This window comes from Gobio gobio (assembly GCF_949357685.1).
Source record: "Gobio gobio genome assembly, chromosome: 3".
Lineage (NCBI taxonomy): Eukaryota > Metazoa > Chordata > Actinopteri > Cypriniformes > Gobionidae > Gobio > Gobio gobio.
Window position 1 is genome coordinate 33,232,611 of NC_137099.1, and position 72,089 is coordinate 33,304,699.

Sequence of the window (72,089 nt, forward strand, 5' to 3'; positions counted from 1 at the left end):
AAAATACAACCAGGCCCAGAACAGTAGTCAAAGATTGATGTGGGGTTGTAGTAATCAATAACCAGAGGTATTGATGTCCAAATACAGGGAAAATGGATGTTCAGAATTTTGCAAGAACACAAAGCTTGCTTGCTTGTTTTTTTTAACAGGGGTACAAAGTCTTCCTTCTGGAGATCTGCTTTTCTGCAAAGTTATTGATTACCTGGTTCTCTGCAGTAAAGCAAATCTCAAAGAGAAGCAACTAGTTTCACAATATCAATAGTTACTTAAATGTCCCACTTGTTTTCTCTTTCTTTTCACTGTCTTGCGTGACATGGACCTGTGTTCTGGACAACCAACAGAGGAGACTAGTATCTTCAGTAGTGTACCCTTGGGCTTTTACATTCTGGGTAGCATGTTTATGTTAATTGGAGCAAAGTACATTGCAGGTCAGTGTGAGAGCGAGCAAGTGAGTGTGTGGGAGTGAGATGGTGAAAGAGATAGATGCATGTTTTTGTGTGTCCTTCTGCTTAAAGTCCATCGGCCTGAGAGTGGTGAACATGAGAGTACTCACATGGTAACGTTTCAGGATAACCACCACACATTAGTTCTCTTTATATGATGCAAGTAGATGTCTTGTAGTATGAGTGAATGACATAGACTAGCATTTCAATTCCTGTGGAAGGAAATTTATAGAACAGGTCCTGTGATGAGATACTCATGGCAGCCGGAAAATAAACATTCCACAGTTCTCCTTTTTTGATTAATTGGAGAGGTGCTATGTTACTGATGGCTGTAAATATGTACCTTGGTTTGGTGAATTTGGTGATGGAAAAAGGTACCTGTTCTAGGAATCTCCCTGTCTGTCCCAAATGTGCTTTTACTGTCACTATCACTTCTATTCAGTGTTGGATTTCACTTCTTCAGTCTCCGTTCATCCCTTCTCATCCAGTGCCACGCTATCTTCAACCTTTCCAAGCATGCTGAAAAATGTAGACACTTTTGGCTCATTGGTTGAGCAACACTGTTTCTGCTGTTCTAACTTTTTTTTTTCTCTCTCTCCCCTCTCTCTCTCTCTCTCTCTCTCTCTCTCTCTCTCTCTCTCTCTCTCTCATACTGAAGCAGGGCAGAAGTAGAATTGAACCCTTCTGCATTTCAGGAGGCAAAGTCAGAAGTACAAAAGAGGGTCCATGGCTTACCCCTTCAAACTCAAGATGTGCTGTGGCTTTGGCAAACTACACCACTGTCTAAAAACATTCTAAATGAAATGGAGGTTGTTAATGTTTCCTGCAGACATAGTGCCTCCATATTATACATGATGACCTTTCTGACTATGTAGCAGGAAGTTTTATTGACCATATTTGATATGACATCAACATTTCTTATGTCATGTGGCTGCACCTGCAGTGCATTACTGTAGTATCCCCACACTGTTCACTATAAGGAACTTTACACTTTGACCCTGAAGTTGCAGTGGATCAGTGTTTCTAGTATTTTGGCTATTGGAATTTTCATTGTTAGTAAGCAGCTTTCAGTTGTGCAAATCAATCTTTGACAAATGTATTTTTTTTTTTAATGGCACTAATTATCACAGGCATGTGTCTGTGCGTGGACATTTAGTTTGAAGTTTAAAAGAGCAAGATATATTAATTTAGTTACTTTATGACACCTATTCAGGAGACCATTTTAGTGCACTTTATAATGTATTATGCTGTTTTGTGTATAAACAGCAAGGGAACTGTACAATCTCATGTAAATAATGTGACGTCTTTCCTCTTAGAATTTATGTATTTGTCTGTTGGAAAAGTTTGTCATTTTGTTGACAAAAATCAAGAAATCAAGTCAACTAGTCCAAAACACTGTGGCCCTTCTTGATAGAAGTTGCACTACTGCATAGTCTCAGCCTTTAAAATATTTACTCTTATGAGAGAGACCATTAAAAGGATGTCATTTGAGCAGTGTTCAGTCAATATAGAAAGAATTACTGACAAGGTTTGTGTAATTTATATTTAACAAACATACTGCTTTTGGTATTAATTGTAGGGTATTGTTTTGTCTTATTTTTGTTCATGTCACTGAAATTGTGCATGTTAATTACATTACTGTGCAGCAGCTCAATGAAGCTATGAAGAAAGATGTTAACAGATTAAAATAATTTTATAGGAAGAATTTCCTTTCAGTTCCAGCAACTGATTCCTTTTTAAATATCTAATTTGAACTCAAAGAAAATAGTTGCCACTTGATTTTCTGACATGCGTAATATATGTGAAATGAAATCTCATAAGATCACAAGGACACATTTTGTTGGGGGGAAAAATTATGAATTGGATGTTATAGTTTTTTTTTTTTCATTTGCCAAACTTCGAATTATACAATTGCCAATTTAATAGTTTTGTCTCATGCATTAGTTTGCATTTTAAAGAACAAATCTGTTTTGTGAGATGCATTTTTATTATTCACTCTGAAAGGTACTTCCTTTTTTGCAATTGATTTGTATCCATGAATACTTGAAATGCACTGTAACAAGAAAGTAGCCAGTATTTAACTTAATTGATTTGTTTTCTTAAGTGTATTTGGCTTTGATTGTTGAACATTTGCAAAAAGTAACATCTGGGTTGCAGATGTTAGTGCATGCAATATTTTTTCTTGGATTAAAATGTGACGTTTATTCATTAGCATACTGCATCATGTTGCATTTCAGTTATTTCCACACAACTTCAAATAAACTCAAATTTAAAATCTGCAAATTGATCTAGAAATATATGTGAACTTGTCACTTCAAAATACAGCGAAATGATGAAATCAAGACATCCAAAATAAATTGTAAGTTGCCTTTTTGGCTAAAAGGTTTAGGATAAGAAACTCATTTACCCCTGTAAAATCTATTAACCCATGTTCTTTTTTTCGGTCATGTAAATTATGATTAACCCATGTTGTTTTTCCGGTCTCGTAAATAATGAGGTTTGCCTTGGGTTTTCCATACAGTTGGTGAACTCCTGGGGATTTGTGATGTACACATTTTTATAATTGCACCAAATGACCCACAATTGCTGAGTACTATTTCAGTCATTGAGGGTGTTCCAATTTTCAAATATCCCCTTTACATCTGGCCACTTCAAGTCACAATCAACTAGCATGTCATTCTTGGTGGTTTATGGTTTGGGCCCAGGAATCTAGAAATGGACTAATTTCTACAATCATTAGAAGAAAAGGGGGGGAAAAAGATTACTAACTTTTGAGATGAGTCTAAACTTTTGCTACCGGCCGCTTTCTTTGCGTCGCCATTAACAACCGTCATGTTTTTTACATATTATTTGAAAAAATGGCGCCGCCGGCAGATATACATGCAAGCGAAGATGTGGTGTTTAAACTTAAGTAGTTTCAAGCTTGTTTTTGTTTTTAAGCTGTATTACCTCAAATAGATAGTTGTGGTAAACAGGATTACAAGTGTTTAGTGATTTTTACACGTTTAACGTTTTACAGTACTTTGCTGTCAAGGCAAGACACATTTCATAGTCATTTTCAAGTTATAAATAATTTTCATTCATATAACTGGTGTGAGAGCACAACTCCACTGTGAACGTGTTGGCATAGCAACGTGATACTTCCTGCCTGTGTGTCCTACGGAGGACGTCTCGTTTAATTCTGATTAAGGACACCGTATACCGCATCCTTCACAGGATGTGTCCTCCAGAGGATGCAGCCTTCAAAATTACATTAAATGAGACACAGCTATAGATATCCATATTAAAAGATGTCTTACGGCGGAGTCTCTAACGTCATCACCGGCGGCCATCTTGTCACAGGCAGGGCTCTGTGGTAACTTACCTGATGTAAGGCGAGTGACCTGCATGAACACAAATACTCTTATCTCACTGAAATCTTAACGGATTTACAAATGGTTTGGTTTCTTATCAAACGTTATTAATGTGGCTATAATTATGGATGCTTGAACAAATTAATAATTTTTCATAAGTATGCAGTGTCATAACTACATCTCTGACGTTTATAACAAACCAAACAGTTTGAAAATCGGTCGAAAATTGAGCAAGTTATGGTTATTTAAAAAGTGCAAGCACCATGAAAACAATGTTACGAGCATAGGTTACGAGTGAGCGAGCTGTCTGTGACAAGATGGCTGCCAGATGCGGACGTCGACCTCCATTGGCCAGCAGTGCGAACGAGACATCTATGCTGCGTCCCAATTCACCTACTTGTACCACGTCCTAAAAGTATGTACTCTTTTTGTGAAGAAAAAGTACATACTTTTGAGTGTGTAGCAGAAAAGTATGCAAGCTTTGGGCCGTACTACTTCGTCATCTTTAACGGACTCTGTTGCTTAGTTATGTGTCCCGTCACCGTTTAAACTGCCCTGTCAATCATCGTCACAGTTAAAATCCTCCACATTCAATTTAATTTCCTACCGTATCGGAGAGAAATGTAGTAGCACGTTGATCTGCCATTCGTGGGTCTTTAATGTAATGAAATTGATCAAAGAATGCTAGACTGACACCCACAACTGAAAAAGGTGGTCTCGCAGCTCCTTTGTGGACAGACAGTGATTTCAAATCACAGTTAGGAGTGCAGATGGATTTAATTGTCACAGAGAAAGTTAGGCAAGAACTAACGCAGAAGTATGAGATCCATCCAGACAAGACTTGGTCGATTGATGAATGTAAAAAAGTTTTAGGAGCATGTATTCGCAAGAACATTGTGAAAGACATTATTTGTTGTCACAGAGAATTTAGTTTAGCGCTAGCTAGACAACAGTCTCAGAACATCTCAGAGCTAGAGAAACAGAACAGAGAACTCTGTGCTAGAGTAGCATCTTTGACTAAGAAATTGAACCTCAACAAAGCTGCAGAGAAAACTGATGTGAATGAAGTTAGTCAGCCTGATAACATTTATCCTGATTTGCAAGCTTTCTTTGAAACAGATGTAGTCATTCAATCAGTTTCTTATGTGCCTGTTGATTCAGTCAAAGTATGTGGCGCTAGGAGAAGGTCAGGAATTGAGGTAATTGAAAGTATTCCTGATAATTCTGTTGTCCAAGTTCAAATTGCCAAATTGCTAGGACCTAGAGATATCGAAAGATTATCCGAGAGCTTGCCCTCAGCACGTACATATTTTTCTGAATTTAGAAGAGATGCTGATGTTAAGGCAAAAGTGAGAGTAGCAGCAGCTACGTTTAGCACAAGGAATTCAGACAACAGATTGCCTAAGAAAAAAGGCAAATGCTACTACTGTGGAAAATTAGGACATTGGGAGAAAGTGTGTAGGAAGGAGTCGCAAGATACAAAAAGAAATGCTATGCATAATTCTGCTCCTTCTCAGCCTGCTTACTCATGTGTCACACTGCAAAGTTGTTCCTCCCCCTGCAGGGATAGAAAAAAAGAAAAAAAATATACAGGACAGCAGTTCATGTCTTCAACCTTTAGAGAGGTTATGTGATGCAACAAGACAATGAACCAAAGCACACAAATAAATCAAGTAAAGCATACAGTTTACATACCAAAATTAATTTTTCCACCCTGCACTGTGAATGATTTCTAAATGGCAATTAATCATAAATGTAAAAAGTACAAGTTTGTGTGTTTATAGTTAAGTCAGATTGTGTTTTTCTGTAATTGTTATTTAAATTGAGCTCACACCACATTTTATGAATTATCAATGCAGATTTTCAAGAGGTGGTTTTTCTGGACAGGGTTTAAATTATGCCAAGAGTAGGCCTTAATCTAGTTAATCGTGAGTTAAAAAATTGTTGCCTGGAACAAAGATTAAGCACAGATTACTAACACCTGGACTATGAGTCCTGAACTAAAATAAACAGGATTCATTTACAGTTTTATCTAATTGCTTACACACAATTTCTGAAAATATGGCTCCATTTCTTGTAACTCTACACACAACATGCAAAACATCAGACATCGCTTGCAAAAGCAACACTTTGTGCAAAACTATTTTAACTATTTTATGTTGTTTTTGCATATATCTAACTACACACAAATATACACAACTGAGGAATTTTACAGTTGAACTGAAATCAACTGAACTGAATCAACACTGAAGTCACTTGAGCTGAATATTGACACTATATTGGCTTGTTAGAGCCGGTTTACAGCAGAATTTGTTTTGAGCTTGTTACTGAAGCTGCTATGAAACAATATATTTTGTTGTATGCATATTCTTTCTTTCTCAAACCTGAGTTTTGATTTCTAAGTGATACATTTATGTATAAGTGTTTTCACACATGATCATTGGCTGTATGGGTCCTCAGTAAATGAATGTGGCATTTAAATGGCAAAAGTTATTCTTGTCTCTATAACTTATGGCTTCCTAAAGACACGTTTATGGGTAAATAAAATATTAATAATATAAATAAAATGAATATCAAAACATATTTTAAATATAATGAAGTCATTTTATTATAGCACTCATCAGATGTTCCTGGAAACAAAACAGAGACAGAACAGTATAAACAAACTATACAACAAACTAAACACCAAATTACAAAAACATTATGTGGAAGTGAATAAAGTTGTGTGTTTTCAGTTATAAATATGTGCTGTGTAAATTAGCCTATATATACTTTTAGAAATTATATATAGCCTAACTTTAAAAAACAAACAATAACCCATATAGATAAATTATAATAATTGTATAATATTAAGCATTTACTTAATATACATTGTAACATTAGGCTACTTTACTCTAGCACAGTAGTCAGTTAAGCAATTAATTAATATCTTATATTAATATGTATGTAGCCTAGGCTACATCTAAAGGTAAGTCTGCTTTAAAAAAAAAAAATATTACACTTCGACATGTACAGAATGTGCGCGTTAAGAAACACGTTCAAATGTGTCTTCTTAACATGTTAAAACTGCGTCTTTACACGTACTAAAGTAACGCGACGACAACTGACACCTTAACACGACCAGAATGTGCGTGTCTACACATACAAAAGAAACACGTAAAAAATTGCTGCGTTGACGCGGACAAACAGTGCGTGTTGACACGGTCAAAAGTCACGCGTTTCGTATAAAGAGATTTGGCCCCGGTCGCATTCCATAGTAGAGCTTCTCGCCCTAGTCCAATCACGTGCGAGGTCTTGGCCATGACGCGTAGAAGATGAGCTTTAAACTTTTTTTTTTTTTTTACATTTCCTATGTTTTTGCTGCTTTCCTTTTTCGTGATCAACAATGAAAGGACGCCGTCTTCAACTCCTCTGCATGGACGCGACCAACTTTTTGGACTCATTTTCAAGAGGCTGTCTTTGTCTTCACAACTCTGAGGCAAACTGCAGGCGCTATGAACCAGAGCATGGGTAATGTAACGTTATGATTTAAAGAATATGCTTTTATTCAGCTGTACAAGGAAATGGATGCGTTAATAGATCCGAGCTTAAAACTGCACATTTTGTTTACACAGACTATCCTCGCCTCATAACGAAGCCGTGACCTCTTATCTGCTTGGAGCGATTTCCGCGAGTCCAGATTTAACCGCTGATCACGACGACATTGTGTGTAAGTATAACGTCTAATGTTTTTCTCATTCCTTGTTTAATTTTTACCGTGACTGTTTTTATTAATACCAGTCTCATGTAATTGTTTTCCAGCTGCCTGTAAGACGTATTGTGAATCGACAAGCCGGAGCGGAAACTGCGAAGTTATTAGCTCGGAGTCGATCAAGAAGAAAAGGGTAAGATTTATTATATTAGATCCGTTTTTTGTCAATGTGAGTATTTTTCAGGTTGCTTATTGTCTTTATGGATTGTATTACAGTTGCTGCAAGCGAGACGAAGTGTGCTGGCTGAGGATGAGGTGGACATTTGGAAGTGCGCGACCATTGAACTCATATCTGATGAGGAAGACGGCATTGTTGACGGTGTGTCTGGATGTATTGTGCGGCCACCGCCCTCTCGCAGCCTGGAGCTCTCCGAACTCTGTGCCACTTTGCAATCCAGATTAGAGGCGATACCGAAATACAGGGCAACTCCCCATATACGCCTGTGTTTCCCGAATGTGTTGGGCACTTCTTTTTGACGTTTTTGGAGGGCAACATAAGAGACATTACTGCTGCACTGTACATAGTTGTGTGTTTAACAATAAAGCTCTTTCTTTGAATAAACAGCTGTGTGTTTATAAATGAAGCTCTTTCTTTGAATAAACAGCTGTGTGTTTATAAATGAAGCTCTTTCTTTGAATAAACGGCACGGTCCGGGCAAATTTTCCCATATATTCCTTGATGGTATGAATAGTGTAGTTCATAGCACAATAACATTAATATAAAACATAAATTATTACAACATAAATTATATATTTATTATTAGGGGTTCAAGCCTGAAAGGCTGAAACCCTATTGTAATTGTTAATTTTCCCATGATGCATCATTCTCCATCTAAAACTGATCGGGCAGACCAAACCATAAGTTGTAGAGACATGAAACTTTCAGGGCTGGTAGTACTCACAACGACTACCAGCGTCACCGAGGCACGCCCCGACCGGCCTGACGGGGGCGCTACAGCAAGCAAAAGTACAAAATGGCTCATAACTCCTAAACCGTTAGGCGTGGGCTCAAGTGTCTTATATCCTTGGAATCCTTGGCTCAAGGCGGACAACATGCAGGCCTCGGATTGGCTCGTCACCCTGGGAATAATTTTGGGTATTTTGGTTTTTTCCAAAAACCTACTTTTGCGAACTAGTCCTAGGTTTTTGGCCCGACCGGAACCAAACCAGTGCAGCAAGATTCTCTGGAGTCTGAATGTCAAAAGTTATCAAAAAAAAGTGCAAATTTGGGTTCAGGGTCCTTAAGGGCCGCCAAAACGCTTGAGGTGGGAGGAGCCACTTTTACTTCACTGGCCATAACTCGTCAACGGAACGAGATATTTTCACCAAACTCAGCACGCCTATGTATGAGCTCATTTTGTGGCTACGTGAAAAAGGACGCAGCAACTGGCCACTTGGTGGCGCTATAAAGGTTAAAAAGGGGTCAAAATGATGTATTTCAATGGAAAATCCCATTATATGGCTGAAAGCGGCCCTCTTCCGGCCTGATTTGCATACACCTTCACCAAATCGGGCATGCACATGCGTCACGTGATCCCAAAGAAGCTTGCCAACTGCTATGGCCATTAATGGCGGTTTAACTCTTATAAAGGTGAAAAAATGCTCTATAAATGACCATTAAATGACTGAAAAAGGGTCTGCTCTGCGCAAAACTTCACCAAATTAGCTGAGCACGTGCGCCATATTATTCTAAAGAAGCGTGCAAACTTTTGTGGAGATCGGGCCACCAGTAGAGGTACTACAGTTTAAAAGGTTTAAAAAAAAACACAGCATTTCCATGCTAAATGAGCTGAAAATGCAAAAATCGACCTCTGACCTCTCCGATGCGCATGTCGAAACGCTTGATAAAGTTTTTGTAACCAGCAGCTCAAAAATCAAGCTCTGAGACTACTTTATTTTTTATAGGCTTTTGAAGGCCCTTTTTATGCCCTCTTTTATTAGGGGTTCAAGCCTGAAAGGCTGAAACCCTATTGTAATTGTTAATTTTCCCATGATGCATCATTCTCCATCTAAAACTGATCGGGCAGACCAAACCATAAGTTGTAGAGACATGAAACTTTCAGGGCTGGTAGTACTCACAACGACTACCAGCGTCACCGAGGCACGCCCCGACCGGCCTGACGGGGGCGCTACAGCAAGCAAAAGTACAAAATGGCTCATAACTCCTAAACCGTTAGGCGTGGGCTCAAGTGTCTTATATCCTTGGAATCCTTGGCTCAAGGCGGACAACATGCAGGCCTCGGATTGGCTCGCCCTTCAGGCGCCAATTTCGAGAAATTTTGAGTTTTTTGAAAAACCTACTTTTGCCAACTACTCCCACATTTTTTCCCTGATCAGAACCAAACCACTGTAGGAATGTTCTTTGGAGAGAGATTATTAATAATTATGAAAAAAAAATAATTTTTCAATTCATAGTCGCTAAGGGGATCCAAAATGTTCAACATGTCAGGATCCACTTTAACTAAAATGACTATAACTTCTGAACGGAACAAGATATTTTCACTAAACTCGGGTCACATGTCTATGAGCTCAAACTTCAATTACTTTAAAAAAATTGCAATGATTGGCCACTTGGTGGCGCTGTAAGAAGAAAAAATTGTCATGAAAATGGCTATAACCACACCCAACCATTAGTTTGATAATTATTTGCATGCAGTATCTTTGTCCAGGGTGCCATGATAGTCTGAGAACATTGGTGTATCTCAAAAAACTCGGCACAATGCCTTGAAGGAGCCTAAGAAGTTTCAAGCCAATGTTTTTCACAAAAGTCACCTCCTTTAGGCTCCTGAATCCTTGCCGAGTCCATCGATACCAAACATGGCAGGTTTTTCTTTATGGTTTGTGTAACAGTGTATTTAGCCTTTCAAAACTTTTGCTATTATCTTCGAAACTGCTAGTCCAATTGAGACAAAATCATCACAGGAATTTGGATAACATATGTCAATAGCTAAACAACAATGTCCAAATGTCAAAACTATGATAGGAAGTGAAATCCAATCAATGATGCCCAAGGGTCATTTTTATACTCTTATAAATATACTGTAAGTGTCTATAATAATGGGGTGTCCAATTCTGCTCCTGGAGGGCCACTGTCCTGCAGAGTTTAGCTCCAACTCCAATTCAACAGGTCTTATTAGGCATACTAGAAAATTTCAGATAGGGGTGTTGAGGCAACTTGGAGCTAGACTCTGCAGGACAGTGGCCCTCGAGGACCGACTTTGGACACCCCTGGTCTATAACCTCAAAATTAAGTGAGATATTTATAACAAATTTGACACACATATGTATGGACACACTCTAAGGACTTTTTTTTAAAAGTACTGGAGATTGGGCAAGACAAACTTTAAAAAGTAGTGGAGATTGGGCAAGACGAATTGGGCAAGACAAATTTTTATGCTATAACTGCAAAAAAACTTTTTAAAATGGTTATTAAAAAAGTATTCATTGGTAAATTGGCCGTAAACTATCTTTTTTCATCTATGATCTAAGTTTATTTATTTCTTTGGATCCCCATTAGCCAATACCTAGGCAGTGGTTACTCTTCCTGAGGTCCCAACAAGTAAAAAAAATACACTGTCCGTGACTGTCCATGCACACTTTAAAACAAGAGGAAGTTTATTGGTAAAATAGAAAATAGTAATGGTCAACTTCCTTGAGGTACACCACATTGCAACTCTTTCACAACTGAAAACTTCCAATATAATACCCTATTAAACAGATTACTTTCAAATCAATGTACAGTATGAAAAGTAATTGTGAAATAAAATATAACAATACTGCTCCTAATTTATTTTCCTCAATCTGTGCTAAGCAATCATCTGTCATCTGTGTTAATGCTGTTCGTGTTGAGGTCCCTCTCAATGTGCATGCTGAAAATTACTAAAGACTTACATTTGCTCACAAACTATTGTTTCCAACACTTTGCTAAGAACCATTAGCAAACTTATTTTAAAGCAACATAAAACATTATTTTCTTTTTCCTATTAATTTTCATTACTTAAATTCGTAATTTGCAATTGACCTCCCAGTTCTGTTGGCTGTACCCTTTGAATCTCTTATATGATCGTTTATAAGTTACTTTTGGTTTTCGAAGTGGTTACATGCTTGCTAAATAAAACAATATCTTTTTATGCATGTGCTTAAAAGCCTTAAACTGCTTGAACCCCGATAAATGCTGCTTGCAGCTTTAATTATTATTATTATTGGGGTTTACATTTATAATGAGCCAGGGTGACCAATAATGATTGGTTTGCAGTGATCTGCCAACCAATCAAGGGATTTTTCTTGTTTAAAAGTAGTGGCTTCAGCCAATACTGAGTGAGTAAATTCAAGTCTGGCCGTTGACTCTCTGGTTTCGCTGCTATTCATATGCTAATTAGAGGCGTCGCACCTCCGCGCTGTCTCTCAGCGGGGGGCTCTCCACCTACGTCATGGTTCGTTTACGACAATTTGTGGCACAGACGAACGCGATGTTCGCTGCCTCTAAATTGTCGAAAATTAGGGAGATTTCCGGGAGTCTACAGGGGTCAAAAATCCCACTTTTCATGCAGTGGTTGTCTTTTGTTTTCTTTGTGCAGATACCACTTGATGGCTGTCCCTAGACCATACACACAGACCTTCTTACCTGCGTATGAAGCCACAACCTCAAGGACAACTAGACCCAATACAGAGCCAACTGTCAGAAGAAGAAGACGAAAAGAAAAAAAAATACACAACGCAGAGAAAGTGATATGTGCCTGTAACTTTTTCCAAGTTACATGACTAGACGATGGGGCTTATGTTAACAAACATAAGCTACAGAATGGACTGGTGAAGGTTTAAATTTGTATTATGTGAGTTATTAGAACTCTCAAAGGGGGGATTGTGGGATTACAAATTTAAGAAAGTACATTGCATTTAGCATTTAAGGTAAAAAATTATGATAGATGAATTAGTCTGCTATGCAAATCTTCTAGATCTGTTTTACTGATTTCAGAGGCTCTAGCAAGAGTCTCCTTTCCTGCCAGACCTGTTTTTCTCTATTGTGTTTTAAATGAGTCCGATCACTGAGATTCCACCTTTCGCAGCCCAGACGTTGGCCCTTTTGACTTTAATGGCTCTGGGATGGCTCATGGAATTGGAGTTCCTTGCCAGTATCAGCATGTGAATAGTTATGCTGATTCAATGGGACTGGTAGGGATTTCATAGTAGGGTGTGTCCTTTACCTACACAACATATGCATTCCTTTGTTTGTATGTCTCCTCCCCTGCTGTACAATCCCTCCCCCTGAAATGTAGATAAATTGCATTATTTTGTACTGTTAAATCAGACTGTTTTCGGACGACCTGCAGCACAGAGAGTTCTCATTAAAATAATAACTTCTGTTTGATCCCGAAGTCTCCTGGTCTTCATCTTCTGAGTTTCCTACACTTTAGAAGATAAAAGTTCACAACAACGGAAAAGTTTTGTAGCTTTAAATCCAGCCAATTGGTTTATGAAATATTGATTAAAATGAAGATAAAATTTATACAAAATGAAATTAATTTTAAAGAAAGATTTCAAGAGTTCAAAACTTCAATGAAGTGCTCAAAATCCATGTCCCCAGACATGCGCATATGATGTAGCCTTACTCATGCTGCTCACTTTTCATAATCAACATATGAAATTAAAATAATATTTAAACAAAGCCTAACTATGAAACTAAATATGCTACATTTTCTTTAACCCAACAAAGGCACCGGCGCCTTCTGATGGATTTTTCATTTATAAACAACTCATTTTTAGCCATAGATAAGTGCAAGACATAATTAGGCTATAAACTATAAACTGTCTACTTTAATTTGTGTACACTCACAATAACAACAAAGGCCGTGGATTCAGGGAACAGATTATTTTGCAATTTGCACTCCACTCCAAAAGCTGTCTTCATTTCAAAAATAGGCTATATTTTGTTTATTAAACGCAAAGTTTTTCATTTCAAAAGCATTTCTAAGTTCAGTTTATATTTCCAACAAACGAAATTCCAAGCCAAAATAACGAAGTGGTAAAAAACAACAACTTTGAGTTACCACACCATGCAAATTCAAACATTTCGCTCTTCTCTGTATGTGGCACTGCCGTAGCCTGTAAAAGTCGATCATTATTTACAGATGATGGTGTGTTTGGACAGAAGAGGAGACAGAGTTCTTTATTAAACTCATATAAGACTTATAGAATAGAAAATGCCACAATTTATCAAGACCTTGAAGGAGATAAGAGAGAGAAACACTCAGAAACCACTCAAGTATACCGTGCTTTCCTTGCCATCAATGCTTGGATAACACGCATGTCTTCCTCCATTAAAAATAATGGCGTGGAGTGGCTGGGATATACACCTAACAACCTTCATGGCATAATTATTGGAATGACTTGTCCCGAGAGGGAAAAAAAATAGCCTAGTTTTAGTCGCATAACGTCAGTTAATAGGAAGGCCGTCATTTCGCAATATTTTTTATCGACTTTTAGAAAATATCGCCAAAGTGTTGCGCAAATCTGTAATGGAAATGTGGCTACTGATGAGTGCACTAAGGCAGGACCAACATTTCATGCAGATACATTGGGGTGGTCGGTCAATATGGATGTTTACTTTTTGGTCAATGGGGATATTTAACTTTTATTGCCTAAATAAGTAAAATCAAATACATCATTCATTGTATTATTATTTTTCAATGATGATGGTTTATATAGTGTATAATATAATACAATTTTTAAATTAGTTTTTATCTATTTGTTGGGGCCCCTGTCAGTCAGAAGCCCTTTGAATTGTCCTGCTATTTCACTTTGCTATAGGCTAAATAACAATCAGGGATGGGCAGTATTTCAAATACATGTATTTAAAATACGTATTTGAAATACAAAATACTATTTTGTATTTTAAAGCCTTTGGAAAAATCAAATGTTATTTGTATTTAAATACATTTAAGATGAGTATTTTTGTATTTTCAAAATACTCAAAATACTTTGAGCCAGTCAACCTCTTTATCAGGGTGCTGTTTTTATGCACATTAATGCACAACTTTTCTGGAATAAGGATGTCATGGTCAATTCTACTTGTTGATAGCTTGTCAAATGTGTTTGAAGTATTAATATTACTGCATGTTAGGGATGGGGGATATCATATGACAATACATATCGTAGATTCGTAGCAGATACAAATAGTGAATCGATGGAACTTTTTCTAAATAGTTTACATAGGCCTATCGGGGTAAGCAAATACACTCACCTAAAGGATTATTAGGAACACCATACTAATACTGTATTTGACCCCCTTTCGCCTTCAGAACTGCCTTAATTCTACGTGGCATTGATTCAACAAGGTGCTGAAAGCATTCTTTAGAAATGTTGGCCAATATTGATAGGATAGTATTTTGCAGTTGATGGAGATTTGTGGGATACACATCCAGGGCACGAAGCTCCCATTCCACCACATCCCAAAGATGCTCTATTGGGTTGAGATCTGGTGACTGTGGGGGCCATTTTAGTACAGTGAACTCATTGTCATGTTCAAGAAACCAATTTGAAATGATTCAAGCTTTGTGACATGGTGCATTATCCTGCTGAAAGTAGCCATCAGAGGATGGGTACATGGTGGTCATAAAGGGATGGACATGGTCAGAAACAATGCTCAGGTAGGCCGTGGCATTTAAATGATGCCCAATTGGCACTAAGGGGCCTAAAGTGTGCCAAGAAAACATCCCCCACACCATTACACCACCACCACCAGCCTGCACAGTGGTAACAAGGCATGATGGATCCATGTTCTCATCTGTTTACGCCAAATTCTGACTCTACCATCTGAATGTCTCAACAGAAATCGAGACTCATCAGACCAGGCAACATTTTTCCAGTCTTCAACTGTCCAATTTTGGTGAGCTTGTGCAAATTGTAGCCTCTTTTTCCTATTTGTAGTGGAGATGAGTGGTACCCGGTGGGGTCTTCTGCTGTTGTAGCCCATCCGCCTCAAGGTTGTGCGTGTTGTGGCTTCACAAATGCTTTGCTGCAAACCTCGGTTGTAACGAGTGGTTATTTCAGTCAAAGTTGCTCTTCTATCAGCTTGAATCAGTCGGCCCATTCTCCTCTGACCTCTAGCATCAACAAGGCATTTTCGCCCACAGGACTGCCGCATACTGGATGTTTTTCCCTTTTCACACCAATCTTTGTTAACCCTAGAAATGGTTGTGCATGAAAATCCCAGTAACTGAGCAGATTGTGAAATACTCAGATCGGCCCGTCTGGCATCAACATGCCACGCTCAAAATTGCTTAAATCACCTTTCTTTCCCATTCTGACATTCAGTTTGGAGTTCAGGAGATTGTCTTGACCAGGACCACACCCCTAAATGCATTGAAGCAACTGCCATGTGATTGGTTGATTAGATAATTGCATTAATGAGAAATTGAACAGGTGTTCCTAATAATCCTTTAGGTGAGTGTATATCTGTGCAGCTTTTAGTGGGCAGGAATAATTGGAATGTTGGAGTGGAAAAAGAAGCAAGGGCGAATGAGTTATTGGGTGTGATGTGATTTGTGTTATCATTACTGCCGCGAAAGGAAATTCAAATTCACACTTGGACGTTGGCAGGCAGTTTTTTTTGTGCACACGCTCCGAGACGGAGTGGAACGCTGACAAATAGGCCTACACCTTTGACTTAAAGGCCAAGCGGTGGAATCAGCACACAGTTGCCGCTTTCTCTTTAGCTTTGTGCAGTTGAAGCCACTGTTGCCAACAAATTTTTTAGGGGAAGTTGCTAAAGGCAGATCGAGTTGTTGCTTAAAGTTTCTAATTGACGTTGTGATGTCATTGCGCTATGACGTCATTATGTAATCACAAGGCAAAACTACACCATTATGTAACGCGTAGATATTATTTAAAATGCTAATTTAGATTTGTTTGTAAAATAAATTAAAGCAATGTGTTAGTTAATATGTACGGATCGAGCCCCACACATGAAGTGCAAGAAAAAAAAAAGTAAATTGTGTGCAAAATTGACACATTTGTTCCCTCGATTTGCTAAACCGTCCACACGATTTACTCATTTGTTCCCTCGATTTATAAATCGTGTGCACGATTTAGCCTACTAGTTTTTTTCCTGTATGTCATATGCAGGGCTCCGTAAATATGCTACCTAAATGATCTTCCCGTTTTTACAGCGATTTCCACATTTCCACAGCGATCTTAAGGAATTATGAATGAACCGCTTGGCCTATTGAGCTAGCTTGTACGTGTGTTGTTTGGATTAGAGTCACTTTCCAGAAGTTGCTAAAAGTTGCCAAATAAATTAAAAAAATTGCTAAATTTGTTGCTAGGTGCTTTTAGAAAAAAAAGTTGCTAAGGTAGTCTGAAAAGTTGCTAAATCTAGCAACAAAATTGCTAAGTTGGCAACACTGGTTGAAGCCTTGTTTATACTTTCGCAATTCGCATGGCTCTATGCCGCGAACCTGCTTACTGCGTGCGCTCCTCAGTAAAGTATGCATGACATGTTCTCAGTTGTATAATTCTGTGAAATGACAGAGGGCGACTCTAAGTAATTGTTCTCAAAAAGCAGCGATGAGAGGAAGTAGTTTGCTGAATAATTTGTCAAACACTCGTCTCGTGAGAAGTTTGTGATGAAATGGATTTTTTCACATATAAACTGATTAGGTTGTGGGTCATTTTGAGGACACATGTGAAAAAGTTTTTTAGTACACTTCTTAAACCCTAACCAAATAATTAAGTTAAACCCAGTAAACTTGAAATTGTGACTTGTTGTGACATTTGAACAAAACATATTAATGAATAAGGCCCAGACAGATTTCATCCTAATAGGGATACCTGCACTGAATCGCCAATTTCACATGTATTTTGTGTATTTTCAAAATACAAAATACTGTATTTGTATTTAAATACATTTTTCCACACAGTATTTTGTATTTGTATTTAAATACATTTTTCCACACAGTATTTTGTATTTGTATTTTAAATACATTTCCATGCCCATCTCTGATAACAATAAACACAGACAGACTGGCTTTAAATACAGGTGATTTATTGAATAAACAATTTACGTGCACTGTTAAAAAAATACATTGTTCATTAAAGTAATATATTGTAGTGCTCTTTTTGGTCCTTCTGTGCACGTCACAGTCTTGAGTCAGTTGCGCAAGTCTGGAAACCCCATTTGCGCCTCTTCTTACTGTTCTTCTGTCCGGTACGCTACTAGGAAGGACAGGACAGTTTTCTCTTAAAAAACAACTACAGTCGTCGGTGGCACATACGTGTTGTAATCATGAGTGAATGCATGAACTTCACCGAGGGAGAGTTCTATCAGGGGCATTTTGACTCGCGTGCATATGTTAAGAATTTCTATTCATGCCCTCGCGGTCACTCTGACGAGAAGGATTTCCTTACTTTCGTTTTAAGATGCCTTAGTGGAGTTTTCTCAAAAGGTAAGCAACCCCAATCAATCTAATCGCTAGGTCTAAATGTGATGCTTTTCCTATATAAGTTTGTCACAAATGTTTGTTTTAAAGGAGACCATAGAGGTCAGAGACTGATTGATGTGGGCAGCGGACCAACTATCCACAGCGTCATAAGTGCGTGCGAACATTATGACGAGATTGTGCTGTCTGATTTCGCCGATAACAATCGTAAAGAAATTGAAAAATGGTTGAACAATCAAGAAGGCTGTTTAGACTGGAAACCTATTTTGCAGCACGTTTGTGAACTGGAGGGGAAAAGGTACGTTAGGCTATATTGTTTGGTTGTTTCGTCAAGGGCAGTTTGGGTTCTTTTGACTTTTAGAAAATAGCTTAAACCCACTCTCAAGTTTATTGCCTAACAATGTCTAACACAAGAAAATTCTATTTTCTTAACACTTAACACTTATTTTCATCACATTTCCCACAACATAGGCAATTTTTTTTAACAATTTTGGAATACATTTGAAGGCTAATTCCATTGGTAAAACTATGTAAAGTTGGAAAAAGCCTTTTATATCACAGAGCCTAGCCTAGCCAAAAGTATTGGGACACCCCTCGAAATCAAGAATGGGTCGCTCTCAGGAGTTCAGTTAATTCAAGCGTGGTATCGTAATGGGTTACCACCTGTGCAATAAGTCCATTCATTAAAATTTCCTCCATACTAAATATTCCATGGTGAACTGTTAGTGGTATTATAAAGTGGAAGCAATTGGGAACAACACAACAGCCTGGAAGTGGTAAGCAGAGTAAAATCACATGAGTGGGGTCAATAGCTACAGACCTCCAAACTTTGTGTGGCCTTTAGATTAGCTCAAGAACAGTGCGCAGAGAGCTTCAAGGAATGGGTTTCCATGGCCGAGCAGCTGCATCCAAGCCTTACATCACCAAGTGCAATGCAAAGCGTGGATGCAGTGGTGTAAAGCAGCACTGCACAGTACTTGCCTGACTGCATTGTGCCAAGTGTAAAATTTGGTGGAGGGGGGATTATGGTGTGGGGGTTGTTTTTCAGGGTTTGGGCTTGGCCCCTTAGTTCCAGTGAATTGAACTTTTAATGCTTCATCATACCAAGACATTTTGGACAATTTCATGCTCCCAACTTTGTGGGAACAGTTTGAGGATGACCCTTTCCTGTTCCAACATGACTGCTCACCAGTGCACAAAGCAATGTCCATAAAGACATGGATGAATGGGTTTAGTGTGGAGGAACTTGACTGGCCTGCACAGAGTCCTGACCTCAACCCCATAGAACACCTTTGAGATGAATTACCTCACTGACCTCACAAATGCACTCCTAGAAGATTGGTAAAAAAAATTTCCATAAACACACTCCTAAAACTTGAGGAAAGCCTTCCTAGAAGAGTTGAAAATGTTATAGCTGCACAGGGTGGGCCAATTATTATCATTGTCATTAAAGTTCATGTACATGTAAAGGCAGGCATCCCAAAACATTTGGCAATATAGTGTATTTACAAGATACCATACTTCTTGGTATTTTGTTATAATTTATTGATATTGCTTTTCATTCATCTTTGATCAATTCAGCCTGTCTGATTTGGAGGCTTTGCTGAAGCAACGAGTTAAAAAGGTGTTAAAATGTGATGTCCGGTTGGAGAATCCGTTCTATCCGCACACATTGGAACCAGCTGACTGCATCATTACATCTCTGTGCCTGGAAGCAGCGTGTAAAGACATTCAGACATACCGTGGCGCTTTACATGGGCTGACCAAGCTCCTGCGTCCTGGTGGACTTTTGGTCATGGTAGGTGTTCTGGGTGAGACATTCTACAAGGTGGATGAGCAGCCCTTTTCTTGCCTTAGACTGAGTCAGTATGATATTGAGGAAGCGCTCGGAGGTTTAGGCCTCTCTGTCCACGAGTTTAATATACTGCCTGCAAAAGACCAGAATAACTCTGTGTCTGACTTTGAGGCTGTTTTTCATCTTGTGGCGAGAAAACCTTCGGACTGATGTCGCAAATAGAGGAATTTATATAATAAAGCAAAACCAGTTGTATTAATAAATGGCCCAAGATTTTTAGATTAATATGGAATGCACAACTCTTAAACCATGTACATGCACCACTGTCAATATATATTGTGTCTATATACACATACAGTAGTTTGCTCATATAACAATTTTTATTAAGCCTTTAATTTATTAATTGAAATGAACATTACTGTGAAATCAATTTTATGATTTTATGTTCTTTACACTAAAAAATGCTAGGTTAAAAATAACCCAAGTTGGGTTGAAAATGGACTAACCCAGCAATATGGATCAATGATTTTGATGACATCACTCTGCACTTCAGCTTCTCGTTGGATTTTTTGTCCAATTAAATGCTCTCTAGAATCTCAAGCGTCCCGCCCCCAAATAGACGCTGAATCTGTCTGCCATTTGTTCACACATTTACTATTTTCTACATGGTGAATGGCACATAGTGTACGATTCAGACAGTGGAAATATGCTTTCCATTGGGGCAAATTAAATATTTTACGTTAGTGTCACACAAACCGCAGTAGCATGCACACAATGTGCTCCGGTTCAGAGACACGATAGCGCAGCGCAGATCGTAAGCTCATGTCAGCGCAGACCACAAAACATATCAGATTTGCACAGCATTTTAAAGAGATATGAAAAAAAAATTAGGAGGAGAAATGGTTAGAGATTAGGAGGAAACAACAGCTTTAAAACTCAAGCTCAATGGCTCTGGCCAAGCTGTGATATAAATGAAACAATATTTTTTGAAAAGGGGAGGAGCTGTTCGATGTCATGCCCTGTCTTCCTGTTTCAGTGGAAATGTCATCAATACATGATTAAATAATGTGCATTTTAAGACACTTCAATGTGCCTTTAAGTTCGTAAGCAGATCAATGTTATTACAGTGAAACTCCGTGAACACTCTATATTTAAATCAATATATATATATATATATATATATATATATATATATATATATATATATATATATATATATATATATATATATATATATATATATACATATACATATATATATATATTTACAATACGACAAAACGTCATTAGGTATACAAGAATAAAAAAAAGATATAAAGAATAAAAATGTTCTTTTTATAAATACAAAAATATCTAAAATGCATCATGTCAGGTTTGTAGGTACAGTATGTTGTAAGGCGGATGCCGGTCCGTCTGGGCCGAGAAATGATGGCTTCCTCGGAAACAAAGGACTTTCCCAAAGATTAACATTTGAAAACTCTCCTGAATACATAATCCCACCGGAGACACACCACACTGGGACACACACCTCACATTAACACTCTGCCCATCACCCTCTGTATTACCCATTCTCTCCCACACTGAAAACTCAAACAAAATCTATGCAACGTCAAATATGTATGTGTAACTATGCATGTTTAGTATCATTTGAAACGTTTCAGTGCGTCTGGTAAAATGGTCTCATTCTCCCAATCATAATGCAAACCTCCAAGAAGTTCTATAAATTGAGAAAAATACTGTATGTCACCAAAAGGTGACCTCCCACAGATCATCCACTCAGAGTGCCTCCTGTATTTTAAAAGTGTCCTCCTTTACAGATGTTTAGAACCAATTCAATCACAAATTCCGATTGCCCATTTGAGACCCCCCTGAATGAGGGACCAAAATCTAATTATAATCTCAAACACCACCATTTGTGGATTTATTGAATTATCTGGGTCTTTAAGGGAAGGTGATAAAAGCAGTGCGGGATATCTGGACACAGATCCCCAATTCTTGTGTGTGTAGTTTTTTCACCACCATGTAAACTCTTGATTTCTGAATTATTGATTTTGTGTGATTGATTGATGCTTTTATTCTTTTAATTGAATTTTGACGGATGTTTCTTACCTGGTTAAATAAATTGTTACGTTTGGATTTATTCTGATTTACTCTGAGATTACTGATTTTAGCGCTGTATCCTTTGTTACAGCAAATCTGCGACCAGGGTATATACAAGATCTCGAATGGTATGTGGAGCATAAGGGCACATCTGACAAGACTCTAGATTTCTGACTAAACTGCTCGACTTTAAGTTATCCAATCACATTCACTATAGGGGGCCAGATAAATACTATTAAGATAATACGGCATTATTTTATGGTACTGGCCATAAACTCTGGTTATTGTTTTACCTCTAACTGTAGGGGGCTACATGGGTACTTTCTAACAATAGCAAGCATGGGCGGCATATTTGTTAGACTGCTTTAGCCATAACCTCTGATTAATGATCGGACTGTCGAGTTCGTGACCGTGGGCCCATATACGGCCGTTGCAAGGACCCTCTGCGACTCTGAGAATAAAGAGTTAAATAGAATACTTAAACGTATAATATACATTTCTAAATGTTATAGAAACTTTTTCATTCATGGAGTCAGATGAAATAAAGAGGTAATACATATAAGAAAATGTATGTAATTTAATCTTGTTGTGTTGCGTAAAAGGAAAGACAGTGACATGCAGATAACCCTTCACCCCTCATTGGATGGCGAGAATTGGACCTGTGGGCAGGCTTTTATGTTTACATTGACAGAATACACAGACCAGCACAATAAAACAGAACACATCTTCTTCTGTTCCTTGTCCTAGCCTTAACCTGCTTTCCATTTATTTGGGTGATGTGCTAGCTCTGTAAATTCATTTGAAGTGTTCATGATCTGCATTTCAGTTTTCCACCATTATAGACTCGTTCATCATATCGTCATCCCCCGCAGAGTCCATTGCTTCTGATGATGATGATTCTTCTTCATCACTGAGGGACTCTGCTGCTGTTCTTTTCATCCCTCTCTGTTTGGACAGAGCAGCGGCATAGCGAATGTTGTAAATGTTCCAATCACAACTGGGAGGAAAACAAAAATATGTTTAATTCTGATTAATAACTAGTGTGTACATTTAAGAGGCTTATACTACATTTAAACTTGATCCACAAAAAGAAAGGAAAACTAATACATACATATCCATTTTAGAAATGTGTAACTGGTAAATATTTGTGGAAGGAAGCTTACAGTTTGGACAGATCTTCACTGTGTTTTTGGATGCTCTTCAGCAGCTGCTGTACAGTAGGCAGTATGGCTCCAGATCTGAAAATGAGACACAAACAGTCTTACAGTGGTCACCAACAACAGATAAATATTGATACTTTGAATACAGCACTGCAAAAATTTTATATTTCTATATATATTCCAAAGAAAGAACAGAGCCTCTGCTTTTATACAGCAAAAAACATTATTCTAGCTTCATGCATAATTTTTTATCAACACTTACCAAATTGGATTTAGAAAGATGATCAAAACATAAGAGTAAATTGCTTCCATCAAAACCCCAAAACTACACAGTGCTATAACTCTTCCTGGGACGACATTTCCTTCGATAACGTAAGGCAGTTTTGATTTGACCGTCATCATCAGGAGATAAATTTTTATTTATTTTTATGTTTAAAACACTGAGATTGTGTGATTTTGTTATGTTAATAAACATCAAATTAAATAGACCAATTATCCACCTCATTTTTAATGTACCATATTTTAATGTTTTGTCGTAATTATAAAATCACACTGGTTGGTAGCGCAAATAGTTTTGCCATTTACAGCTTTTACGGTTGTTCTACTAGTTATAGCTTACTTCCACTTTGCCTAATCAGGTGGATACAAGAAGACATTTTAAAGAGCAACAGGTCCACAAAAATCTTTTTTTTTTCTTCAATTACTTGGGTAACAGTTGAATAGATGAGGTTGATGTTTAAATAAAAAAAGAATGCAATAACCAGTGTGAGCTTATTCTGAAAAGATTTATGTAGCTGACCGATTCTTGAGCTTCTGTCCATGTAAGGTGAGCAGACACTGAGCCCAGCTGAGGTAGAACTGCAGGTGGTTGGTCTTCTCCAATGTTGAGGCCACAAAGTTTAGAAGCTTATCCACATATACATCTGGAAGTGAGCTACATACCACTGTAACTGGAGCATCAAACAATAATATTTAAAGAACGACAACAAAATTATGCATTTTGAATATGACAAGAAATCACAACAGATGTGACAGTTTTAAAAGGGAACGCACTTTGGTCATAAGGGACTGCCTCCAGAACCTCTCTTATGAGTGGCGTTTCATTCAGGCGAAAAGACAGCAAAATTGCAGATGCCCACTCTTTTTTCTTCACCTGTCGTCGTATGCTTGTTGGTGTGACATCCATGTCCAGATCATAGGGGTCAAACACCAGTGAAGCGTCAAGAGAGTAAATCAGCAAACCTTCAGTGGAGGCAGCTGCCCAACTGCGTCCTGAATGGAGAAAAACAAGCCAAAACTTAATTCCGTACGTCATTTAATGAAAATATTGGGAAGTCTTGGTAAACGTAATGCTTAAATGTACTAAAAGGATTGCCATGATGTGCAATTTCTTATATCCCTCTAAATGTGTTGTACTGTATAGACAAAACTCTACCAGTAGGTGAGAAGCGGAGAGAGCTAACACGGATCTCTGGTTTAAAGCGTCTGGAGCTCATATCACCTGAGAGATGAGGAGAGAAAGGCAGTAGAGTAACATTATATCCGATTATACTTTAGCTAAGCGTTATGCTTTTAAAAGCATTTACAGTGATTGGCAGGTTTTTTAATAAATGAGGAGTGGACTCACCTCTCTTGACTCCGGGAAGACTGAGCTCTATTCCGTCTCCATCCCCTGCACCTTCATCCACTAAAGACAGATTACCAAACTCAGTCATCTTGCGCCGGTCAAGGAACTCCTGAAAACACAAGATGACAGATTTGCTATATAGGCTAGTCTAAAATTATTTTGAAATGTTAATATAATGAATATTGGATGATTACAATTGATTTACAGGTATGTTAAAAAAAACAGAAAAATACTTTGTATTTTCTGATCCCTGAGGTGCACTTATAAATATTAGTAAGATTTTAGCCCTCTGATTGGAACAGTTTAAATACACCATATTGCTAAAAGTATTGGGACACCCCTCAATCATTGAATTCAGGTGTTCCAATCACTTCCATGGTCAAAGTTGTATAAAATCAAGCACCTAGGCATGCAGACGCTTCTACAAACATTTGTGAAAGAAATGGTCGCTCTAGGTTGTGCAGTAAGTTCATTTGTGAAATTTCTTCAACTACAGGGAGTGCAGAATTATTAGGCACGTTGATTTTATGATCATATTTTTTTTCCAGGCACATTTGACCAATTCCAAACCACAGTAATCCTAATAACTACTATTAATTTAGTATTTAATAATGTATAAGTGATATATAATTGTTTATGAAGGCTGGAAATGAAAAACACCTTATATTCAGGTGTGCAGAATTATTAGGCATGTTTTCTTTTACAGATAAATTGAGCCAAAAAAGAGATTTAACTCAGACTGAAAAGTCAAAAATTATTAAATGCCCATGAGAAGGATGCAATACTAATGCAATACTAGACATTGCAGTTAAGGCATGACCATTGGACAGTGAAATGCTCGTTGGGTCAGCAGGATCTGACAAAAACAGGTGGTGAAGAAAAGACACCTGTTAACTGCAAAAGAATTAAGAATTAAGGTGAAGAATTAAGGGTGAAACCATCAGGAACCCTTTAGTCTCCAGCGCCACCATTTTCCAGAGCTGCAACCTACCTGGAGTCTCCAGAAGTGCAAGGTGTCAGGATCTCAGAGACTTCAGTTAGGTAAAGAATCCTAAAAAATGACCCCCACTAGATAAGAATCACAAGCTGAAGTGTTGTAAAATACATGAAGCCTGCTTTTTTATAGGCTTTATAGGTTTTATAGGTTGAGAGTGACTCTTGAAGGACCAGCACCACATCCTCTAGTACCACTGTTTGAAGAATTCATCTTCCAGAATCTGGCAGTACGTTTTGGGAGTTAATTTTAGTCCATCCTGAAGTCCGTTTTGCAGAGATGGACTAAAAATGAACTCCCAAAACGTACTGCCAGATTCTGGAAGATGAATTCTTCAAACAGTGGTACTAGAGGATGTGATGCTGGTCCTTCAAGAGTCACTCTCAACCTATCTGTCCATAAAGCCTATAAAAAAACCTTCTTCATGTATTTTACAACACTTCAGCTTGTGATTCTTATCTAGTGGGGGTCATTTTTTAGGATTCTTTACCTAACTGAAGTCTCTGAGATCCTGACACCTTGCACTTCTGGAGACTCCAGGTAGGTTGCAGCTTTGGAAAATGGTGGCGCTGGAGACTAAAGGGTTCCTGATGGTTTCACCCTTAATTCTTCACCTTAATTCTTAATTCTTTTGCAGTTAACAGGTGTCTTTTCTTCACCACCTGTTTTTGTCAGATCCTGCTGACCCAACGAGCATTTCACTGTCCAATGGTCATGCCTTAACTGCAATGTCTAGTATTGCATTAGCATTGCATCCTTCTCATGGGCATTTAATACTTTTTGACTTTTCAGTCTGAGTTAAATCTCTTTTTTGGCTCAATTTATCTGTAAAAGAAAACATGCCTAATAATTCTGCACACCTGAATATAAGGTGATTTTCATTTCCAGCCTTCATGAACAATTATATATCACTTATACATTATTAAATACTAAATCAATAGTAGTTATTAGGATTACTGTGGTTTGGAATTGGTCAAATGTGCCTGGAAAAAAAATATGATCAGAAAATCAACGTGCCTAATAATTCTGCACTCCCTGTATTAGTGATATTATAACAAAGTGGAAGCAATTGGGAACAACAGCAACTCATCCACGAAAGTGGTAGGCCACGTAAAAATCACAGAGTGGGGTCAGCACATGCTGAGGCGCACAAAACACAGAAGTCGCCAACTTTCTGCAGTGTCAATAGCTACAAACCTCCAAACTTTGTGTGGCCTCCAGATTAGCTCAAGAACAGTGTGTAGAGAGCTTCATGGAATGGGTTTCCATGGCTGAGCAGCTGCACCCAAGCCTTACATCAATGCAATGCAAAGCGTCGGATGCAGTGGTGTAAAGTATGCCACCACTGGACTCTAAAGCAGTGGAGACATGTTCTCTGGAGTGACGAATCACGCTTCTCTGTCTGGCAATTCGATGGACGAGTCTGGGTTTGGCGGTTTCCAGGAGAACAGTACTTGCCTGACTGCATTGTGCCAAGTGTAATGTTTGGTAGAGGGGGGATTATGGTGTGGGGGTTGTTTTTCAGAGGTTGGGCTTGGCCCCTTAGTTCCAATGAAAGGAACTCTTAATGCTTCAGCAAGGCAAGACATTTTGGACAATTTCATTAAACCCTACGTAGGATTTGGGATGTCATTAAAAGCTCATGTGCATTGTGGGATTACAAATTTGTACATTGTTATATATAGGTTCCAATGTAATAGAATATAACTGAAAACATTATCTATATTTGTGTTTTACATTTTGAAGTAAACTTGAGGAAATTCTAAGGAGATTACGTCAGACCGTGTAAGTGTTTGAGACATTAAGTCTTTTGTCTTTATGCACTTCCTGACTATTTACAATGACAAGTTTAGAGCAATACTGCCTGAATGATTGGATAAGCATCTATGCATTTGAATGGCACTGTTATGCTGATTGAATTACGGCTGATGAGACCGGAATGTTTGGGGTGTGTCCCTATTTTGAATGTCTCCTCCCCTGCTGTACAATCCCTCCCCCTGAAATGTAGATAAATTGCATTATTTTGTACTGTTAAATCAGACTGTTTTCGGACGACCTGCAGCACAGAGAGTTCTCATTAAAATAATAACTTCTGTTTGATCCCGAAGTCTCCTGGTCTTCATCTTCTGAGTTTCCTACACTTTAGAAGAGAAAAGTTCACAACAGATGGTGCCTTGTGACCCGGATAGAGTTCCAGCTTCCTCACCTGAAATCCAGATTGAAACTTCAAACTCAAAGATAAAGATCTGCCTACGTTCCAGACTGGAATCCAGAGCGAAACTTCCAGCTGAACAAAGATTTCCAGACTGAATGTTTCTCTTAACCAAGGGTTGTGGTGAGTGCTGCTCTATCCAAAAGAACCTTAAAGACCAGTACAAATTTGTTTTCCTCTGTGCTGCTAGGGAAGAGTTAACGGACAGCTGTTGGGTTTGGTTAACTAAGTTATCCTCTAAAAAGTTTGTTTTAGAGATGAGTTACCCTGTTTTCAAGCAGAGAAGTTGTTTGCATCTTCATAGAGAAGGTTAGCATAAACGTGCTAATAATTGTTTTCCTCTTCATAGAGAAGATTAGCATTACATGCTAATAATTGTTTTGCCTCTGTTTTAGGCAGGGAAGATTAACATTTTGGTTAATATTTGTGTTGTCCTCTGTTTTGCCAAAGAAAGTTAACAATAGTTGAGCTGTGTTAACAAGTTTGTTGATAAGAGAAGTCAGTGTTTGTGAGTGTGTGGTAACAAAGAAATTCAAAAATGTTTAGAAAGAATGCTAGACTGACCCCCACAACTGAAAAAGGTGGTCTCGCAGATCCTTTGTGGACAGACAGTGATTTCAAATCACAGGAGTGCAGATGGATTTAATTGTCACAGAGAAAGTTAGACAAAAACTAACTCAGAAATATGAGATCCATCCAGACAACACTTGGTCGATTGATGAATGTAAAAAAGTTTTAGGAGCATGTATTCGCAAGAACAATGTGAAAGGCATTATTTGTTGTCACAGAGAATTTGGTTTAGCGCTAGCTAGACAACAGTCTCAGCATATCTCAGAGCTAGAGAAACAGAACAAAGAACTGTGTGCTAGAGTAGCATCTTTGACTAAGAAATTGAACCACAACAAAGCTGCAGAGAAAACTGATGTGAATGAAGCTAGTCAGCCTGATAACGTTTATCCTGACTTGCAAGCTTTCTTTGAAACAGATGTAGCCATTCAATCAGTGTCTGATGTGCCTATTGATTCAGTGAAATTTAGCTTCACAGCCCCGAACATTGTTTTACAGCGTGAAAAATAAAAAATACACAACGCAGAGAATAACCTACGGGAACTTCAGTCTTCCATCAACATGATCAAGATTGCCTTGCTACTACTCATCATGGACATCACACAAAGTGTAGACTCCAGAAACAACATATTCTTAGAGCTGTTATGTTACTAAAATGACCCATGTGAAGTAGACTGTTCAGTCGATGTTACTGAATCATGAACAGCGATTTTGCAACAAAGAACTTCTGACTGTATACAAGTCCTTACTTATGAAATATCATGATCACAGATTAGGCTTTAGAATTAACACACCTTGGTGCATTACTGTCGGGTCAATATCTTTCTGTAAAAGTGTTTGCAAAGCTTGTGTCAAAGTGTGACGGGTTTACCTAAGAATCCACAGTAAAATGAACCGAACAAACAAATAATGCCCTACGGAGACATTCACATAACTGAAAATAAACATCAGCTTTCCTAACAGAATCGTTTGAAATGTTATTTTGAGTCCAGTGATCCTGTTTTATTTAGCCTGCTTACAGTATGAATTTAAATCACAAAATGACCCCTAATAAACTAATTTACTAAAGAAATCCTCTTAATATGATCAAAATAGCAGTTTTATTATGTCTAAATCTGCAGTGAGTACAAACAAGCAAATCTGCTCTATCAAGTGTGTACCTCCATAGCGTCCAGAGAGAGATTACAGGAGATCTCAAACTTCTTCATCAAGACTTGTTCCTTAATGTTATAAATGCACACAAACTTCGACTGCCCACCTGCAAGGATCGATTCACCATCCGCCGAGTAGCACAAGGAAGTGAAGGACCTACAAATCAGTAAGGGAGGAAATGAGGGATTAATGAACACATAGGTTCCACTTTGAGGTGGAAATATTTAGGCACCTCAGAATTCATTCTGTTGTTAAATCAGGGAGTAATTTAAGCGATTATCAAACAATTCCCAACACATTATTTTCAGCTACAGCGTATAGGCATTATATATAACTCTCTATGTATATGGTTATGATACACAATTTTTATACAGAACATTTATACAGCAAAAGCCACCTAAAGCCGTCGTCACACTAGACTTTGAGCATGCAAAATGTCTATGGACACTGCAGCGGGCATAATAGGTCACACTCAGCTGCATCTTTATAAAAAACATGGACCCACTTTATATTAGGTGGCCTTAATTACAATGTACTAACATTTAAATGAATCGTTTGATACAATGCATTTATTGTGTTAATTTATACTTTTTTTCATTCATGTTTTTACATTGTACATACATTTAAAGGGGTGGTAAAACACATTCTTTTGAAGGCTTGACTGTGTTTGTGGGGTGCACTGTAACATGTGTTCATGCTTCGTTTAAAAAAAAATTGCCTTATTTTTCATATATTTGACCTTTATTCTACACTGCTCTGTCCCTCCTTGTAAAACGGTCTGATGCTTTCCGGGTTGTATGAAGCCAGTCCCTCAAAAATACGCAGTGGGCTCTGATTGGTTAGCTGGCCCAGTGTGTTCTGATTCGCTAACCGCAGTGCACAGTTGTCGGAAACGTCACGCCCCTTACCGGAGGCTGTGCTTTGGTCGGCGTCAATAAAACCATATGAGAACATTTGAGTGAAGATGATCGAGCAGAACCTGTTCAGTCCTCAAGTGTAAAGACTGCGGATCTATAATGATCGCTACTGAATGGCACTGTTACTTTTGTATTTTTAGAACGATTATAGCCAAATATCTGTCGCAAGAACTATTAACCCAAAACGAACACTAAGCACTGGCTTTAACTAGTAAGTTAGCCAAATCACACACAGAACCATGTTTAGCATGCCTGAAGATAAACAATACATAAAAGCTCTAATCAAAGAATCATTTACACTAATGTCAGGTTCGCTGTTGAGATTTTAACATTAGTGTTTGTAACGTTAGGTGTTCGTCGGATAACGTTAAGTATGAATGAGCATTTAACAGACTGGTTTGCAGAACAGCGTTGTCATCTGTTTACTTCCTTGCTACAACCTATTACAGGAAAACACATCGATGAAATATAAATCAGACTTACAGGTTGTGGCCCGTAAACAGCTTCTGTTTGTAAATCCAGCTTTCAGGACAAGCCGTTGTGCATATCCTGTATTGAACTCGCGAAGTTTGTGGAAGTTTGTGTTGTCCTCCGTGAAATGTGCAGCGCGCGCGTCATGCATCCACGCACCGGCAGTGTTTTTTTCATGCAGCTGACGTTGTGCAAATCTGGCATTGAACTCGCGAAGTTTGTGTTGTCCTCTGTGAAATGTGCAGCGCGCGCGTCGTGCATCCACGCACCGGCAGTGTTTTTTTCATGCAGCTGACGTTGTGCAAATCTGGCATTGAACTCGCGAAGTTTGTGGAAGTTTGTGTTGTCCTCCGTGAAATGTGCAGCACGCGCGTCGTGCATCCACGCACCGGCAGTGTTTTTTTCACGCAGCTGACGTTGTGCAAATCCGGCATTGAAATCGCGAAGACGGTGGATGTTTTCCTCTGTTAGATGTGCTGCAGAGAGCCCTGCGCGCCTGATTCCCCGCTGACTCAAACACACGTGCATATAACATGCTGTATGTTAAACGCTCTGCAACGCACCCCCGTCCCAAGGAAGGCTGAACAGAGCAAGTACCCCAGACCTGCAATCCGGATGAAAATAACAGCGTTTCCTCGGCATCGCGGCAACAACACTCCAGCCTAACTAACTTATACCACAACAGCGCCGCGATACAAAATGGCCTCACCCCCCCTTATTTAATATTCTCGGAGGAGGGGTTTATGTAAATATTGAGCCTGTTGATTAGGGATGGGCAACAGTGGTCGAGTAATCGAGTACTCGAACGTGACAGCGATCATCGATCATGAGAACGATGATCGCCCTGAAAAAAATATATTTGTCTCTTTTTTTATTGGTTATTGCATCGTTTTGCGGAGGTCTGATTGGTTAGCCTTTTACAGCACGCCTCCAGACCGCGGCAAAATAAAGGCGTGCACTGCAGTGATGTCTGGAATCATGAGATCATTAAATGGTTAGTGCAAGATGTGCAGCGCCAATCTGTCATAGCCTACATAGCATTATAATGAAAACACGATGGAAATTAGAATGCTGTAAATGATCTGTGCTTAGTTCCCCGTGTATCAGCTGATCCACAGAGAAACTAGCGAGAACACTCAGACTAGCGCGTGAAGTTCATGTGCGCATTCGCGTCCTTATCTGCAGATGCACGTTGTAAGATTACTTTTATGTTTTCTATATCTGATTAATCTAATATAAGAAGCGTTTGGTTGAGCTTAATAAGCTAGAAAAGCGCTGCCGTTATACCGGCTGTTGTTCATTCTCTTCAGTTTCAGCTCAAACGCATATTTCATGCTCGACATAATGGTTTAAGTCATATTCTTTTCAGATAGGCTATTTCTTTCTCAGAATCATTGATATTAGTAATGGAGCACTGCTATACTGTTCTCGTATTTTTTAACAGTAGACCTAGTTTATTTAAAGTTGGTTTTTCGCTATGAGTTCGAAAACGCGCAGTGATGTCTGTAACGCTCGATCATGAATAATAAAATGAAGTGCATGATGTGCAGAGTCAATCTGTCAAAGCATTATAATGAGAACAGGATTTTAATAAAATGTTTCTGTGTGCTTTCGTTGTCCGTGTATCAGCGTTGTTAAGGGAAGAGCGCATTCAAAATGTTCCGTTTCAAACCCTTCGGCTGTAAAATCTAGCACGCTGAAGTTCACGTGCGCATTCACGTCCTTTTGTGTTGATTTATGTCGTTATAGGTTCATAATAATCTCATATTAATATTGATATAGGGTGCGTTTGGTTGAGTTTATTAACCAGCTGGCAAGCTCTGCAGGGTGGTGTTATTTCACAGTTTCAGCTCAAAGGCAATGCTCGATATTACTGACTTGGTTATTTGAGACGGTCATTTTATAAAGATGTTTCTTTTTCAAAGACATTTATGCATCATAATCTAGCAGTTATTTTTTGTTTTATATGTTCATGTTTTCATATACCCGTTTTCATGTCACGTTTGTATTTGTCAACAACCATTTTCATAACAGTATTTTCATTATCTCAATGACGGACATGCCCCGCCCCCTGCACATGCCCCGCCCCCAATTACTCGAGTACTCGTTTTTGAGACCTATCGATGATCGAAATGAGAAATTGACAAAAATGCCCATCCCTACTGTTGATGTCACCAACCCTGGAGGAATGTCTGTAGTCGCCTACTGGCCGTTTGCTGTAGTTCTTAGAAACTGATTTCTTTAAAAGCAAATATCTCCCTTTGCTTTAAACTTTGAACGTTGTAACTTTGCAGATGTTGTTTATGCTCAAGCAGCAACATTACACGCTAGCTAAAGTTAGAATAGTGAAATCGTGGTTTACCACCCCTTTAAAAAATTACATCTGTACACTGTTGACACTTCCCTTACACCTAATCCTACCCTTAAACTTACCCATACCACCACACCTGTCCCTAACTTTACCCGTATCCCACCTCAATATCAGCAAAAGTGTTTTGCAATACAATATGAACACAATAGGTACACAATAGGTACATGGCATTTACATAAAATAAGTACTTAGTAGTTAAAGGGATAGTTCACCCGAAAATGAAAATTCTGTCATGAATTACTCACCCTCATGTCGTTCCAAACCCGTAAGACCATGGTTCATCTTTAGAACACAAATGAAGATATTTTTGATGAAATTTGAGAGCTCTCTGACCCATCCATATAACAGCTATATAATTAACTCTTTTAGGGCCCAGAAAGGTATTAAAAACATCGTTAAAATAGTCAATGTGACTACAGTGGTTCAACCTTAAATTTTATAAAGTGACAAGAATATTTTTGTGCGCAAAAACTAACAAATATAACGACTTTATTCAACAATTTCGTTCTAGCCTGTGTCAGTCTGCTACACAGTTTACGTTGGTCAGCTCCTGCGTAAGCATCACACGCATGCGCCGTGGTGCTCACGTGAATAGCATCGGCTGCCGTAGACTTCAAAAGCGCAACGGAAACTGCGTATGGGACTGACACAGGCTAGAAAGAAATCGTTTAATAAAACCGTTATTTGCGTTATTTTGCGCACAAAAAGTATTCTCGTCGCTTAATAAAACTGGAGTCACATGGACTATTTTAACAATGTTTTTACTACCTTTCTGTGCTTATTCAGGACTGGCTGTAACGTACTGTCCTGATGGTCAAGAGTTGGCAGTGGCCTCTCTGGATGGTGAGATCACATTCTGGAACCCTCAGACTTCAGAATGACATCTGAGATGATGTGTTCTGAAGATGAACGAAGGTCTTACGGGTTTGGAACGACATGAGGGGGAGTAATTAATGACCGAATTTTCATTTTTGGGTGAACTGTCCCTTTAAGGCCACCTAATATAAAGTAGGATCAAAACATAGTTTAGAATAGAATACATCCAAAATTTTAAAACATGCAATCTACTCCACTTTGCGCACATGCTGCAGATTAATAGTTCCCTTTCGAACGGTCAGTTCGTACTGCGTCTTAAGACGCTGTAAGGGTAGGTTCTCCTACTCTCGAATATACTGAAGTAATTGTAAAATCACGCAGTGCTACTGTCCAGTCAAAACAGTGTTGAGACATCTTGCACGCTATTGGCTGGCCAGTGGGAACTGCATGAACCAATGGCAGAACAGCGTAATCTGAGCCAACCAATGGGCACAAAGCCCGCGAAGCTGAGCGCAAGAGCCCGCGAAAGGGGCATATAAAATACGCTGTAACTGTCAAAAACGTCAGATTAATCTCCTTCAGCGACGATCTACGGTCCTCGCTGATAAACTCGAACTACACCACCTTCACGTGAATTGACGAGCGGTCAAATCGCCAGCGATCCCGCGAGCTGTCACGCCTTTCCCCTGCGCTCTTTGGTGAAACACTACGGTGTATCCCGAGGGTATGCCCATTTCCTCCCACCGTTCGTGGATAGCGCTCTTTTCAGAGCGTGACCCCGGCCCTCACGCTCTCCCGTTCCCCTTTCCGCCCGAGCCTCGGCGGGAAAGAACGGCGGAGCCAGTGGGCTGAATATACCGAGGCTAGCGAGTTCACGTCGGCCCAGTGCCCGCGCGCCTCGTCTTCGCCTCAGAGAGGCGTTTCCCCAGTGACGTTCTCTCGATCGGACCTGCTCCCTCCGCTCGACGCCGAGGGCTTGGTCTCATTCGGCGGCAATGAGGAAGACGAATCCGCACGATTACCAACGTCTCGCTCTTCCTTTTCTCCTTCTGACTCTATAAAACCCCTGTGCGATCGGCAGAGGCTTGGAAAACCATCCCCGGTGTGTCACAGTGGGTTATAAAAACAATTCAACAAGGATCCTCGCTCCAATTCGCTCGTAAACCCCCCGTTTCACGGGCATAACGCACACTTCGGTGGAGAGCAACGTGACTCACGTCCTCAAAACCGAAGTAGAGAGCCTATTGATAATAAAAATAAAATAAAAGCATTAGAGGCGGTGCCTCCAGCTCAGAGCGAGTCAGGGTTCTTTTTTTTTTTTTACAGCCGCTACTTCCTTGTTCCCAAAAAAGATGGCGGCCTCAGGCCCATCTTAGATCTCAGACACCTGAACAAGGCTCTATCAAACGGCCTTTCAGAACGCTGACATTAAAACAGATCATCGCGCAAATCTGCCCGATGGACTGGTTTTTCTCATTGGATCTGAAAGATGCTTACTTTTATATCCAAATTATCCCACGTCACAGACCGTTTTTGAGATTCGCGTTCAACGGGAAGGCTTATCAGTACACAGTCCAGCCATTTGGCCTGTCCCAGGCAGAGAACCTCCTTCCTGGGAACGATTTTAGACTCAGCCCAAATGAAGGCGTGGCTATTGGACGAACGCGCTCTGACTACAGAGCAGCTTGCATGTTCATTCAAAATGGGAACCAACACACCCCTAAAAAATTTCAGAGAATGCTAGGCCTAATGGCAAAAGCTTCTCCAGTACTTCCGCTGGGTATGATGCACATGCTCCCCCTGCAGTACTGGCTGAAATCACGGGTTCCTTCCCAAGCTTGGCATTCAGGCCAGCATTGGATCAAAGTGGGCCGCGGCTGTGTCAAAGCCCTGGCCCCGTGGTCACTTGGGAACAGTTTCCAGACGGATGGTGGTCACCACGGACGCCTCCAACTCGGTTTGGGGCGCTCTGTACAAGGACGAACCGGCCTTCGGCTCATGGTCGAGCACGGAGTCACGGTTGCACATAAACTGCCTAGAAATGCTGGCAGTAGTGCTAGCCCTCGAGACTTTAACACGTCTCTCAGGTCACCATGTTCTAGTTCGCACGGACAACACGACTGTGGTCTCCTACATAAACCGTCAAGGCGGGCTCCGGTCGAGATGGCTCAACCAACAGGTCAGACATCTCCTCCTATGGGCAAAAGGCAAATTACATTCACTAAAAGCAGTGCATGTGCCAGGCAGACTGAACCAGGGAGCAGACATGCTCTCCAGGGGCCTCGTGTCCCCGGGGGAAAGGGCCCTCCATTCCTAAACGGTTCAAATGATATGGAGTGTTTTTGGGAGGGCAGAGGTCGACCTCTTCGCCTCCGAAGACAACTGTCATTTCCCAATCTATTTTTCAAAGAGCAAGGATGCGCTGGCCCACGAATGGCCCAGCTGCATACTTTATGCTTTTCCACCAGTACTGCTCATTCCCCAGATTTTAAAAAGGATCAGGGAATGCGAGCACACAGTCCTGCTAGTGGCTCCACTCTGGCGAACCCACATCAGGTTTCCAGAGTTGATTCAGTTACTATCAGCAGCCCCATGGCCAGTTCCCCTGAGGAAAAATCTCCTTTCTGAGGCGAACGGGACAATCCGGCACCCCCACCCCAAAATTCTGGGCGTTACATGTTTGGCCACTCAAGGGGGGCTCGAGAACCTCCCAGATGGTCTTGAGCACCATCAGTGAAGCTAGAGCTCCGTCTACTAGACGTCTCTATGCCCTTAAATGGTCAGTGTTCTCGGACTGGTGTTCAGTCAGGAACTATAACCCAGTGTCATGCGAGATATCACAAATTCTTGTTTTTCTATAAGAGATGTTGGATGCAGGACACACTCCATCCACACTCAAAGTCTACACGGCAGCTATCGCCGCATCTCATACGCCTATAGCTGGCCAATCAGAAGGCAGACACGACATGGTAATACAATTCTTAAAAGGAGCCAGGAGGCTTAACCCCCCTCTCCCTCCTACGGTGCCATCCTGGGACCTTCATTGCTCCTAAGAGCACTAAAAAGACCTCCCTTCGAGCCGTTGCAGATGGCTGAATTAAAGCCACTTTCGCTGAAAACTGCCCTGCTATTAGCACTGGCGTTTGTTAAGCGTGTCGGTGACATTCAAGCGTTATCTGTGAACACGTCATGTTTAGAATTGGCCCAGGCGATTCTAAAGTCATCCTCAAACCAGGGCATGGTTATGTACCTCAAGTGCTTTCAACACCGTTCAAAGCACAGGTAATCACTCTCTCTGCCCTCCCCACTTCGGAGGATGAGAGACAGTTACACCTGCTCGGCCCTGTTTGGTCGCTTAGAGCATATATTGAGCGGTCCTCCCACTTTAAGCAGTCGGAGCAGCTCTTTGTAAGTTTTGGTGACCGAACTAAGGGACTTTCGGTCACCAAACAAAACTTAGCCAGATGGCTAGTGGACGCAATAGCGTTAGCATATGACACTATGGGCCTCCAGTGCCCCATAGGTGTCAAAGCTCACTCCACCAGAGGCATGGCCTCCTCCTGGGCGTGGCCTAGTGGAATTTCTATGGGTGACATTTGTAGATCGGCAGGTTGGTCCTCACCATCTACTTTAACCAGATTCTTCAGTCTGGATGTCCCTGCACTGCAGGCACAAGTCCTCGCTGTATAAAAATACTAAGACGGCCTAACGAATATTAGACGGCCTTGTAAGCCCGTCCCCATCATAAGTTGGCATTGGGGCCTTCATATGCTTCAATGCTTACACATTCCTTATAGTTACCGGCCTCTATGAGCCCAGTAGTATAAGACGTGTGTACATATATATTATATATATAAATGATGTGTCAGTAACTCTAGTCTTGAGCCCTTTCTAATAAGTGTTCAAACTTGAGGGAGTACATGTCACTGTGCTTATCATAGCACGGCGGGATTTTACAGGTTCCCATATAGGACGCAGTACGAACTGACCGTTCGAAAGGGAACGTACTCGGTTACTTAACGTAACCTCGGTTCCCTGAGATAAGGGAAGGAGTACTGCGTAGACGGCCGTGCTATGGCGCTGACTCGGGTGATCGTCGCTTCAGTCGATTTAACCTGACGTTTTTGACAGTTACAGCGTATTTTATATGCCTCTTTCGCGGGCTCTTGCACTCAGCTTTGCGGGTTTTGTGCCCATTGGTTCGCTCAGATTACGCTGTTCTGCCATTGGTTCATGCAGTTCCCACTGGCCAGCCAATAGCGTGCGAGATGTCTCAACACTGTTTTGACTGGACAGTAGCACTGCGTGATTTTACAATTACTTCAGTATATTCGAGAGTAGGAGAACCTACCCATACAGCGTCTTAAGACGCAGTACTCCTTCCCTTATCTCAGGGAACCGAGGTTACGTTAAGTAACAGAGTACGTTTGCGTTTTTAAGCAAAGAGGCCAAGCTGTGACATATCAAACTTCTATTGGTGACTTCATGTGGTCTTCATGTGATAGAGATTTACAGATGAGAGTTCACCAAACTTGAACTTTGGAACGCAGAAAGAAAACGGAAAGAAAGTGTAATGCGACCGCCCCTTTAGATCACCAAAGATTTAAACCCATAGAGTGCTGCAGAAAAATGCCCTGATAATCATTTTGTAAAGACATTGTGACTCATTGAACCAATACAGAATTAAATCTTAAAGAGATAGTTCACCCAAAAATGAAATAATTAATTCACCCTCATGTTGTTCCAAACCTGTTGACGATAGCCATTGACTTCCATAGAAGGAAAAAAATTATAATATCAACTGCCTGGTTAACATTCTTCAAAATATCTTTTTTTGAGTTCACTGTTCAACAGAAGAAAGAAACTCATACAGATGTCAAACAACTTGAGGGTGTGAGTAAATAAATGATGACAAAGGTTTCATTATTGGGTGAACTATCCCAGTTGTCTTAAGATACCCTGGTACAGTCAAGTGTTTTCTTTAATTCTGTTTATTGAAAAAGGATAATACTTTTTCATGCATTGATGCTTTCCAGGTTATTCTCAAATTAATTAAATGATTTTGAATCAATGAATGACATCCTAAGGCTTTTTTTCTTTTTGATATTTTACTGTGTGTTAAGAAGAATAGCAATTCAAGCCGCTCTGCTACTGTCTGTGACTTACTTTCCCTTGGCAGACTGTTTAGCAGTGATCTTGTCCGTCTCTTTACGTCCCATCTGCAGGTCATGGCGGCCAGCGACACAGCCAGTCTGTCCTCCAGTCTGAGGGTTCCAGAATGTGATCTCACCATCCAGAGAGGCCACTGCCAACTCTTGACCATCAGGACGATATGTTACAGCCAGTCCTGAATGAGCACAGGTGCAAGACATCTTTAAATAACACATTATTTTCTTTCCAATCCACCAGCTCGATTTCTCTCTGAATAGTTTCACATCAGCGGTCACATTGTGAACTTGCCATCAGAGGTGAGCCGCAGGGTCTCTTTGGTCTGCCAGCTGTCTAGCATGTCCCACAGCCGGACAGTTTTGTCCCATGACACACTGGCAAGCACAGACTGGACTGGGCTGAAGCACAAGTTGCTGACCGGACCTTTGTGACCACTGAGCACCTGCTCCAGCAATAAAGAGTTACAAAGAACTGAATTACACATGAACTGCAAAGTGATGCACCAAAACGAAAATTATGGACCCATTCGGCCAGAAAAAAAATACAAACCTAATGTTAAGCTAGCCAATTACTACAATTAGTACACAATTTAAAAAATATATAACTTTGACATAATCTGACAACTGCATCGAGAAAAAAAAAAGGATATTACACACGCATTTGTCAGATCAGAAAAGCACACTAATTCAGCAGTGTCTGACCTCTAGTAGTCGTCCAGTCTGCATGGACCATAGGAAGATCTCAAAGGAATCCTGAGAACCTGCACACACCAATTCCCCACTACTGTCCAATGCCAGAGAGGAGAACTGGGCTGGTCGTGGTGACGTCATGGTACGGAAGTTCCGGTACCTGATAGAACAGAGTTCAGCACCACATTTCTTAATCTGTGCCCAGAAAAATAAATGTATCTCAAGCTTAAATAGTGGTCTACTTTTTACTCATAAACAATGGATTTAACACTCAATTTCAAACATGAGACTAATAAGCAGACTTATTTATCAGTTATGCACCATAAAAAACATTTACAGAAAATTCTTATTTAGCCAAAAACCAAAAATAAAGTGTTTAATAATCAATTAATTAAGCTTCATTTAATAATTAAAACTTTAAAAGTTTTTTAATATAAACTTTTCTACTCCAATTCATTGTTGAAATATAACATTTTAAAATTGACTGCCATAAACTTGTTTTTATGACACATTTATTCAAACATACAATAAATGAGACATTACTAAAAGATCAAGTAAAAATATAATACATATATAATATAGAGCATTTAGCCAATGCTCCTCTAGGGTTTTTATTTGTAGATAACTAATGAGCTATGGTCATGTAATGGTTTTCCTGAGGTAAATGTAACGTTGTATGATTATAAGCCGTTTATTGACTTATTTCTGCAGTTGATTACATGAGACATGACACATTTCAATTGCACTGTTGTTTAACATACCTTCTGATGGTCATTTATGTTTATTTCTAGTAGCACTAATTAACTAGCCGTAAAGAGATTATAAATTCACATGCACTTGAACTAGGCCTCGTGGGATAGTCAGTGTTACCGGTGTTACACTGTGTTCAGCCACAACAACGGTTCCATCACTTGCCCACTGCAGCACTGACCAGCACTGATCAAAAACTGTCTTTTTGATTTTTTTTATAGAAATAAAACATTTAGTTCAGTTAGAGTCCAATTAAAAACTGAATGTGTCTGCTCAATTCATAGTGAGCTGAACGAGAGTCGCAGTACAGATCAGAAGCAGTCTTGATTTAATTTAATCAAGAGTGAGGAGCTGATTGACAAGACGATGGCGGAAGATTTGGTTTCAAAGAGAAATAGAAAAGTGCCTATTTGGCAATATTTTGCAAAACCCAAAAGGGGCTTTTGCACCAGGTAGTTCTAGGAACTTAATTCTGAAACTAGCCTCCAGGGTGGTCCCTCGATAACTTCAAGTTCCCCTAGGAACATTTTCCTGGTTGCATTCACACCACCAAGCTCTGGTGACGCAAGACGCGCTTGTTCTTGTGAATTGTCATTATATTTTGATGGTGCTGAGAATGCCAGAGCCTCACATTATCCTTCTTCATCAGTTTATGATCTGTTTAACAGTCCTGTCTTCCTGTAATACAGATACTTCTGCCAGTAGTTCTAGGAAGGTTCCTCCGGTGCTAAAGCCCCTAATGCTTATAGGGAACCTGCAAAGGGTTAGGTGTGTTTTTCCATTAAGAATAATAATGAACCAATTCAATTAATTTAATTAAAAATTAACCAATTAAATAAAAATAATAATAATTCAAGCAATTGCCACTAATTTGAAAGCGAATGTAAAATGTGCACGGCCATTCATATCGGAGTGTGTCCACTGGTGAAAGCTCAATTCCATAGGAATTAATTGAAAATGCTCACTCTGCTTAGAACCGTAATGAATTACCAGTGCTGTCCCACGTCGATTAACCGGTGGGAAAAATTTCCTCACAGTCACATCCCTAGCTTCAATTAAAGGGGTGATGAATTGAGAAATCAACTTTCCCTTGAGCCTTTGATATATAAAAGTTAATTGTGATATAAGAATATCCTGTAAGTTTCGGAGCTGAAAACTTCCTTGTTAGTCAAAGAAAAGCTTTTATTGACACCAGGTTCCAGCAAACAATCGATTTCAGAATATGTCGACCATTGACGTCATAGAATGCAGAAACGCCGCCTCAACAGATAAATATGTACGCCTGCTTCTGTAGCCCCGCCCACCAACTCGTGGAGCTAAACGGGTCGCGCTAACGAGCAATAAACATGCCAGTTCCAGCTCACGTGTGTAAGACATTGTGGTGAAATGAAGCTAACAAACGCGCAGAATCGTTTGTAAACAAGATACAGGTCGAGACTGGATTTGCAGACATATTGAGATTAAAACACAAAGCTGTGCCTTCTATATTGGATCCGACAAGAATGGTGCAACACACTTATGTGAGTAAAACATGTTTTTTATATGTGATAGCATTGCATTATTACAGATCAATTGTTGTATTGTTACAGATACCGGTGTGTGTGTGTGTGTGTGTACACATGGATTATTCACCAATCGGGCCGGCCAAGTAATAGAAAAAATTACATTACCAGAAAGGTAATGAAAACATCATCACAGTAGTCCATATGTGACATCATTTGGTTAGACAGACTCTTTTGAAGCGTCGACAATACATTTCTGCTATCGCACCAGATAACACGTCACAGCGTCTTACGTCAGCAGCGTCACTGTGGCGTCGTGAACGCGGATTCAAACACAACCGGAAGAGAAGTCTTAGTTTTTGTTATTTTTGGACCAAAATGTATTGTCAACGCTTCAAAAGAGTCTTAACTAACCAAATGATGTCACATATGGACTACTTTGATGATGTTTTCATTACCTTTCTGGACGTGGACAGCAAAGTGTTCATACACTTACATTCAAAGGACTGAAAGCCCTCGGACTAAATCTAAAATATCTTAAACGGTGTTCGGAGGATGAACGGAGGTCTTACGGGTGTGGAACAACATTGGGGTGAGTCATTAATGGAAGAAATTTCATTTTTGGGTGAACTAACCCTTTAAAGACGCGCGTATCTAAGCTGTTGGATTCTACATTGATCGTGCTTTAGGTCTCGGCGTAGTTCTCAAAATCAGGCTAAAGTGTGCATTTCATGGATTCCCGAACCCCGGCGCTACGTCATATTCTCGCGCATGCGTCGTGGAGGCACACACGGAAGACAAGAACAAGTTGGATAAAGGTGTTATTTAGATTTTTTTTTGCGCACAAAAACTATTGTTGTCGCATTGTATAATTATTGTAGAGTCACTGTGGTGAGATGGACTTTGTAACGACGTTTTAAGTGCCTTTTATGGGTCTTGGGAGTGTAAATGTACTGAATGCCAATGGAGGCCTATCTGAAGCCTTTCTCAGCCATCAGCTTTCAACTAAAATATCTTCATTTGTGTTCCGAATATGAACGTCTTATGAAGGTCTTACGGGTGTTGAACGACATGAGGGTGAGTAATTAATGACAGAATTTTCATTTTTGGGTGAACCTTTAAGATGTGGTCGTGGACTTCTAAAAATTATCCTTTTTTTTAAAACAACATAGAACCCAAATGCAAAAAAAAGAGAAAAATCCAACCTTTCATTTAAGTACATTACTTTGGTGGTAAAAAAAATACAACACATTTAGAAAAAAAAATTTCCCCCATAATTGTCCCACAATTATTGGCACCCCTAACAATTCCTCTGAAAAATTTTGTTGATTTTTTTTTTATATATATAAATATATATTTTTCTGTAGTTGCTAAAGTTGGTCAGGGTATCTAGAAACTTTTAATTAGTAATTCATGACTTCCTGTTTCCCTGGGGTATAAATATGACGTGACACAGAGGCCTAATTCTCTTACCCATTTGTCAACATGGCAAAGACAAGAGAACACACCATTCAAGTAAGGCAGATGTGTGTCGACCTTCATAAGTCAGGCAATGGCTACAAGAAAATAGCCACTCGCCTTAACTTGCCCGTATCTATAGTCAGAGGAATCATTAAGAAGTTTAAAACAACTGGAACAGTGACAAACAAGGCTTGAATAGGTCCCAAGTTTATCTTGCCACAACGCACAGTGAGGAGGATGGTAAGAGAAGTAAAAAGATTTCCTAAGCTCACTGTCACAGAATTGCATCAAAGAGTGGCATCTTGGAGTCACAAAGTCTCCAAAACAACCATCAGACTGCCATGCCTACATGCCAACAAGCTGTTTGGGAGGCATGCAAAGAAAAAGCCTTTTCTCACTTACACTCACAAACGTAAACGTCTGGAGTTTGCTAAGCGGTTTGCTGGGAACCTTGTTAGGGTGCATTGCATTATGAATGCTTTGAACTACCAGGACATTTTAAATAAAAACCTGATGGCCTCTGCCAGAAAGCTGAAGATGGGTCGTCATTGGGTCTTTCAGCAGGATAATGATCCAAAACATGTGGCAAAATCTACACAAAAATGGTTCAGCTGTCACAAACTCAAGGTCCTCCCATGGCCATCTCAGTCCCCAGACCTCAACCCAATCGAAAACCTGCGGGGCGAACTATAGAAGAGAGTGCATAAGAGAGGACCCAGGACACTGGGTGATCTAGAAAGATTGTGCAAAGAAGAAAGGTCAAAGATCCCTCTCTCTGTGTTCTCCAATCTTGTGAAATGTTATAGGATGAGATTAAGTGCTGTTGGCAAAAGGGGGTTGTACAAAGTATTAACATCAGGGGTGCCAAAAATTGTGGGACACATGATTTAAAGGTTTTTTTTCTAAATGTGTGATTTTTTTTTTTAAACCAAAGTAATGTACTTAAATGAAAGGTTGGGTTTTTCTCTTTTTTTGCATTTGGGTTCTATGTTGTTTAAAAAAAAAAGGATAATTTTTAGAAGTCCACGACCTCATCTTAAACAGGGGTGCCAATAGTTGTGGAGGGCACTGTAAATCATTGTGTTTGTTTGTTAAAGGCATTTTGCGAGCCCTGTGAGCGTTTCTCCACACGCTTTCAAAACAATTTTCACATGTACTGAGGGGAGCTGAAGCTCAAATATACTAATCTTATCCAATCCTAGCTGTGGACGTTTACTTCCAAGTCTTCAGTGCGACACCCATCAAAACCGAATGTGTCTTGAGAGAGCCTCAAAACCAGGGTAGAAAATAGCCAATTACTTATTCATTATGATGTTTTTGAATGTAAAAACCACGCAAACGTCATAAGTTGACCTCAGACAACTGTATAAAAAAAGCCAGTTCATGACCCCTTTAAAACAGCTACAGCGATCGGTCATGCAACATTAAAGACCAATTGATCAAATTTACAGAATATGAAAGCTGAGACCTTGTTTCATATCAAAAGCAACAAAGTAAGTTGTGATTATTGTATGTTAAGCATGCTACAAATAAATGTTTAGTACAATTTTGTTCACGCATCAGCTGAAAACAGCATAGATTAAAATATTGGTTTTGGGATTAAAGAATCAATATCTGATTGCCAAAATGTATATTGATTAGAAGTGAGAAATGTTATATTGTCAACCCAGCCATAGGGTCCACACTGCTGACATGCCAAAATGCCCGATCGGAGAAGTGCTAATAAAACATGACAGCTTGTCATAATTTTGGCCCTCTAAAAACATTTCAGCTGAATATTTTTGGCTGCCAAAATTTCAGTGCATCACTATATATGCTAATTTGCTGTTGCTGCCTTACAGGATAAATAACACCCTCCTAAAATAACTAAAATAAGGGCAAAAGTAACTAATATTACAGAGTAAACCAAAGAAAACAGCATTGTGCAACAAATATACAGTATAGTTCAAAATGAATAACATGATACCTGTGCAGGTCAAATGCTCTAACAGTGCCATCTAGTGAGGCGCTGACCACCACAAAGCCACTGGAGGTGAAGGCAACATTGGTGACACTACTGGAGTGTTCAGTGAACGTCACAAAACAGAGGCCACTGTCGGTGTTCCACACTTTTACCTGGAAAGCAGCAGTTTAACTTCTCTCTCACTTATATATTACCTCAACAAAAATCTAGCGTTATAGGACTCACCTTCCCATCATCCCCTCCGGTAACAACATATTGACCATCAGGTGAATAAGCCAAAGCGTTCATGTTGTTGAAGTGTCCTTGCTGTTTGAAAACATAGGACTCACTCTGCCATTCCCAAACCAGCAGCTGGCCCAGACCTTTAACATATAACAGAAGCAAGAAATTAGAGCACAGGATAGCACACTTTTGTGATCATAAGAAAAGACCTGGTTGTAAGAACAATACCTGAACAGCCAAAGCCAATCCAGTCACCAGTGGGATTCATAGTAATTGTAGAAATCCTCTGATCTGAAATACTAGATGTGATAATATACTATATTACAATTCAATAAACAGCATAGAATAAAGCCACAGCAATGTAGTCACAAACAATAGTGGTTGAGACTGAAGTTAGATGAGAATTGAAAGCTCATATTGCAAATGCATCTAAAAATTTACACTCAACTGGAGATATTTGACAAATATTCACTTAAAATATATGGCAAACCTGAGTGAGTGAATGAGGTCAAATTCTGGCAGCTCATGCAGATGGAAAGCTCCAGATGCAAAGCCTGTCACAAGGATGTGCGTTTTCTTGTGGAAGGCAGCCGCTGTCAATTTGTTGAAATCACCTTCCTTGTTAAAATAGTGTCTGTTGAAATGCATTATTAAAAACACATCTTTGCATGTTATTATAGACACATGAGAGCTTTTTCAATGTTTTATAATCAGTTTAAAGGCATGTTCAGACCAACGCAAATGTTCGATATGAAAATTCAGCACAGTTTTCACATGTAATTTGTCAGAATAATCACTTTTTGACAGTAGGTGGTGCTTACGGAAATACAATGGTCCACAAGGAAAGCGGTAAGTTATTTTGCTCATCAGGATGTTAAAACACACCAGTTAATGTTTCCCCTTTTTAATTCTGTTCTTATGTTTGATCGTAATTCCCTTTAATTAAGTGTTCATTGTTCAAAATATTGCAGAATGCAGGGTTTTTCCTGGGTCAAAAATGGTCTTCGGTGGTGCCTGACAGACATGGTCATCCATACACACACACGCACGCACAGTAAAAAAGTACCCTACCCACGTGATCTGCAAGCGCAATACTGACAATACATTTGAAATAAATTCAAAGAAAGTTTGTAACTTTTGCTTTTCTTATTTTGATCCCACATGAAAAAATACTATATTATATTATAGTATATTATAGTAAAATAACTAATAGTAAATACTATAGTGTTTTGAACCGTACTATAGTAAATATACTACAGTAAATTAACAAAGTAAATACTACAATATACTACTATTTACTGTAGTACTTATAGCATGGTTCAAAAACACTAAGTATTTACTAGAGTAATTTTACTATAATATACTATAGTATTTTGTTCATGTGGGATACCTTGATGTTTGTTTTTGTTCATTTTTACACTATTTACTGATAATTGTTTTGGTATATAATCATATCAATATTAAAAAGTAGTATTAAAAAAATGAACAAATAGCCTAATTTTCTGCCATATTCAATTTCATAAAATTATCAGCTAACTAATAACAACTTTGTTCTGGGTTCACCTCACTCCAGTCTAAACTAAATGATTTTAGGCTATTTATTTTATTACACATTGTCCACATAAATAAGCTGAAAGACTGTGGATAATTCAAACTAATTCTTACTATCCACTCTTGCTAAATTGGGTAAGCACACTTGTGTTCTCATTTCAGATGTTCAGAGTAAATTATTAAACTGATTGGTGATTTCAGTGTTGGACAGATCAGTTGTTTGTTAAAATGATTCGGTTCAAATGAGTCATTAGGTCGCGAATTGGACATTAGCAGACGCGTTGTGTGTGAATCCCGTCTGTTAGAACATCGCGAAAGATGTCAACACACAGAAAACACTTCATAACCGGACAGGATTTGTTTCCCGTTTATTGAAAGTATGGTTTGCCAGCTGGTCAGAGAATCAGTCAACGTTTTTTGAGCGCATTTCACAGCCAGCGGTAATTCAAGGAAAACATCGTCTGATAGCGCCACGTGCAACATGGATTCGGTCTTCCGACCTTTTGATTTTGATTAACTTAATATGTGAAATATTAGAAAGCTAAGAATGCTCATTTTGAAGACAGAGAGCGTGTGAGCGGGGGAGGAGCTCTCTGATCGTTCTCTGACACTCAGTCACAAGCGCAGCATCTATTCTACATCATTCATAAATCACAATAACTCATCAAATAAAGCTTTGGCGGGACAAAAATTTGTTTTGGCGGCCGCAAAAAAATTTTCAATGTAGGAAAAACCCTGAGAATGCAAATATGACAATAACATCACATACGTGCTAATTAGCATAGTCATCTTGGGACATTGAGCGACTTTTTGAGCTGGCTTTAAAGGGTTAATTCACCCACAAAATAAAATTCTGTCATTAATTACTTACACTCATGTCGTTCGACACCTGTAAGACCTCCGTTCATCTTCGGAACACAAATAAAGATATTTTAGTTGAAATCCGATGGCTCAGAAAGGCCTCCATTGGCACAATGGCACTTTACACTCTCAAGACCCATAAAAGGCACTAAAGACGTCGTTACAAAGTCCATCTCACTACAGTGGTTCTACAATAACTATGAATCGACGAGAATAGTTTTTGTGTGCAAAAAAAAACTAAATAAAGACTTAAATAGTGATGACCGATTCAATGCATCATGAAGCGTTATGAATCAGTGAGTCGATTCAGCGGTTTGGATCGCCAAAGTCACGTGATTTCAGCAGTTTGGCGGTTTGACGCGCGATCCGAATCATGATTCGACTCGCTAATTCATAACGCTTCGAAGCTTCATGATGCAGTGTTTTGAAATCGGTCATCACTATATAAGTCGTTATTTAGGATTTTTTTGCGCACAAAAACTATTTGCGTCGCTTTATAAAGTTATTGTAGAACCACTGTAGTGAGATGGACTTTGTAACGACGTCTTTAGTACCTTTTATGGGTCTTGAGAGTGTAAAGTGCATTGTGCCAATGGAGGTCTTTCTGAGCCATCGGATTTCAACTAAGATATCTTCATTTGTGTTCCGAAGATGAACAGAGGTCTTATGGGTGTCGAACGACATGAGGGTGAGTAATTAATGACAGAATTTTCATTTTTGGGTGAACTAACCCTTTAACTACTTTCCACTGCAAGAAGTTGGCAATCATGATTACACCACCTCTTTGTGAAAAATTCTGTCATGCAAATAGTTTGTTTTTGTTTGAAAAGATGCATTAACCACCGTTTATTCAAATTAAAATGCTTATCGCACCGCACATTCGTTTTGGTGTGAACATGGCTTTAAGAATTGACCAGTAGATGAGGAGATAAGGATAGTTTGAGAGAAAAACTGACAAACTCACTTGCTCCTCTGTGAATAGCGGACGTTTTTGAAGCCTTCCACTTCTTTTGGTGTCTCTGTGCTTCCTTTAATCACATCTCCTCCGGTCTCTCCATCCTCACCCAAAATTTCCACAATATCATCATCATCGTTTTCCTCCCCTACTTCATCTCTTTTTTTCGCCTTCTGCATCTTTCTCTCAGAGTATTTTGGTCCCTTCTGTAAGCCCTCCAGCTCAGTGTCACTTTCCCATACACACAAAGTGCCGTCCTGGCTCACTGTGTATATCTGTGAAAACAAATGAAAAGCAGCTTAAAAGTGCCATATGTGAGCACAAAGATGTCATTTAAGCACTGCAAAAACAAACTTTACAGTAATTACAGTGTTCCTTTCTAACCCAGTCACTCATGACACTACCCGAAAGCTTTCAAAGACTAGATTCAATAGTTTTGAATATTATAGATGATGAAAGAAATCCTTCCACATGCAATATCATAATGAGACTGATCAAGTCCTATTAAAAGAGCTAGCAACTGAGCGGCTTAATTGAAAAGATGTACTACAGAACATTTTTACTCAATTACATGAAAACATGCTCCAAAAAATATTTAGAACTTTAGTTTTGGTTATGAGTATCTTATAAAATTCAAAAGTATTACTTTGAAAGACACTGACAGCACATTACATTTTCTGCGAAATGTTCAAAACAAACATTTCTAAATAACAGTTGAAAATGGTGATGTTTGGGAAAAGTCTAGTTTTTTAGTATTGCAATGTTGCCATATACTAAGGCAGAAAAATGCAATGAATTTATTATGACTTTTTTCATGTTTAATATAGGGATGGCGAAACATTTTCTTGACCGACCACCGAGCCTCATTAGCCAGTTGAAACCGGTTAACCGATTACTTTAAAATATGCTGCGCTATTTGAAATAACAGCCGCGAGCCGCGCCTGCAATTTCGCAACTCTGTCGCATCTCTCTGCCGCTCTGCCTCCCGCTCTCACACACACACTGTCCCGGCGCCGCCGCCTCCCTTCCACTCACGTCACTTTTTTAAAATCCCCTACAGCGCGAAACATGAGTCCCGCAAACGCGGCGCCGAGGAAGTTTGTATTCGGAGGACAAATGGCTCCTTAGTTTCGAAATGGTTTGGGTACAAGGTGATCGCGTTGAAAATAAAGGCATTTGTCTAGCGTTAGAAGCTCATTTGAAACATTGCCGCGGCTCATTTAAGAAAATGACAGCTCCGAAGAGACGCCGCTTTAGTTCGAGGTAGTGCTAACAATAATAATGAAAGATGATGATCAACACCTTATGTGTTACCACTGAAATGTAGATGTAATATATTTCCAAATGTAAGCCCATCTTATGTCCATCTTATATTAAGTACAAAGTCGAGTTATGAAAAATTGAGTGTGAGGGATTTGTTCACTTCACACAAAACGATTTTGGAATGAGATGGCTAACTGTAGTAGCGTTTAGTCCACTGTCTATAATAGCCTAATTTAGAGATCACTTTTTTTTCCTAACCGACAACTTTGATCGGTTAACGTTGATACGGTCAACCATCGGTCAAATGGTCATCGGTTAACATCCCTAGTTTAATATACAACAATATGGTACAAAATACTCTTGACAATAAATCTGTAATGATAGGGGTTGGTGGGCTGCTAGTTGATTTGCCCGACACTTTATACAAACTTACATCCAAGCTGTCCTTCTCAAAGAAACAGCCCACTATGACGTCCCTATGACCACCAAGCGAGTAGTAGATGAGATTTGCCCATCTTTCTGCTCCAAAGATCCAAGTGGTCATGTCCTTGCTACCAACAGCAAAGCACCTAGTTATCAGTGAAAGAGAGTGAAAGTGTAATGGGTTACACAGTGGTAAAATACGGTCCAAAAATTGCAACTTGTTATATTTCAAACACATTGGGAAACCATTATGTAAAAGTGGACAAACACAAAACATATGATTCATACTTATTTTAACACATTGAAAAAAAAAAAGTAGAAAAATGCACCGTAAAGAAAATTACTGTTGTGTGGCAGAATTCATACATTGAAGGAAAGAATATAGGGGGGAAAAAGCTTTTACGCACTTCGAATCATCTGTCCAGTCAATACAAGTTGTCTCATCAAATGGTCCAAAATAACTCTTGTCTAATGCAAATGCATTAAACTCTCGGTTTCTTCCAGGCGCATAATACATTAGAGCCACATTTTCCTTTGTTATTACAAATTTCCTACAAAGAAAATAAAAGGAACATGATTTAAGAGCTACACATACATGAAGTCATATTGTGTGTAGATAAGCACTGAGTGCAGTTGTGCAATAGCTGACCTTCCATCAGGCGAGAAGGACACACTGTGAACAGGACTATGGAAGTGATGATGGTGAAGTACTGCCCGAGTGACCAAGCTGACCAGTACGGCTGCTCCATCTGAAACACATTCATTAAACGGTGTCAAACTCAAAACTTTCATTGCGCCACATTTTTCCAACTTGGACAGTGAAATCCAAAGCTTGTTCTATGCTTCCATTTATTACCTTGTTTTTCCCTTCCAAATTATATTACCATAGTAATTTTAATTAAAAGTTGAACATTAAAATGAATAAAAAATAAATAAAAAAATTCTTAGTATTTGTCATATCCCGTTTTCTTTAAGTAGCATATACTTGAGCCGGCATGAACGCCACAAGATTGGGTTAAACCTGATTATCCATGTTATCCAGCATGATTTGAAAATGTCCCAAAGACCTTGTGCTTCTTTGGAAGCAAGGACATCTCAGAGTTAACATGGGCGATGTCACAAATTTGCTAACTTGATTATTGACACAGAAAAGGTGCAAAATATTCAATATTACATTTCATTAGCATGTTCTGTTAGTTTCTCTGTTTCATAACCTTTATACGTATTTCTCTGAATTTAATTAGATTTTGAGTTATTTTCAAAATGGACTTGCACATGTCATGACAGAAAAAAAATGATGCATGGAGAAGGGTGAACTTTTCAATACCTTCATCTACAAGTATGGCATGACTCCCATCTGGAGAGACTCCAAAACATGTGATGTTCTTTGTGGTGGACACTGGCAAGGTTTCTGATCTGTTGCTGAAGATATATGGAAAAAATAGCATTCCTCATCTTAAATCAGTATAACTTTAACATTTCAGCTCACACTTAGACTGCCTATGAAATCAGTGTGTTTGAACGTCATGAAATAGAGATACGCACTTTTTCAGATCAAAGACGGTGATGCGGTTCCCGACAGGACTGATGACAGAATTCCCATCTTTAGAGAAAGACAGGTTCCCGTGGCGATAAAATGCCCCTAATAAGTTGAAAAACTAGAAGGAAATGCGAACAAGTTCAATTCAGTCATCCTCTTTCATGCATACACATTAGACAACATTTATTTAAAATATTTTATTTTATATATATATTGTAAAATATGTTTTAACTAAATCGTCAACCATCAAGCCAGATCTCACAAAAACGTCTAAGGAAAAAACACACAATTATTCACCAGAAGAACATCACGAATAAAATAGCGTATGTCATACCTTGTATGCAAACTTCATGTTTTCTGGTATGTTAGGTTATGAATGATCCATTAAGCATCAAAAACCCATCGTTCTACACGTGAGAAACTCTAAATACATGAACGCACATGTACTCAAGATCCCTTCCGGATCATTTCCAAACTAGGAGCCCCCTACACTAGCATATAAAAGTCCCCCAAAGATTATTGCGAAAGGTAAGTTATATATGCAATAAAAATACTGTGTCAAGAAACAGGTACAAACAGTAACGTTACCTGGTTGGAAACGTAATGTTTATATTGCACACGGGATATATTTCACTCTAAAATGTTTTTTATTTTATTTATCATTCGTATATGCTACCATTTTTTTTTAAACACGTAGACCTATACACTTCTATCGCTATCTAATTTGTTATGTTAGCCTCTGCTAATCAAACTAAACTGTTGAGCAAAATCAATTACATTTTATTTTAGTGCATAAAATTAAATGTTACAGTCTAAAATGTCCACCAGATGGCGTCGTGGCACGTTGCTAATTATCATCTTAAATGTAAAATAAAATAAAATAAAGAAATAAAGAAATAATGCAGATATGTATAGATCTCTTTGAAATAAACTATACAAGATGTCTGTTTGTGGGTATCTATGATTAAAACGAATAATTTAGATAATGTTACATTCCTATCACCTGTCCTAAACCCTGTTCTGTTCTCCAGGAGAACTGAGGTCTGACGTCAGCTTTTGATTAGCATATCTCCCTCTATATATTTCATGCTTGCGCATTGGCGCGCCACAATACTGCAACGTAATTCAGCGAAAGACTTTAAACTCCTATCCGTCTACAAAGGTATGTGTTTCAGAGCTACGCATATAAAATTATTCTATTGGTACCATGTTAACGATTGGTAAACACTCAACCCGTTATATCAGCATTTTTATTTGACGTGTGAAATCTAGCCTTTTCCAAATAATTATAGAAAAATAGCTAGTGTATGTCTTTGTATTTGGAGATGTGATGTGTTCAATGCATCTTTATAACATTGGTATAAATGGTACAAATACCCAAATGTTGCTTTAAAGTAGATAACTCCAGGCGATAAGACGGTTAACCTATTTCCTTTGTTAAGCCTCTTTGTGCTGCAAATGCATTAATAAGGATGTGACTCATTATGTCAGTTGGTACATTTATTTGTATCAAAGTAGGCTAATGTGTTATAACGTGTGATTGGTGAATAGGGCGTTAAAAGAAACGGCAGCATTGTGTGCTGGCTGATAAAGCGGTAACTTACAGGGCGGTGGTTTTTCCTGAATGCAATCACATTCTGTGAAATCCAGTCTATGAAATCCAGATATGGTCTGTGCGACCATGCACACGAAAGAAACCGAGCTCAATGAGCAAAAGTCTGTCAGATTTGTACTAACTAAAAAAAAGAAAATATATGTGCAAAACAATCCGCTGTCGTATTGAATCATCATATTTGCGCTTCTCTTGTAATCTCAGCGTGGGAACTGCTATTGTTATGTAAATATTCATTTTTTGCTGTCTCAGACGCCATTCAAAAAGGGTGCGGTTTTGTTCAGTGCTGTGTGGCACTGTCATGAAAATCAACGGGATGTGATGCAAATCTCCTCCGAATGAACAATAGATTTCAAGAGCTTCATTGCCTCAGGAGTTTTAGCCAAGCAACCCTCGCTCTCTCGGAATGACTGAAGTGCTTTGCAGACAAGAAAGCGTGGAAAATAAATTACATTTTTATTCTCTTTTGTTCCTTAAGCAGACAACCAATCATGTCTGACAAACCAAACCTGGAGGAGGTCACCAGCTTCGACAAAAGCAAGCTGAAGAAGACCGAGACCCAGGAGAAAAACCCACTGCCATCTAAAGAAAGTAAGAATTTCAACACAAATTTGTCCCCTTTTGTTGACAACCAAGCTGTCTGGTATTATGTAACTATAGTAAGCTGTACTTGGAAACGTCTATATCTGTGTCCATAATTTGTTCATCTTTGCACAGAATGTTATCAAATGAGAAGCACAAATTGAGTGCGAATGGCCGCAAAGAATAGGTGAATTAAAAAAACAAATTCTCTCTTCCTTCTTTGTCCACAGCCATTGAACAGGAGAAGCAGGCGTCCTCGTGAAGACACAAGCTGCCATCATGCACTGTGCACACTCCCTTCCCTGCATTGCCTTCTTTTCATTCACTTCTTTTAGCAGTATAACTTTGTAACCAAAAAAAAAAAAAATATGTGAAACCGAAAAAAAAAGAAAATCTAAAGCTGCATCACTGTCAGAAATGGATGAGCCGATCCCTCTAGCAACACCTAGATGCGCCTGGACCGCCTCCCTTGTCCAGTCCAGCGACGAGAAGAAAAGAGAAAGCTTCTACTTCCAGGAGCATATGGCATGGATTCATCTGGTGCCCATGGTGGGCTATTTTGTATTGGTTTCGACTATGCCATAGGACAGGGGGCGTGGCCTAGTGGATATCCCCAAATATTCATCATCCGATTGAGGCGTGGCTTTTTGTTGACAAGTGACCAGCTCACAAAGTTATGGCATTGTATTTTTTATTTCAAATTATAGGATAAACTGCACAATCTTGGATTTTTATGTTGGTAATGATTAACACCTTCTTGTTAGTGCTGCTTCAGTGAAATGCTTTTTTTATTGGTAAGAAAGAAGAAGAAGAGGAAAAAAAGCAAATTCAGTCTCGATGTGAAAACACTTCTAAGCACCGGGTGTTGTATTTTAATTGAGTGTGCCCTTTTTATCGATGTGGTTTTGGGGTTGCTTTGTGTTGCACCCTGTCTTGGTTGTCTTACTGTACGGCGGTTATCATCGTTCAAAAAGTAAATTCAATGTGATCGCTTTCAGCTGTAGATCAATTTTTTTTTCTTGGGTTTTGTAAAAAGAAAAAACCTCAGCAACCATGTTATATTGCCACAAACCATTTATCGATAATGGAACATTGAAACTGTTGTAATAAAAAAACTTTGTTATCAGGATTTTTTTGTGCTCAGTCTTATTCTGTTGTCATTGTCCTATATACACGATCTGATAAAGTAGATAAAGTTCAGTGAGAGCGCTAACATTTTAATGTCTATACTGACCATCCAATTAGCTGTTCTGGTGGGGATTTCTGAAGCCTGCCTCCTCCATGGATTAGTGTTTTCCTCTGAAACCTAATTACATTAGCATGGTGACACAGATTCCATGTCAATACATAAGTCTCAGGTTTGAAAAAGTTTTAGAAGTTTAAAAAAATGGATATCAGATATCATTGAAGGAGGCCAAGGGAAAATCCAAAGTGAAACCTTTTTAAACGGATCTTGCTTTTTCACTTCTAATTGACAATGAATAATCAAAATCAGCTTTTTAAAATGTTAATCTACACCATAACTTATTATCCTTATTACCCTCTAAACTCTGCCTTCAGGGACAGCAAATAATATGCATGTGATTAAAGAGGACAGTTCAAATGGCCACAACTTCCTTGATAGAACAAGCGTCTCATTAGCTGCTGATTTTCTCTACTGTGGAACTGTGTTTGACACACTTAACATCAGGATTTTAGCATGTGTCCTTGTAAGTGGATTGGTGTTAAGTCATTTACACTTAATACTGTATTAATCTCTTGAGAATGGCACAGGTTGGAAGCGAGGGGAGATTTTTTGTTTGTGTCCATGTCACAGTGACATTACAAGCAGATAGATTGATTACATTACATCCATTCTCTCCAAGATCTTTATCAAAAATGAAAACAGCTTTGGGGTAAATATCAGATATTTCTAGCCAATCAGTTATATATCATGTTATATTGGAGTTTAAAAAAGCATTCATGTTCTGGTAAAGACAAGAAATGCCAAAGGCAGATGATTAAATAAAATGCAAATTCAGGCATGCCACGGAATCTGTCAATAGCTGTCTGTGCAGAGTATATTAATGGCTTGGTCCTCAGGGCTCCTGTTACATAACTTTACCTATAATACAGTCATTGAATAGACTTCTCTGTTGAACAAGGCCTAAGTGGACTTTGTTTTAGAAGCTGCTGTTTGGCTTGTAATTGGGTCAGAATTTTTGTAATTTATTTATAGATTGCAACATAAGTAAGAATGCCATTCAATATAAGGGAACTGATTTTCACATACTCTCTAAGTATTTTATAGTGTGAATTGTGTTATAGCATTGTCATGTGACCTACCAGCACTAGTTGTGTCACTTCACTGCCATTCACAAATCCTATCCCATGGCCCATGGATAGTAAAATGCCAATCGGATGCGGACTTCAGAATCTTGCAGGAAGTAGTAAGTCTGACTACTGTTTTATGAATACTGAATTCAGAAATACTACTCTGTTGACATATGTTTTTCGCCTACTATATAGTATATATAGGGCAGTTTGCAATAAACGTAAAATATATTGTTTCCAAATACATAATCAACATCTTTAAATCAATAGTTTTATATGTATCCATTGTTTTTTATTTGATAATAAGTTATGTGCAATGCAAGATTGCAGCTCATTAAAGCTGCTAAGTACACAGTCTTGTACCTTTGTCTTTTTGTCTGATTTTCAAATACTTTTTTGCTTTAAATTAAAGTTATAATGTTGTGATTCACCTCATAGCTGGCTGTGACCAATGCTGCTGAATAACAGCGTATTGTATAGTGCCAAAGTGAATGTTATGAAATGTATGATTACATGAGCACTTTCCAGGAGAGCAACTTCAACTGTAAATACTGTATCTGAATATCATTCAGTGAGACCAAATAGTCATTTGATATGGAATGCAGTATCAAGCCTCCTCTCTCCCAACTGTCTGCCTTAATGTTACTGACATCTGTTGAGGCACAACCTCAAAGCTGCCCCACTGTGTGACCTCAGCAGAAAGCTACAGCCTTGCTGGCCCATTGATCGTTCCGATGTGTCTCGACTAAAGCCAATGGGAGGCCATTTAGCTTTTCACAAGCCGTTGCACATAGAATTGTGGTTCAGTGATCTTTCATGTCTCAGTCTTTGGCTCAGACAGACAAATGAAGTTGAGCTAGGGATGCTTGCTACTAATAAAGATTGCATTGGAGAGGGACCTCAGAGAGGATTGTTTTAACCCTTCAGATTTCATATTATTTTAAATGAAAAGATTTAACAATTGCATGGTGAAAAAGAAAGTGTAGGTGGAAAATAGATAAATAATTTATTCTGCACGACCATATTCTAAATCTCTTAAATTTCTACCCAATACCTAAACTTAACAACTTCCTTACTAACTATTAATAAGCAGTAATTAGGAGTTTATTGAGGTCAAAGTCGTAGTTTATAGTTGGTTAATAGTGAGAATTGGACCCCAATCTAACGTATGACCTACACTCTAAAAAATGCAGGGTTGTTTTAAGCTAAATTGGGGTAAAAAATGGGCAAACCCAACCGTTGGGTTAAAATTTTGATGACATTTTTAACCCCAAAAAAGGTTTGTCCATATTTTACCCAAATTTGGGATAAAACAACCCAGCATTTTTAGAGTGTAATTATTATATAATAATATAGTAACATAATTTCTCAGTATTTATAATTGTTGCATTTAGTTGCATTTAGCAGCTTGGACATACTTATAATTATAACTTTAGAGCTGGGAGATAATATAGTTACATTTTGCAAAAAAAAAAAAAAAATCAGGCAGTTGTATAGTATGCAGTATATCGCTTCCTTTACGTGTGTACTGTATGTAATAAGCAGTGGATAATTTGGCTACATAATGTATCTTCAACCGCCAATACACTTTTGTAACAGTTCTATCACTTCTAACATTCCATCTGTTGATCACAGTAGTTTCCTTTAAGGTAAACAGAGGCCTGGCCTACTGTTTTCACAGCAACCTGATTTACACAAGAAAGTATCAGTGTTGTAGTGCACTGTCAATGTATGAAAGACATTTGCATAAGTCTATGTTTGGTGTCATTTTGTATTTTTTCTGTATATAAGATTTCAAAGCAACTGAATCATCTCAAATATAAATTATAATATAGTCTCAGAGCCATATTCTTCTATTTAACGGTCTTAACAATGGTTACAATATTCAAGATTGCAAAGTGCTATGCTTGTAAACAGCAAGACAACAATAGAGTTTGTGGTAGTTGGAGGCATGTTTAAATATTCCATATTTGCAATATTCCATGTCCAATAATATATTTAAATGACCACCAACAGGTCCAGAAACGCCACTGCAATGTTCTTTTACACAAATCATACAATTAATAGACTAATGTGACATTTGTATTGCTGTGTTGCTTAACCTCACTCAATATCATTTCTGTGGTTTCTTTTGTTCTGCTTGCTATAGCCTTCCTTTTGAGCAAGAGACACCACCTAAAATATGTGCAATAACGACCACAACCACAGCCAAGATGCTTTGCTCAATCATTGGCCTACACAGTAAATGTATTGGTGTACTACTCATGTGTGTTTTTATCTGTACAATGTAAGAAAAACTTGTGTCCTAGTCCTTCCCTTGTGTTTATGGATATTTCCTTAAACCCTAAAATACAATACAATGCTATGCATAATTCAAAATAAAGGTAAACACTTGTGAAAAGTCAATACGGAAAATTTGTTCATATTAACACAGTATATTGGGTCGTATATTATTTCTATTTTTATTTTTTGAGTCAAAATAGGCCTATAATGCCTTGGTTTAGTGATAAAACACTTCATAAATACATTGTAACCCACCGGAAAATGCCATAACTAAACTATTCTTTGGTCAAAAAGATTGTCAGGAAATAAAAAATTTTGCCAACAACATATGCATCACAAATATTTTCTTATATTAGTAGATGTTTCATCAGTGACATGTTTTGGAGTGCTCCTAAAGAGTGAAATGAAAATTCAGCTGTTTCTAAATACATATTATAGATCTTATTGTGAACAATTTCTCTGTTAAACACTGTAAAACATGATATGATTAATAAGTTATGACAACACGTTTTTACATTGCTTTGACTCATCAAAATAGGTTAAGCAATTTTCAACTTTCGTTATAAGTTATGCAGATTTAACTACATTTTTTAAGTCCGTTTAGTGTAATTTAGTTTTAACATTCAAGTTGATTACTTAAAAATTGTAAGATTGTGTTTATCTGCCTACACTTTTGAGTGCATCTCAACATCCAATAAACAACTGATGCATAGAACCAAGTCACTTTTTTTTGTAATCGTGATGTACATCACAATACAGAAGAAAAGATTTGTCACTAGTTTCAATTCATAGCAACTTTTTTACTTGTGAAGCTAATATGATTGTACATGTCCTTGTGGTGACACATCAGCCAGTGATTGCTGTCATGACATTTTTCTGCAGTTTCATTTAATACCATGACTTAGCCAAGCAACTGACGTTGCCAGGAATAGGAGTGCTACAGAGTGCTTTCAGGTATCATACTGTAGAAAATGTAAGATCAATGCTGATATATCACAAACAGAGTGTTCTTTCTTAAGTTATGGCAGTGTAACATAAATCAGTGCAGCAGCTGTAGAATGGACAATAATATTCAACTGATGCACTGTCAGGAACACTAATCAATAATGTTGCTTTAGCAGAATCAAAGCCAATACTGTGGTGAGAGCTTGATCCATTATGGAGCCTCGAAACTACAGGCCAAGAGTGTGTGTGGACAATCTGGTGCATGTCTGTCTCTCTCATTCCCACACCATTACCAGCAGCTTCATCACTGCATCTTCTCAAGATTATCAGTAATAGCACTTGTTAGTTCTCAGAAGTCCATCGGAAGTCTGCAGTCAGCAGCTATAATGACATTTACTTGAACAACTACAATTCAGCTCTGTAGTGCAGTGTGTGAGAGAGTGTGCATGTGGGATACAGTTCATTGCTGACCACTGAGACAACTGTCGTCTTCCTCATAGTTCCATGACAACACAAACATTCACTGTACTCAATTTTTAAACTTTGTCACTTCCTTCTGTGTTTCTACGTGATGTATTAAAGGGATAGTTCACCCTCAAGTCATAGGTGTATATGACATTCTTCTTTCAGACGAATACGATCAGAGTTATATTAAAAAATGTCCTGGCTCTTCCAAGCTTTATAATGACAGTAAATAACAAATCACTTTAAATTGTAATGTAGATGCATGCATTTTCCATGAAGCTGCTTTGAAACGATATGTATTGTGAAAAAAGCTATACAAGTAAATGTGAATTGAATCTAATTGAATGAAATGGCTGTTTCTGTTTTAAAGTCCATAAAAGTGCATCTATCCATCATAAACGTAATCCATGGGGTTAATTAACGCCTTCTGAATCAAAGCGATGCATATTATATCCATATTTAAAACTTTACAAACTATAATCTCAAACTTCCGCTTATGACGAATAGGACGCAGGCATAACGTAAATTCCGGTGACAAACGCTGAAGTGCAGAGGATAGAGCAAAACAAAAGAAGGGATATCTTTAAAGTGCAGACCAGAATGTACTGTATGTTAATTACATTGAAAAAGTGTGTCTAGGAAGAGAGACTGCAGTTTAATTACCCACAGGCCCTTTAATAACGGTGCATGCCAGCCTCACGTCGAGGAGACTTTAATTAGCACAAGGCATTCTGCACCATCTAGCTACTCTATGTGTTGCTGACCCTAGATCAGTGTTAACTCTGTTAATGAGTCAACCCCTTTGCCCTTGAATTCTTTCACCTTATTTGTGCCCATGCTTCACCGCCAGACAGTAATGCCATATAGAAGAACCATTTTTGGTTTCCCCAAAGTACCTTACAGTGAACAATTCTTTAAAAAATTCTTACTCTGGAGAACATTTGAAAAATCTAAAGAACCTTTTTCCACTAAAACAACATTTTGTATAAAGAAAAGGTGTCATGGATGTTAAAGGCTATGGCACTAATAGATGCCAATACAGAAACTTAATTTTTTCGAAGTATCAATTACATAGAGATTTCACAGTGACATTGTGTTGGGCTAACCAGTCAAGAGAAAACATGTTTGTAACAATTAACAGATATGGGAATATAAAATCTGATTTCAGTTCTAAAGAGGATACATTTTTTATGCATTTCACTGGTCTACAACATCATAATTAATTTTCTTCTTTAAGTCTTGCATCAAGCAATGCAATGCTTTTGAGCACAAACAAATGAGATCTGGCACAGAGATGTGTCTAGGAGTGGAAGCTTGGCTTATATGTAAAGCCTAAAACCCTATTAATCTCATCACCTTGTGTTTTAATGTTGGGAACCAGAACAGAGATAGCTTTGGTTGAGGTTTGCATGCTAAATTTGCCCCTGTTAAAAATAATGGGGTAGGCCTTGCAGCTATTGAGTTTAAAAGGAGACTTGATATTTAATATTTATTGACATTAAAAATCACATAAGCATGTGGCACAAAATAAAAAATATAAATCTTGTGAATTTTATGTGGCAAATTTATGTCTCTGCATTAACTAATCAAGTAAAAAAAAATGCAGTACAGTATACTGTACAAGTATGCCAGAAAGCACAAAAGTCAACACGGACATGTACAGACAGACTCACTCTGAACACAGATACACACAATTGCATTTACACGTCTGGGCATGCAAGGTATTTGAAGACAGATGTTATTTTGTGTAGGAAGGAGTGAATCCTCTCATTCACACACTTAATGACAGCCTTCAAGATAGCCAAAGCATCAAGATTCACACATCCCACACTAGCATACTCTAGTATTTGTTTTCTCTCTGTACAGATGACATTGTTATGAAAATGATTCCAGTTCACACGGATGCACAAAAGCGATTAAAAACGCAGTATTAAACATGCCAGACAAGTATTGGCAATGTCACTTTGTAAAGAAAGAACCCGCGCCTGCGCACATACACATTTAAACGTGCATACCTATAGACTAAACATGTAATAGCCTACGTATGTTCATGCCATCACCGTTTTCACAGATTCACATTTTTGAAGTTTATACGGAGATGATAACGGTATAGTTTTCAAAAAGTTGCACTTTGACTTGACTTTCTTCTAGAGCTGCTGTACAGCCAAAACAATCTTTGTTGCATTCATTTCCTGTTATCACTGTTAAGCTGCACTCTCAAAAAAAAAGAGTACAAAATTATACCTTTTAAGGTAAGTGGCCGTCACTGGGGTGGTACCCTTAAGGGTACATTTTTGTACCTCTAAGTTAGGGGTAGGCAAGTTCTGTCCAAGAGAGCTGATGTCCTGCAGAGTTTAGCTTCAACCCTACTAAGCCACCACAGTATAAAATTCATGGCTCCCAGCATGCATTGCAGCATTAAGTATGTCACCATTGTTGAGATTCATATGCTGATTCTTGATATCTATGTGCGTCTAAACTTTTTCCCCCCTAGAATGTATTTAAAAATCAAAATTCAGAATGCCTGATCTGTGGCAAGAAAGTATTGTATATTAATATTATTTATTAATAGTTTAAGTCAGTGATGAGTTCAGTCAAAACATTTTCTTCATGACAATTTTTGTTTATGGCTTCTTTTGATTTGAACAGATTATGTGTTTTGTTAACACTGTAACAAAAACCACAAACTCACATAAAAAGCCAAGAGTCAAACTGCCCAACTAAAGGAAACACTGATAATATTTTCAATAAAACCAACATCTAAACCTCTGTTAATTCTCAATAAGAGCTTCTATAGATGTCTTTCATGGTTGGAGCCAAACTCTGCAGGACAGCGCTAGGACCGAACTTGCCTGCTAATGGTTAAATGTAGGGGTAATTGTACCCTAAGGACCAATTGTGTACCTTTAAAGGTACAGTTATACGTTTTGTTCAAGCGGCAACCTCCCGCAGTTTCTCTTGAAGCCAACACGGAAGTGCCTTAAACTGCAATTCATCGACTGGCCGCTAGGGACAGGCTCCAGAAGGGAGCAGAATCTCATTGAGCCCCATGTTAAAATGGCCAACTTTACAGCAGAATAAAACATGTTTACAGCCTGGTACAAATTGTGGTTTTGGTCTATATGGCTAAGTTTGCCCTTCATGACAACTGTGAGGGGGGTGAATTTTTTTATAACTCATTCGTTTACATTATATAAAGCATTAAAGTTCTGCATAATTAAGGGCGTGGCCACTTTGAGTGATAGGTGGATAGCCATTCATCTGCTGTCTGTTAGTCATTGCGTCACTTAAGCTCCGCCCACGTCCCGCCTTTTTGCCCATTTTCTGTTATCCGGGAGTGACGCGCGATGACGTGCTGCCAAGATGGCAACGTCCAGCTCGTCCATACTTTGCGCTTCAGAACGGCTCATCAGAATCCTATGGGTGACGTCACAGATACTCCGTCCATATTTTTTTACAGTCTATGGTTTTGTTCCCCAAGGAACAAAATTGTACCTCCACTGTACCTTTTTTTCTGAGAGTGTGCTTTGAAACAATCTGCATTAAAAAGTGCTATAAAGGTGTCTTCACTTGACCCTAGTAGCACAGTGGATATCAACCTTTTTGACTTTTTGACAAGGCCCTCCCATTGTCCACAACAATATTTAAAGGCTGAACCTCACCCACAATTTCTACCCATTAAAATATATTAGAGCTTGGCATAACTACAGAGATGTATATTCATTATTAGAAATAATGAAATAGAAAATTGTGTGGTTTTATTTTAGCTCAGGAGTTTTCAAAGTGTGGGGCGCGCCTTGCCAGGGGGGTGCCAGAGTGGTAATTTTTTTTATTAATTAATTAAAGGTCCCATTGCATGGATTTTTTTATTATTTTATAATGTTTCCTGAGGTGTACTTATATTGTTAGTATGGTTTTTACATAAAAAAATGTCATAAGTTAGAAAAAAAAAGGAATTTTTTCCTATACTGATATTAGCCCTCTGGCTTGAATGCTCTGTTTCAAGGGGTGTGTCTGATGTGAGACTCCCAGTCACGCCGATCATGTCTTCTTCCTCCTTATTCTACGAACTTTGTAACATGTGGAACCCCTCTCGAATACTTTTACTATTTTTTTACCATAGTAAAAGTACCATCACAGCTATCGAGATAAACGAATCATGAAAGTGTTGATTATAGCATTATTTTTCGATCTTTTCCCATCACATGAAAGGCTTGAGCATTGAGTACACAGGCAGTCTGTTGATCTCGTGAATGCAGTGATCTCATCTTTGCAGTGCTATTTCTCTCACAAAATGCTTTGACCACAACTAACAGCAAACACGACATCGACATGAATCCAGTAAGAGCTTTGTGCAGCATAACAGCGTCATTCATTATAACAGCAGTTTGGGCAAGTGTGCAGATACACTCGCGATGTGTGATTCACAGCTCCGAACATTATAAAGAGAGTGTTCTTTGATCGCTCTCTGTAATCATTTAAATAACAGATTTGTTTCATGCTACTAACAGAAACCATGTGAAGTTTATCGTTTAAGTCACTGGCTTGATTCGCTGATGCATTACGCTTAGGGCATCAAGACAGCCAGCGGCGGGACTGACAGTAATAAACGATTTAAAAAGAAAGTCTGAGTGAACTTGAATGATTAGCTACACATCAGAAATCACTGATCACAGATCAGGCATTAATGAACACTGTTACTCACGGTTTGTGGCGGTGCTGTCAAATCCATATGGTAAAAGTCTGTTTGTAAAGCCTGTGATGACATTGTGACTGATAAACGGAATCCATTTTCTCCAAATTCTCTGGGCTGGCAAAGCAGAGGAAGGGAAGGTAACCGTTCCCCGTTTGACGACATACAGGGACGATTCCAGATTGGCTCGTCTGAGCTCTCATTTTCTCAAAGGCAGAGCAGGACACCCAGAACTCGGTTTACACCAATCAAAATTTCTAGCCACTTGGGGACCATATACAGGCTAGGGGAACTCATATTAATGTTAAAAAACCTCATAAAATGAAAATTTCATGCCATAGGACCTTTAATGATTAATGTATATAATCATATAATTAGAATATCATCAAAAAGTTGATTTATTTCATTAATTCCATTCAAAAAGTGAAACTTGTATATTATATTCTTTCATTACACACAGACTGATATACTGTACAAAGAAAGGATTTTTAGAAATCTTGGCCAACTGAAAAGTATGAAAAGTTAGAGCATGTACAGCTCTCAATACTTAGTTGGGGCTCCTTTTGCCTGAATTACTGCAGCAATGCGGCGTGGCATGTAGTCGATCAGTCTGTGGCACTGCTCAGGTGTTAAGAGAGTCCAGGTTGCACGGATAGTGGCCTTCAGCTCTTCTGCATTGTTGGGTCTGGCATATCGCATCTTCCTCTTCACAATACCCCATAGATTTTCTATGTGGACCAACACCAGCAGATGACATGGCACCCCAAACCATCACTAACTGTGGAAACTTTACACTTGATCTCAAGCAATGTGGATAGTGTGCCTCTCCTCTCTTCCTACAGACTCTGGGACCCTGATTTCCAAAGGAAATGCAAAATTTACTTTCATCAGAGAACATAACTTTGGACCACTCAGCAGCAGTCCAGTCCTTTTTGTCTTTAGCCCAGGCCAGACGCTTCTGATGCTTCTGACGCTGTCTGTTGTTCAAGAGTGGCTTGACACAAGGAATGCGACAGCTGAAACCCATGTCTTGCATACGTCTGTGCGTAGTGGTTCTTGAAGCACTGACTCCAGCTGCAGTCCACTCTTTGTGAATCTCCCCCACATTTTTGAATGGGTTTTGTTTTACAATCCTCTCCAGGGTGCGGTTATCCCTGTGGCTTGTACACTTTTTTCTACCACATCTTTTCCTTCCCTTCGCCTCTCTATTAATGTGCTTGGACACAGAGCTCTGTGAACAGCCAGCCTCTTTTGCAATGACCTTTTGTGTCTTGCCCTCCTTGTGCAAGGTGTCAGTGGTCGTCTTTTGGACAACTGTCAAGTCAACAGTCTTCCCCATGATTGTGTAGCCTACAGAACTAGACTGAGAGACCATTTAAAGGCCTTTGCAGGTGTTTTGAGTTAATTAGCTGATTAGAGTGTGGCACCAGGTGTCTTCGATATCGAAAATGTTCACAATATTCAAATGTTTTTGAGATACTGAATTTGGGATTTTCCTTAGTTGTCAGTTATAATCATCAAAATTAAAAGAAATAAACATTTGAAATATATCAGTCTGTATATAATGAATAAATGTAATATACAAGTTTCACTTTTTTAATAGAATTAGTGAAATAAATAAACTTTTTGATGAAATTCTAATTATATGACCAGCACCTGTATATAGGGTTTGGTTTAGGGTTAGTTGCATGTAATAGGCCTATGCAGTAATTAGGCCTATATGTTATTTTTACAGTGACTACATGTAACACATGTAATAAGGACACTAAAATAAAGTTTTACAGTGTTGTATGATTGTCTTACGTGCTCTAAAAAATAGCTGCATTGTTTTTTTAAATCTTTTTAATTTAAATTCAGTTAGCTTAGCTTTCACAACGAGAGAGTGTGTTCTACTTCCTCTGTGTTACAGTAACTCTCTTTATAAATCTCCCTTTGATGAGTTTGCAGTTGTTAAGACTGACTCAGGGTGTGCTGGGCTGTGTTTTATCCTTTCAAAGGATGCTCTGTTAGAAGAGGTCGAAGAGGAACAGAGAGTTTAGACAGCTCTTATGCAGAATAGTGCCTTTTATAGTTTTTCAGTGTTTTTCTTGCTGTGGTTTCTTTTCTCACTGTCGCAGCTTCCTCAAGGCGGCAATGACTGGTTGGCTCTGGTCTAGCTGCCGTTGCCATGGCAGCTGATAGCATTATCTTGGTACACAGAACTCTCACCAGTTTAAGTACAGTAGTTAAAATATGTATGATTATTAAAACTGAAGGTCATATTCAAAATTATGAACATATTCAGAAGTATTCAAACAGTTACTAAAATCAGGGTCAAACATGACATCAACAAACTCTGTATGAAATAAATAAAAAGGTAACAAATAAATCTGATAGGCCTATAGTCTGCCACACTTTAAAACTTGCAGATAAACAAATGCAATAAAACAGTAATAAACCTCACTTATAGCAATTGCTAGACTGTTATAAAAGATGTGTACTCTGGAAACACAACTATATATTGGGTGAGGTCATTTAACCTAAAAAGTCTTAAAAGGTCATTTTGGATCATTTAAAGTTATTTATTATAATGTTTTATACATTTATTAAATACATTAGACTGGTTTATGTATGACTCAAATTTATTGACAGTCCTTTGAAAGATTTGTGAACATGTATTCGAGGCTTACGATGTTATTAAGTTTATATAAAAAATTATCATAACGTCAATACTCTCTCAAGTAAATATAAGGTAAAATATAAAGTTAAATAATTCAAATGCAACTGTGTATATTAAAAATATATTAAGTATGTTCATTGATCACCAACAAAAAATACATTTTAGCTGAATGTCAATATAGGTACTTTAATATATAATTTATATCACACATTTCTGTTAGCTGTATGGATAACAAGAAGTTTCAGTCACTGTCGAGCTGAACCTGTCTGCCCTTTCAGAATGAAAGTACATCCATTCTTTACTTCTCCTTCCGTGTCAAATTTTTTAGAACAAGATTAGACTTGCTCTCTGTTAAATTCTAAAAACTGTTCTGATCTGCAGAGGTGAAACATTCCTGTAAAATAGACACTCTAAGAACAGTGATGGCCCTAAGAAATCACCCTCAAAACAATTTCCTTCAGTAGACTTAGCTTTTATTGTTGCCTTTAAAACAGGAAGTGTGCTTGGATTGAATTGATTGCACTTCCTGTTTTGCTCAGCATTCTTTGGCAGCTGAACTGTCTACAGTTCTTATTTTTTCCCTTCCCTGCTAAGTTGTATATCAAAGGTGAGGCTGAGATGAGTGTGTAGCATTTTTAACCACAAAATTGTGTGAGAGTGTGAGAAGGGATTCATTCTAACACATCTTTTGTGAGATAGTTATTTTTCCCCTTTGCATTAAAAAAACCCGATATATATATATATATATATATATATATATATATATATATATATATATATATATATATATATATGAAATAACTGAAGTTCCAATTTGCAGCTGGTTTATGAATAGAATCTAATGAAAAAGCAACCACTCTAACCCACTGAGAGAACTACATGTCTGGAGTGATGAGGACACAGCTCTGCCTTGTGTCCTCTTTTGTCCATTGTTCATTTTCTTCAAAGTAGAGCCCCTTAACCGCACGTGTGTCTGTCTGTATGCCCAAAGCAAATATGAAATGAAGCACACACACATCATTGCATTCAGTCTTGCTTGGCTCTTTGCCAAGTTCTTTGCCCAGTTCTGCCTTCTGTCTTTCTAACATTGGCACATGCCCGGCTCCGGCATCTCCTGCTGTGTGCCCACCCTACTTGCTAGCTGCGTCTATTATGCATCAAGTGAAGGATGACTGATATGTTCTGTGCTTAAATACCAAATGTCTGTTTTCTTAATGGGCTGTTTGTAAATGATTTAACATTAATGTTACATTACATTTTAGTTTCATTTTAAAAAAAATAATTATGCATTACTGGTTAAAAGGTAGATTTAAAAATAATGACATTGTTAGCATTTAACTACTTTTATGAATTTTTGAAGTGAATGAAATACCAAAACAACCTTAAAAAAAGAGCAGTTCATCATGAAATTAAAGGTATAGCCTATTGTATTTTTTTTTACTACAGCTGTACCATGGAGGGATTCCTCAATCTTGATTTTAATTACTTTTGGTCATAAAAACATAACTGGGTATACACAGGGTAATGCACTGTATTTCAGTGCATATTAGAATTGTGTTTATGTATTCTGTCAGGAAATTTTAATACAGGATGAAATCAAACTATTAATTTTGTGATAGATTAAATGGACGCTTGGCAACAGAGTGCATGTACTTTTTGCTCAGATAGAAACTCTAAAAGGAAATACCAATGGATTATGAGAGAATGAAAGTGTGAGGGAGGGAGATGGTGGAACCTCTCCAAATTCTCTACAGCTTTCCTTTCTTGCCTTCAGGCACAGGTCAAATTTTCTGGAGGCCAAAGCATCTACACAGAGTTTCAAAACAAAGCTTTATAAATATCCAGCTACTCCTGTTGGACATGTGTCAACTTGGCATTTGTTTTGGTTTATAATCTCACATGACTATATATTTTATCTTGGTGAGCAAAGTATCAAAACAATATTGCCTGTAATTCAGGTAAACTAAAATCAGGTCAAAAAATGTCAACGGAAGGGCTGACAATTCCATGCTTGAAAGTTTTTGAGGAGTTTTTTGTTTGTTTGTCTGATTGTGTTGCTTTATTTCTAGAGTGCACTAAAATGACCCAGAAAAACTGGTGAGGTGTGTTGTGAGGTCAAATTCCCAAAACCAACTTTGGGAAAATATTATTTGAAGTGTGATTTAATTGTTAAGTTTGTCTCGCGTCCATTAGAAAACACGGAGGGGCGGGGGTTATGACCTATACTGGGACCAATCACCTGGGGGCGATCGAGGTGCGGAGGCTTCAGTTTGTGAGAGGAATGCTACAGGCTTGGTGACGTCAAGCGACTTTAACATGCCCGCAAAGCATCCTGGGAAGGCAGCGCTGCATTTGAAAAAATGCTGACAAATAAAATAAATATTTTACTGTTTCGAATGAGGAAAACATTAAGTGATGGCGCCGGCGACTAGCGAGATCACATAACATATGAAAAGTTTGGTTTAATTTAATTTGTCTGTTGTACAATATTAAGGCTGTGCAAGTCAGTACTTGCTATTCCAAACTCATATCGCTGCATGTGAAGATGCCGATTTAGCCGTATGGGACTGGACTGGCCTGAAATACGAAGCCTTCTTTACATAAATAGTTTAATAGCATCCAAATGTTACATTGCAAATATGGAAACTTTGGACCGAATTAAAGATGCACGAGCGACGAGCCCAACGCCGATATGTTTCAATTAAAATGAATTCATTTAGGCTTGGTGTTTAAACACCTTTAGGTGTTTGTAATAAATGGCATAATATATAGACTATTTTATATAGGCTAGGCTTCTATGTATATTTTTATTATATGGCTACTTGTATTTTTCATTCTTGTTGTTTTCTGAATACCATTAATTTAAGGATTTGTCATACAGTAAAATAAGTAAAAGTAAAAGGAAGTAAAATAGCCTACACATACATAGCGTACGTGTTAATAGTGTTTATAATGTGAGCATTGGTGGTTCAGTGGTAGAATTCTCGCCTGCCACGCTTGGTGGGTTCGTTTCCCGGCAAATGCATCAGTCCTTTGTGAGATGGTGGTCCAGTGGGTTAAACCATGGAACTGATTCACAGAAGGTTGCTGGTTCGATCGAAAAATGTGCTTTATTACAAAATGCATACGATGCGTTATAGGCTGTTTTAATTATCCCCACCCACATTAACTTTGGGCTTAATCACTGTAATGTCCTGTTCGCATTTGCTCTTCTTATTTAGGCCTATTTATTCTTTAAAGCGCATGCAAATATAGCCTATCGTAACATAATCCATATCCTATGCAACTCGTGCTATATATTCCAAGCGCTCTGAAGGTTTACTGGTTTGAGAAATGGCAAGTTATTACAGGCTTTAATGAAAATCTTTTGGGATCAATTTTAATAAAACATAAATCATAAAAAAGAAGAGTATGTATTTGAATATCTATATATAATATTTACAATATTTACTTAACCAAGGTAGGCTATGACAGCCGTCATATAACCTACTGCCAGCATTTTTATTTAGTGCATATAACTGTTAGATTTTACAGTGTAAGAAGAATGGCATCTACGCTAATATTAGTCTCTGTTTATCTCAAGGTTTACTGTAGTCAGCCGGATCAGGGCCGTAACCAGATCAGATGGTGGACCTGCACCTAGACACGACCAACTCATCCCTGAAGTGTCTGCAGATCGGGTCAACTAGACTGTCCCCTGTGAAGGCTTCATCGTCACGCCATCCAGTGGCACTGATCCTCAACAAACCTCTCTCCTGCATGATGACTCCGATCTTCGACCAGATGGAACTGGACAACTATTCTGAATGTTCTGATCTAATCTAACTTCTGACTTGTAATGTTTGCCGAAATAATAATCATACACTGTTTGATCGTTGACCAGAGGAGAACTGGCACCCTGACTGAGCCTGGTTTCTCCCAAGGTTTTTTTCTCCATTCTGTCACCTGGTGGAGTTTTGGTTCCTTGCCACCGTCGCCTCTTTTGCCTTTGGCTTTTGGCTTGCTTAGTTGGGGACACTAAAT

At 38.5% G+C, this 72,089-nt stretch overlaps 4 protein-coding genes across 17 annotated transcripts in view; 3 read left to right on the plus strand and 1 right to left on the minus strand.

Moving 5' to 3' along the window:
- The window catches only part of LOC307123972 (glycerol kinase), a 20,572-nt gene extending 17,839 nt beyond the window's left edge, over positions 1–2,733 (plus strand). For 4 of the 13 annotated variants that reach the window (XM_079812870.1, XM_079812868.1, XM_079812864.1 and 1 more), the window contains one exon: positions 1,102–2,723. In XM_079812870.1, coding sequence (XP_079668996.1) covers positions 1,102–1,115 — 14 coding nt within the window. In that variant the 3' untranslated portion in view covers positions 1,116–2,723. Of the gene's footprint in view, positions 1–341; positions 429–1,101 lie in introns of all 13 variants that reach the window. The other 9 variants (XM_079812866.1, XM_079812860.1, XM_079812872.1 and 6 more) reach the window with 3 other exon arrangements.
- Positions 2,734–17,696: 14,963 nt separating this feature from the next.
- On the plus strand, positions 17,697–20,234 carry LOC307123981 (nicotinamide N-methyltransferase). Its single transcript, XM_079812890.1, has 3 exons — positions 17,697–17,989; positions 18,074–18,281; positions 19,565–20,234. The coding sequence occupies exons 1-3, from the start codon at positions 17,830–17,832 to the stop codon at positions 19,986–19,988; spliced, it is 792 nt and encodes a 263-aa protein (XP_079669016.1). The 5' UTR covers positions 17,697–17,829; the 3' UTR covers positions 19,989–20,234.
- A 2,202-nt stretch (positions 20,235–22,436) lies between these two features.
- Positions 22,437–52,998, minus strand: pwp2h (PWP2 small subunit processome component). Its single transcript, XM_079812853.1, has 21 exons — positions 52,849–52,998; positions 52,520–52,632; positions 52,302–52,396; positions 51,624–51,723; positions 51,382–51,525; positions 50,985–51,120; positions 49,298–49,563; positions 46,412–46,555; positions 46,150–46,220; positions 45,925–46,061; positions 45,703–45,851; positions 40,036–40,183; positions 39,626–39,776; positions 39,332–39,512; positions 29,599–29,746; positions 24,666–24,774; positions 24,474–24,539; positions 24,092–24,310; positions 23,838–23,988; positions 23,042–23,116; positions 22,437–22,875 (listed from the first exon to the last, which is right to left on the minus strand). The coding sequence occupies exons 1-21, from the start codon at positions 52,864–52,866 to the stop codon at positions 22,701–22,703; spliced, it is 2,796 nt and encodes a 931-aa protein (XP_079668979.1). The 5' UTR covers positions 52,867–52,998; the 3' UTR covers positions 22,437–22,700.
- Positions 52,999–53,572: 574 nt separating this feature from the next.
- On the plus strand, positions 53,573–55,837 carry tmsb4x (thymosin beta 4 X-linked). 2 transcript variants are annotated; one of them, XM_079812903.1, is made up of 3 exons: positions 53,573–53,676; positions 54,608–54,717; positions 54,939–55,837. In XM_079812903.1, the coding sequence occupies exons 2-3, from the start codon at positions 54,618–54,620 to the stop codon at positions 54,968–54,970; spliced, it is 132 nt and encodes a 43-aa protein (XP_079669029.1). In that variant the 5' UTR covers positions 53,573–53,676; positions 54,608–54,617; the 3' UTR covers positions 54,971–55,837. The 2 variants fall into 2 exon arrangements, with proteins under 2 accessions (XP_079669029.1, XP_079669028.1); XM_079812902.1 differs by having other exon boundaries at positions 53,596–53,676; positions 54,605–54,717.
- Positions 55,838–72,089: the final 16,252 nt, after the last annotated feature.

Bases quoted from the DNA above. Each gene is read 5' to 3' on its own strand.
- pwp2h (XM_079812853.1), bottom strand. The intron at 52,397-52,519 runs GTGCGTATCTCT...ATATATCTTCAG, and splicing joins ACCGTCTTTGATCTGAAAAA to CAACAGATCAGAAACCTTGC. The intron at 40,184-45,702 runs GTATCATGTTAT...CTGTTCTATCAG, and splicing joins AGAGCATTTGACCTGCACAG to GTACCGGAACTTCCGTACCA.
- LOC307123981 (XM_079812890.1), top strand. From the start codon at position 17,830: ATGAGTGAATGCATGAACTTCACCGAGGGAGAGTTCTATCAGGGGCAT. The intron at 17,990-18,073 runs GTAAGCAACCCC...TTTGTTTTAAAG, and splicing joins TAGTGGAGTTTTCTCAAAAG to GAGACCATAGAGGTCAGAGA. The intron at 18,282-19,564 runs GTACGTTAGGCT...TGATCAATTCAG, and splicing joins TGTGAACTGGAGGGGAAAAG to CCTGTCTGATTTGGAGGCTT.
- tmsb4x (XM_079812903.1), top strand. From the start codon at position 54,618: ATGTCTGACAAACCAAACCTGGAGGAGGTCACCAGCTTCGACAAAAGC. The intron at 54,718-54,938 runs GTAAGAATTTCA...CTTTGTCCACAG, and splicing joins CCCACTGCCATCTAAAGAAA to CCATTGAACAGGAGAAGCAG.